The sequence below is a fragment of the Triticum aestivum genome, chromosome 2A (assembly GCF_018294505.1).
Source record: "Triticum aestivum cultivar Chinese Spring chromosome 2A, IWGSC CS RefSeq v2.1, whole genome shotgun sequence".
Classification (NCBI taxonomy): Eukaryota; Viridiplantae; Streptophyta; class Magnoliopsida; order Poales; family Poaceae; genus Triticum; species Triticum aestivum.
In genome coordinates, this window is record NC_057797.1 from 316,212,971 (window position 1) to 316,285,059 (window position 72,089).

At 45.8% G+C, this 72,089-nt stretch overlaps 1 long non-coding RNA gene and 1 other non-coding gene across 2 annotated transcripts; both read right to left on the reverse strand.

Annotated features, from left to right (window-relative positions):
* Window positions 1-47,564: 47,564 nt before the first annotated feature.
* Window positions 47,565-47,647, reverse strand: LOC123038414 (small nucleolar RNA SNORD24). The gene has a single exon (XR_006417860.1). It is a non-coding gene; the product is annotated as a small nucleolar RNA SNORD24 (small nucleolar RNA).
* Window positions 47,648-48,227: 580 nt separating this feature from the next.
* Window positions 48,228-48,655, reverse strand: LOC123185249 (uncharacterized). Its single transcript, XR_006493260.1, has 3 exons — window positions 48,605-48,655; window positions 48,423-48,513; window positions 48,228-48,316 (listed from the first exon to the last, which is right to left on the reverse strand). It is a non-coding gene; the product is annotated as an uncharacterized lncRNA (long non-coding RNA).
* Window positions 48,656-72,089: the final 23,434 nt, after the last annotated feature.

Genomic DNA, 72,089 nt, shown 5'->3' on the forward strand with positions numbered 1-72,089 from the left:
CGATGACACGACAGATCCCGCGGTATGGATTGAAGATTTCCTTCTCCATATCCACATGGCCCGCGATGACGATCTCCACTCCATAAAATACCTTCACTTAAAACTAAAAGGACCAGCACGACGCTGGCTAAATAGCCTCTGAGAGAACTCTATTGGTAGCTGGGAAGATTTGGAGGATGCCTTTAGAGACAACTTCCAAGGTACCTATGTCCGGCCTCCAGACGCCGATGACCTCAGTCAAGCAACCCGGAGAGTCAGCCCGCAAACTCTGCACTAGGTTCTTAATTAAAAAGAAACAAATCGTTGATTGTCCGGACACTGAAGCCCTCGAGGCCTTTAAGCACAGCGTTCGTTACAAGTGGCTCGCCCGACACCTCGTCCAAGAAAGGCCAAAGTCCATGGCAGCTCTCACCGCACTCATGACCCGCTTTTGCGCGGGAGAAGATAGTTGGCTAGCTCGTAGAAGCAACAGCACCAGCGACCCTGGCACCTCTGAAGCCAGAGATGGCAATGGCAGACCACGATGCAACAAACACAAGCGTCGAAGCAACAATGAAGATACCGAAAACACGATGGTCAATGCCAAATTTAGTGGCTCTAAACCCGGTTAGCGGAAGAAATCATTCAAAGGAAACAAAGATGGTCCATCTAGTTTGGACAGAATACTAGATCTGCCTTGGCAGATTCATTACACCCCTGACAAGCCTGCCAATCATACCAACAAAAATTGTTGGGTCTTTAAATAGGCCAGTAAGTTAAACACCAGACATAAGGGGAATGGGCCGCCTAGCAAGGAGGACGATGAGCCTCGCCTAACAAACAAAGGGGCAAAAAGAAATCCCCCCCCCAGGTAAAAATGGTGAACATGATCTATGTCACTCATATCATCAAGCGGAAGCGCAAGCGCGCACTAAGGGACATTTACGCCACAGAGCTAGTCGCCCCAAAATTCAACCCATGGTCGGCCTGTCCGATCACTTTTGACCGCAGAGACCATTCGACCAGTACCCGTCATGGAGGTTCGGCAGCATTGGTCCTCGATCCAATCATTGACGGATTCCATCTCACGCAAGTCCTCATGGATGGTGGGACCAGTCTTAACCTACTTTATCAGGACACTTTCCGCAAAATGGGCATTGATCCATCAAGAATCAAGCCCACTAAAACCACCTTTAAAGGAGTAATACCTGGCGTAGAGGTCTGTTGCATAGGGTCAATAACGCTGGAGCTAGTGTTCACCTCACCGGACAACTTCCGAAGCAAAGATTTAATCTTCGACATTGTCCCATGCTGTAGTGGTTATCATGCACTGCTCGGACGAACCGCTTTTGCCCGCTTCAATGTAGTCCCGCTATGCCTATCTAAAACTCAAGATGCCCGGACCACGTGATGTTATAACAGTCAATGGAAACATTGAGCGCTCCCTCCGTACTGAGGAGCATATTGTGGCCCTCGCAGCCAAGGTGTAGGGTGGCCTCATCAAGACAAATACTTCATCGGCCATCAAGCCCCTGGATACTATCAAAAGAGTCTGTTCTACCCTGCAAAATGACAGTCCGGTCTGTCCAGAACTAGATTAGCAATCCTGCCTCCGCCAATACCCCCACATAATCGCGGCATACGTACCACGCGCACATAACTATGCACTAAAAATACCATGGGCAAGGACGGAGGCACACTAGCGACAAAGTCCACAATACGGCTCACCTATTCGGACCTTCATGTTCTTCCTTTTTTTCCTTCTTTCCTTTTTATTTTTCCGGTTCTTCAAAACCCAAATAACTTTTCGATGTTACCAAGGGCCCTTTTCCAGGCCTCTTATGTATACTCGATCGTTGATCCTCTCAAAGGATCCTAGATCAAGGTGAAAAGCGGCGCAGACGTGCGGCAGGGTGTCCAAAGGATCTTCAAACCTACCCTTTCTTTTTTAGGACCTATATACAGCTTTCCTTGTTCTCAAATTATGGGCATGTAAAATAGCCTTACTGATTGTGGCATTCTCCATAAGAGCACTTTTGTCCAACCTTATTCGGTATTGGCTTATTTCATAATCTGTATTCCGTCTTCATGACAGATTGACATACACACCTCAGCATAAAATTGCTAGGGGCTCTATTCGGCCACATACATTTAAAAAAACAAAAACTCCAAACACTTTTACAGTACATTTCGGCGTCCCGAATACTGCATTAGATGCATCAGCTTCGAATCATGTCTTTGGTCAATAGTTGGGTTGCCCGGCTCCTGTGGTTACCACCTTACGTTCCACTTGTTCGGCTAAGGTAGTAAAGGGAGAACTACTGCGATTGTGTTTCTGGTTCATCCAGTCAAACACCTCAGTAGAGAAAGCCGAAAACTGACTATTATGATATAGCGAGAACTGGTCAGCGGTCGGGTGACTTACTAAATCTTTTGCGATTTTTTCCGTATTGCACGAAGGACTGGCATCACCCGGTCACGCGCCTAAAGCATCCAAGTTCGGAAAGCCACATGCGCACCAGGGGCTAGCTCATAGTCCCTTTGTCAAACTCCTATGGCTAAGTGAGAGTGATAAAGTTGCATAGTCTGATTGCCTAGTTCACCCCATGATCACCTCCTTTACGGACCAAGACATTGGGTCAAGAGTGGTCAAGTGCTATTCCGAAGACCCACGTAGTATCTACGTGGGGGATGAAGCCGATGACTGGCAAACATTGAGATATAAAAACGGCCGCAAGGAGGAAAATAATTTGAGATAAACAAACAAGCATATTATACAAATGCCTTATTACATAACACAAAGTGCGGGTAGCTCGGATACATTCATTCAAACATAATATCCTTCAATCATTGACCCTCTATTAAACAGGCACCCTCCAGGACGACCTTGAAGTATCGCTCCGGCTTGCGGTAGTCCTTGCACTCAGGTGGACCCTCAACGGCCACGGCGGCGGCCTTCATCTTCGCCCAGTGCATCATGACGCGGGCAAAGGCCATCCGCACACCCTCTATGCACGCCAAGCGCTTCACAGCTTCAACTCGGGGTAGGGCATCGCCGAGTCACTTGACCAAGCCGAAGTAGCTGCTCGGAACGGGTCCGGCTGGCCATAACCGGACTATGATGTCCTTCATGGCCAAATCGGACATCATGTGCATCTCAGCCAATGGCATCATCTGGTTGTTTAGTAGCGCTGGCCTTTCTGGCGCCAGGTACTAGGAACAGAAGAGCTTCTCCGTGGTGTTTCCCTCCTGGGACCGGAAGAATTGCGCGGCGTCGGCCGCACTACTTGGGAGATCAGCAAAGGCATCTAGAGCCCTCCATAGTCGATTAAGCAAGGCATATCTTCGACCGCCAAAAATACTCTGTAAAAGAAAGGGCTTACTAGCCGCTATCTTTCCGGCTTGCTTCATCTCCTCGTGATCCGCACGGGACTCGATCCATGCCTCCTTGGCCTCCTGAAGAGCCTTGCTGAGATCATCCGCTTGGGCCTTATTCTTCTCCTCCAAGGTCTCACACTTGTTGGCGGCATCTTGGAGCTCCTGCTCCACTTCTTTCACCCGCTCCTCATACTTGCGGCGGGTGACCTTCTCGGCCTCCAAATCTGCAGATGCTTTGTCACTGGCTGCTTAGCTCTCCCGCGCCTGCTCCTGGGCACTCTTCAGGGCCTCAAACTCGGTGGCACTACCTACAAATATGATCAGGATAACACAGGAGATTAGACCTCGCACTCACATATTACTCTAGGTACGTAAACAATTTTTTCATAACATACCTTGCGCCTCATCAAATCGCTTGTTGGTGCGGACGAGGTCCTCATCGGCCCGCTCGAGCTTCTGCTTGAGTTCGGACACTTCGGCGGCCTGGGCGGTTGCCGCTAACAATAAAGCCTGTTTGTCAAAATAGACAAGTATATTATCTCCCGTGAGTACCACTTGATCCTCTATTTGGCACTTCTTTGCAGATGCTGAACAGAGTCTCAGGGGCTACTTTCTATACACAGGCATATTTTTTGCATGTGCAAAGCAGCTAAGAATATTACATCACGTAGCTCAAAGCCTGTTAATAGGCTGGTATAGGCTTCGGTCAACCCGCTTTTGGCGGACTGAACCTTCTCAACCACCATACCCATAAGGGTACGGTGCTCCTCCACAATGGAAGCATGCCGAAGCGCTTCCATCAGAGTGTCTGGCGCCTCTGGATTGACAGAGGTCGCCGGTCGAGTCAACGCTCCCCCTCTTTCAAAGTAAGTTGCTCGCTCATTTTCGGAGCCATACGGATCTCTAGAATAATATTTGGCTGGGGGCCGGATTGGTCATGGCCCCCTTCACCAGTCTCCATGGGAGTCGGTTCCCCCATGTTCTCGGTAGCCAAGGTGTTACCCTCTAGCGCCGTCTGGGCGGCCTCTCGCACCTCTCCATGGCCCAGAGAGGCTCTTCGGGACAACACTTCAGTGTTGTCCATGGCAGTTTTCGGGGAGGCTTGCGGAGGCATCTCGCTCTCCACCATCTCCGGCCCAACGAATTCCCAGAAGACGAAGATAGTTGGGGTGATCTCGGGCCGGACTACGGCACAAATTTTAAACATGTTAAAACGACAATGATAAAAATTGGATATGTCTGTGGTATTGTTGGGCACTTACAATGCGGCCAGGGGCTTCGACCTGGGGCGCCACTCGAGGATGGCTTTGGCGTCCGAGTCCAAGTCGTCTGAAGGGGAAATCTTCCCCTTCTTGGACGCCTCCGCCTCTAGGTCCACGGAGGTCGCCCTTTTCTTCTCCCCCCTCTTAAGGGGAGAATTGCTCTCCTCCTCCTCTTTGTCTACATCACCCTCATGGGAGGAGGGAGCTTCGATATCTCTGGACGCAGCGTCCAAAGTATCTTTATGGCGGAGGCCACTTTTGGCCTCCTTGCCCTTCTTCTTGGCCTTCTTCTCCGGCGCCTGGTACAGAGCCAGGACCAGCATCCTTGTTAGTAGAGGAATGGTTGGGTCTTCGGGTAGCGGAGCCGGACACTGGATCCGCTCCGCCTTCTTTGTCCAGCCCAGATGGAAGAATGGAAGGCTCAACATGCCCTTTGATTTACAAGTTGAAGTTATGTTCGGAAATCCGAAAACTTACTAGGGTGGCTGGATGAGTGCAGTCGAGGCCGATGTAATGACTTATGGGCCTTGAAAAGTAGCTTCCAGAACACTTCGTGCGTCGTGCCGAAGAATCACTGCAGGGTACAAGGGCCAGCCGGATTGAACTCCCACATGTGGAGAGGCCGGCGCTGGTAGGGGAGAATACGCCGAAAAAGCATCACCTGGATCACATTAGCGAGACTGGTGTTCTTCTCCATCATATTTTTGATGCGCCTTTGTAGCATCATCACCCCATCGGACGACGCCCAATCGAGGCCCTTGTTAATTCATGATGCAAGCCGCATTGGAGGTCCAAATTTAATCTCAGGAGTGGCGGGCCATGTGGTGCCACAAGGTTCAGTGATGTAGAACCACTCCTGTTGTCATCCCTTCATGGTCTCCACAAAGGCCCCCTTGGGCTAGGGGATGTTGGGGAGCTTGCTCACCATGGCGCCGCCGGAGTCCACAAGTTGCCCATCGACCACTTTCGGCTTCACGTTGAAGACCTTAAGCCATAGGCCGAAGTGGGGGGATCCGGCAGAGCACCTCACACACGACGATGAACGCCGAAATGTGGAGGAAGGAATTTGGGGCTAGATCATGGAAATCTAGTCCATAATAGAACATGAGGCCACGGATGAAAGGGTGGAGGGGAAACCCTAGTCTGCAAAGGAAGTGGGGGATAAAGACCACCCTCTCATTGGGCTCCGGAGTAGGGATGGTCTGCTTTGTGCCAGGGAGCCGATGCGCGATGTTCGCGGCCAAGTACATCACTTCCTGCAGTTCCTTGACGTTCCTCTCCGTGACGAAGGAAGCCATCCTCTTGCCAGGTGAGTCGGATCCAGCCATGGCTAGAAGGGTTGGGCGGTGGGAAAGGTTTAAGCTTGGGCGCTGAAGCTCGAGGATGGGAAGGCTGAGGAAGGAAGAAGGCGTGGGGTAAAAAGATGGATCTTTATCCACTTATATAGGCGGTGAATATCATATGCCCCCTACTAGCCTTAAAACACTCCTATTCCCAAGAGGTCGTGCACATGGCACGGTTGGATTGCCCAAACCCATATTGATGAAAATCCCGCAATAAGGGGCACGATCTCTACTTTGATAAGACGTGTCGATAGAGGCAGTGCCTCGAAATGCGAAGCGGGAGGCCAAAAAACAGCTTAAAATAATAAAAAGTCCAGACATGACGTTTTGCCGTTAAAGCTGTTAGTAGATATGCCTTATTAAGTATTATACCCTTGTGGTTGAGGGTTGTGACTATTATACATAGCCGTATATAGTTCACTTATTCAAAAGACCGCTTTGTATGTGGAGAAGGGACCCGCCTTGCATTGCTGAAGACAATCTATGTGTCAAACACATCGTCCTTGAAGACTCGTTCATGGGATACTGAGGGGTCCTGGACTAACGGGACCTCGGGTGTCCGGGCTATTTGATATGGGACGGACTGATGGGCCGTGAAGATATAAGGAAGAAGACCTTCCCCCATGTCCGGGTATGACTGTCTTATGCATGGATGGCAAGATTAATGTCCGGATGTATAATATCCTTTCTCTATAAACCGACTCTGTACAACCCTAGGCCCCTCCAGTGTCTATATAAACTGGAGGGTTTAGTCCGTAGACGCTATCAGAATTCATATTGGCTAGACATCTAGGGTTTAGCCATTATGATCTCGAGGTAGATCAACTCTCGTGTCCCCCATACTCATCAAATACAGTCAAGCAGGTTGTAGGGTTTTACCTCCATTAAGAGGGCCTGAACCTGGGTAAACACCGTGTCCCCCTTGTCTCCTGTTACCTTCGATCCTCAAATGCACAGTTCGGGACCCCCTACCCGAGATTGGCCGGTTTTTACACCGACAGCGCGAGCTCACCAACAAAGTAGAGAAAGATGGTGGCAGCTTCGGGCATAGACAGTGGTGCTGCTATGGTGGTCCTTCGATGAAGGTGAGGTGGCAGGTGGATGTGGTGTCGAGTGGCGGAGGTGGTGGTGGTGTTCAACCGCGACAGGCTCCGTCAAGTGGCGATAGCGAGCTCCTAAAATCCGACATGCTCCGGTGAAGTCGGCGCCCTCGCGTTGTTGCGATTCTGACCATGAAAGTAAGTCAAGCAAGTGCGACATGGAGCGGTGGATTGAAAGGAGCAGTCGGTGTGTCTCTACGGGTCCTTACGGCAGTGGTGGCGTCAGGCGATCGGCGGCAGTCCGCAAAGCTTCTCCTAAGATCCAAAACGAGCTCAGGCAAGGTGTGCGGCAGCAACAGGGGTCGGGAAGGGATTGCGGGGTCTCTTCTAGGGAATTGCCTCGCGTGCGGTGTCCCTAGTGGACGGGACGAACATGGGCGCGGGATCCACAATCAGCGGCTGGAGGCGAGGGGTGGGCTGGTGACAGCATACCACTTCGGGAGAAGTGGGCTGGGCCGCGGCTGGATTGCTGGGCCGCGATGCGGCGCTGCTCTATGCTGCATGTTGCTTCCTCTTTGTTTTTTATTTTTTAACAAAAAACCACTGCAGTTAAATAACTAAAATGAAAACACCAGGATAAAATATAAATAAAAAAAATACATAGACAGACGGTAAAAATAACCCTTCTAATATAAGCTACAGGAACACTAGTTCCTACTGTAATGCAATTTTCGAAAATAGTATTTATGCAATAGGCCACACAAACAGTAATAAAAGACTCAAAAAAAATATTTGGGAGATTAAGAAAAATACTAGAACATATCAGATGAACTGGAAATAATATTCTAGACATTTTGAAAAAATTTAAAATAGGGGAGAAGTCATTTTATCTCCACTCCAATAAATTGCCTTTAGTTGCATAATGATTTGAATATTCGGAATAAGCAAATGATGCAATAAAAATATGAGATGCATATGAATGATCTAATAACATCCTAATTTAGGAAAATTGGGATGTTATAGCCAGGGCTACTGAAAATTTGGATCTACTAATTGAAGCAGAGTGGGAGTAACACACATTGCACATGGTCCATACATACTAATCATGTGCTCTCAAACAGGAAAAGCATCTACGCGGACGCGGGTCGATATTTTCGAGATTGCGAGGGAGTAGATATTTTCAAGAGGGGGAGGAAAGCCTTATGGAGCCCAATCTACTATGATCATGTGGGTGACAGGGGCAGGGGCAGGGCACAGGGGTAGTCCTAGGGAAGCGTGTCTATTTCATACCCGATCGTAGACGGTTGCTATGTCCGACTCGTCTGCTGTTTATAAATTTGGCCAAAAACGTGGGAAAGGGTCAGAACACGAACACACTTGCATGTGGACCAAATATATGTATGAAAAGGAAATATACCCTAGAGGCAATAATAAATTTGTTATTTATATTTCCATATATCATGATAAATGTTTATTATTCATGCTAGAATTGTATTAACCGGGAACTTAATACATGTGTGAATACATAGACAAACAGTATGTCCCTAGTGTGCCTCTACTAGACTAGCTCGTTAATCAAAGATGGTTATGTTTCCTAACAACAGACATATGTTGTCATTTGATGAACGAGATGACATCATTAGAGAATGATGTGATGGACAAGACCCATCTGTTTGCTTAGCATAATGATCGTTTAGTTTTATTGGCATTGCTTTCTTCATGACTTATACATGTTCCTATGAGATTATGAAACTCCCAAATACCGGAGGAACACCTTGTGTGCTATCAAACATCACAACATAACTGGGTGATTATAAAGATGCTCTACAGGTGTCTCTGATGGTCTTTGTTGAGTTGGCATAGATCAAGATTAGGACTTGTCACTCCGAATATCGAAGAGGTATCTCTGGGCCCTCTCGGTAATGCACATCACTGTAAGCCTTGCAAGCAATGTGTCTAAAGAGTTAGTTACGGGATGATGCATTAAGGAACGAGTAAAGAGACTTGCCGGTAACGAGATTGAACTTGGTATGATGATACCGACGATCGAATCTCGGGCAAGTAATATACCATTGACAAAGGGAACAACGTATGTTGTTATGCAGTTTGACCGATAAAGATATTCATAGAATATGTAGGAGCGAATATGAGCATCCAGGTTCCGCTATTGGTTACTGACCAGAGATGTGTCTCGGTCATGTCTACATAGTTCTCGAACCCGTATGGTTCGCACACTTAACGTTCGATGATGAATTGTATTGTGAGTTATGTGATTTGATGAACCAAAGTTTGTTTGGAGTCCTAGATAACATCACTGACATGACCAGGAGCCTCGAGATGGTCGAGACATAAAGATTGATATATTGGAAGCTTATGTTTGTACACCGCAATGGTTTCGGAAAGGTTTGGGCATTTTCCGGAGTACCAGGGGTTACCAGAACCCCCCGGGGAGTTAATGGGCCTTCATGGGCCCTAGTGGAGAGATGAGGCGGCGGCCAGGTGGTGGCGCGCGCCCCCAAGCCCAAACCGAATTGGACTAGGGTTGTGAGGGCCGACCCCCCTTTCCTTCTCTCCTCCTCCTCCTTCCCTCCTTCTCCTAGTGGAGAAAAGGGGGCGAATCCTACTTGGACCGGGAGTCCAAGTAGGACTCCCCGCCATGGCGCGCCCCCTTGGGCCAGCCACCTCTCCTCCCCCCTTTATATACGTGGGAGGGGGCACCCCAAAGACACACCAAGCCTTCTCTTAGCTGTGTGTGGTGCCCCACTCCACAGTTACACACCTCGGTCATATCGTCGTAGTGCTTAGGCAAAGCCCTGTGCAGGTAACTTCATCATCACCATCACCACGCCGTAGTGCTTACGGAACTCTCCCTCGTCCTCAACTGGATCAAGAGATCGAGGGGCATCATTGAGCTGAACGTGTGCTGAACACGGAGGTGTCGTATGTTCGGTGCTTGGATAGGTTGGATCGCGAAGACTTTCGAGTACATCAACCGCGTTACTAAACGCTTTTGCTTTCGGCCTACGAGGGTACGTGGACACACTCTCTCCGCTTGTTGCTATGCTTCTCCTATATAGACCTTGCGTGATCGTAGGAAGTTTTTTGAAATACTATGTTCCCCAACACAAATACCCAATGCACAACTTTGATGTGGCACCTGTCACACAAAGAGCACACTATTATTGCTAGCACCCCCAAACACACACACTTTGTGTTGCCGGGAGGGGAATCTAGCTATGAACGCATGCCCCCAAATAACTAGGCTTGACATCTCACCATACCGCAACACAAAACAGAAAGAAGTACATCAACCCCTCCCCCCTTTGCTTCTGATCAAATGTGGACTGTGTGCGGGCCCAAGAATGTGTTCTTCTAGCGTTAGATGGGTGACACCACTTACCAACCACACCTGCGGGTGGCCCGATGTGTGTGTGTATGTGTGTGTGTGCGAAAAGGATGTGCTATGATATTTAAATAATCAAATCACAAATTTCATGTGGCACATGTGCATCACAAATTAACCAGGCATCCCCAACCCCACGGATGTTCATCTAGTACGAAGTAGTACTGTGCCCCCCCCCCCCGCCCCCCGCACACACATACTTTGAGTCGGTGGGAGGGGGCATCTCACCAAGGCGTATTGTAAGACTGACCAAGAAGAATCACCACCTTGGTCATATAACCGTGTTTGTTGGGTCAAAGTAATGCATTGATGTTCCACATGCGGCCCCACGAAATAGGCTAGCTTGTCACCGATAACCACGCGAGGGAGTGCCTGAAGACAACCACTGTGTGCATGTGGCCCAAACATATGTATGAAGTGTCATGTGGTGTTTGAATATACCGAATGCACAACTCTGATTCATGTGTATGCGAGCCCTCAAACATAGACCTCGAATCTCACCATGATCGATGTACGACTATGCGATAACGCAAACCAAGAGAAGAAGAACCCACTCTGGTAACCTCTCTCCTGTTGTCAGTCGAAGTGATGGAGACGTCCACGCGGGCCCACGAATATATAGACCATCGATGATAACCAAAGCAAGGGAGAGTGTCCAAAGACAACCACTATATGTATGTGCCCCAGACATATGTATGGACATGCGTGATGCATGTATATATGTTTGAATACCAAAAGCTCAACATTTTGATGTGGTGCATGCATGCATCAAAAAACGGACAGCCCCCGCACAGATCTGGTTCATGATGCGTCGCGTGCTCCATCCCCCCCCCCACCACTACAACCCGGTGGGAGGGACTCATGCATACACATGCACACGAAGTATAGTTGCATCTACTGAACCGTATAAGACGAACCAAAATTTAATCCCCTACTAATTATAAGTCAAATTAACCTCTATCGCTGTCAGTCAAATTGATTAACCAAGCGGGCACACAGAGATGAACGAAGCATCTCGCCGATAACCCCGTGAGTGAGTGCTAGAGGACAACTGCCATCGCTTGCTTGTGGGACAAACACATATGTATGGAGATGTGTGGTTGTGATGTTTCAATACCTAATATATATGCAGAACTTTAATGTGGCACCTGCATCAGAAACCTTTAAGTCCCCCATAGATGAACCGATGTTCATAACACATAGTATATATATGTTGCCCCCTCCCATCTTCAACGTGTAATATATACTCCTATGTACATACCGTAACATAACCCAAAAATAATCCTCCTTGTTCGTCAAATTACCTTTCTCGTTGTGTCATATATTAGATGGACGACGACCTCGCGGGCCCATGGAGGGAAGAGTCATAGGAGAATGAGTGAAAACCATTGTCTGCATGTGGCCCAATGTGTTGATGATGTTTTTAATACCCAATATGCAAAACTTCTTTGCGGCACCTACCTCGGAAACCAAAAAGTCCCCACACGGAGTGAGATCGATTCATGACGTGTGTGTAGTATATATATGTACTGCCCCGGCCCCCTCCTCCCCTCTTCGACGCGTACTATATACTCATATTGCAACACAACCAAAAAAGAAACCTCCTTGCTGGGTCAAAGTGATGGAGGACAACCTCGCGGGCCCTTGGATGGAAGCATCGCACACGAGTGAGTGTCCTATATGACGCGTAGTATTGCCCCCAACCACCCTCTTCAATGCATACTATATATATACTCCTACCATATGTATGACAAAAACCAAGAAATGACCATCCTTGTTGGTCAAATTAACCTCTCTCATCGCATGTCATAGTGCTGGACGACGACCTCGCGGGCACACGCGAGTGACTGTCCTAAGACCACCGCGTGCATGTGGCCCAAAGATGCATGTCAAAGTTTTTTTGCAGCGAACAAGCGACCAAAGGAGTTTAGTGTTGAAAATTCAAAAAAAATAGATAACATCTATTCGTTTTTTATACATTGATTGATTTCGTAGGGATTTAAATGTGCAAAATGAAATTTGATCAACATGAGACCCGTTATAGTGCATGAAAATGGAATGCAAAATGATATGTGTACGTGTCCCTGGGTGCATGCTTTGTCCCCATGCAAGGAATTTCTAGCATCTAGAATCTTGATTTTAAAATACAATAATCCAAAACTAAGTTGAAATTCGTGAAAGTTATCATGGAGTCATATGGACATCAATAGAGTGTGATATTTTTTTCAAATTTGAGACTAGTTTTGATATAATCTTCTTACATATAGGAAATTATAAATAATTATCAACCAATATCGCAAATGAACTCTTTATTCGAACCGTGGGCGTTAGACCAACATTGTAAGTGTCGTGCTTCGGTTAAGCAATACAGCAGCAGAATTAGTCATCAAAAAAGGAAAACATCAATATAATATGTGCTGCGCACGCGTCCCGTATGCCTTACGAGCATGTGCGAGTTGATGAGACACATGCTAGCAGGCAGACCGGGAGGCTGAGGCATGCGCGTGTTCGCTATGCACTCACCATGCGGGGCGTGCTAGAAGCTATGTGAAATGATGGTAGGCGTGCTAGAAGTCCGCCGCGCAGGCTCACCGGGAGGCGAGCCAGCCCTTTGACCGCCGCCCACCTCACTCCCGTTGCTCCATATTAATGGCGCGCCGCCTAGCTCCATGAAATGATGGTATAGGAATGCCAGAAGTCCACCACGCAGGCTCATAGGGAAGCGAGACAGCCTTTGACCGCCGCCCGCCTCGCTCCCACTGGTCCATATTAATGGCATGCCTGAGTGGCCACACCCCCATCCTCGCCACACACACAATCCTCTCTCTCCGCCCGCATCCTCGAGGCTGCTCTCAGGCCTTAAAGCCAGCATCCCCATCCTCGGCACACATACAATCCTCTCTCTTCTCCCGCATCTTCAACACCGCTCTCAGTCCTCAAAGCCGGCACCCCCATCCTCGCCACACGCACAATCCTCTCTCCCCGCCCGCATCATCGACGCCGCTCTCAGTCCTGAAAGCCGTCAGTGTATGAGGATGCCGCCGAAGTGCCCCATTGGAGGGAGTGGCGACGCCGGGGCTACTGAAGAACTAGAGCACGACGTGAATATGGAGACAGAGGTTTCTGTCACCACCGACGAGGTGGAGAACGACGCTGCCAACAAGCGAAGGCAGGTAGAGAACGAACCGCAAGCAACTCCGGTAGGCCTAGACTTCATCAGCAACCTCCCCGATGATATGTTGACAGTCATCATATCCCTCCTCCCAATCAGATATGGGGCGAGGACAACCGCCCTGTCCCAGCAATGATGCCCCTATGGCTCTCCACCCGTCTCAACCTCCTCGACACCCACAAGCTCTGCCATGGCTATCGCGAAAGCTTGGATGCATTCTCTCAGATCCTCGGCTGTCACCATGGCCTAATCAGAGGCCTTATCATGGGCAAGTTCCGTTCGAATGGAAAGGACCAAGCCAAGATTGACGAATGGTTCCGTTCCCCCGCCCTAGATCAGCTCGAGGAGCTCATTTTTAATAATGGGCATATGAGCTCGCTGCCAACGTCTGCGCTCCGCTTCGCGCCCACACCGTGCCTCACCAAGTTGATGAACTGCCATCCCCCTTATTGATGCGCCCGCTCTTTTTCTACCACAACTAAAGCACCTCGATCTCGTTGTTGTATGCATCCCAAAGGATGACATGGAGCACCTGCTCCATGGCTGTACTTCCCTCGAGTTCCTTCGTCTTCAGGTGATGAATTGGTCGAGTACCTTCCACATCACCTCCATGACTCTCCAGACTATTTATGTGTGTTGTTGGAGTTGCAATAAGAGATCACAAAAGGTGGACCACAATATGGTCACTAAGGACACACCTTCACTTGAGAGATTACTTGTAGTTGATAAACTAGGTCCAACAAGAATCAATGTCATTTCTGCGGTGAAATTGACAGTGGTGGGCTACTCGTCTGTCAAATACTACTACTTTCAGGTAGAACAGTCGCCTTATACCTCTCCTTGATATCAACATTATTTCTAGTTTTGAAGATGTATGTTTGTCTGTCATCCAGCAAAGCTCCACCCAGATTCTGGGCACAGTGAAGGTCTTGGCACTAGAATCTATCGGCCCCAACCTGGACCAGGTTGTCAGTTTCCTGAGATGCTTTTTGGGCCCGAAGAAGCTGTATATCATGGTGATGTACCTTTCCTGTTAAATGTTAATGATAAGGGAGTTCAATTTTTTGCACTTTTTCCCAAGATTACATGACAATGCACTACGATTTCTGAAGGAAATTTGGAGGATTTCAGGATATACACCCCACCCCATATTGGTTGCTTGATTCATATGGTTACAATCCATAAGCATTTCTCCTTTGGATTTATCTGTACTAGTTTTCTTATACTACTGCAGGATGCTGCTAACGCGACACTATGATCAGAGACCCTTCGAGAAACTATGTGCGATGCAATAATCGCAAAGGGTAGATAATGAAAACCGTCAAAAAAGGTGAAAACATTTGCGACGGAGGATGCATCAAACACGTTTCAGATTTTAGTTGCATGTGTGATGAAGGGCATACTATTCAGTTCAATTAACAGATTGCGATGAGGAGGAACAAAAGAAACGGGCAGCCAGATGAAGTCGTGTGCGATACACATCATACAATTCACTCGGATGAACTGTTTGTGATTAGGCAACACGAAAGAAACAGTCAGCCAGATCAAGGTGTATGCAATATAAAACATACGGTTCACTTGGATGAACTGTTTGTGATTAGGCAACACAAAAGAAACGGTCAGCCAGATCAAGGTGTGTGCGATATACGACATGCGGTTCACTCGGATGTATTGCTTGCGTTGACATAAGAGAACGGAAATGGTTCAACTTAACAAGACATGTGTGTTGTGTGATGGGATTGCATGCAGTTCACTTGGCCCTTGTCGTTAGTGTGTGACCTGAGGGAGTCCTGGATTAGGGGGTCTCTAGACAGCCGGACTATATCCTTTGGCCGGACTGTTGGACTATGAAGATACAAGATTTAAGACTTTGTCTCGTGTCCAGATAGGACTCTACTTGGCGTGGAAGGCAAGCTAGGCAATACGGATATGTATATCTCCTCCTTTGTAACCGACCTTGTGTAACCCTAACCCTCTCCCGTGTCTATATAAACCAGAGGGTTTTAGTCCGTAGGACAACATACAATCATACCATAGGCTAGCTTCTAGGGTTTAGCCTCTCCGATCTCGCAGTAGATCAACTCTTGTAATACCCATATCATCAAGAATAAATCGAACAGGACGTAGGGTTTTACCTCCATCAAGAGGGCCCGGACCTGGGTAAAACATCGTGTCCCCTGCCTCCTGTTACCATCTGCCTTAGACGCACAGTTCGGGACCCCCTACCCGAGATCCGTCAGTTTTGACACCGACATTGGTGCTTTCATTGAGAGTTCCTCTGTGTCGTCGCCGTTAGGCTTGATGGCTCCTACGATCATCGATAGCGATGCAGTCCAGGGTGAGACTTTTCTCCCCGGACAGATCTTTGTGTTCGGCGGTTTTGCACTGTGGGCCAACTCGCTTGGCCATTTGGAGAAGATTGAAAGTTACGCCCCTGGCCACCAGGTCAGGTTTGGAAGCTTAAACTACACGGCCGATATCTGCGGAGACTTGATCTTCGACGAATTCGAGCCTCTGCCTTGTGCGTCACGCGGTCACGATGAGTACGATTTAGCTCTACCATCAAAAAGTGTTCAGGAGATCGCACCGGCAGCCGCTCTGACCCTCAATTCGGAGCCAGTTGCGCCGTCCATGGATGGGTGGATGGACCCCACCACGGAGGCCTTACCCTCAGCGGCGATCAAGCCGAATATCGACCTTACCCTGCACGAGAGCCGTGTTGTCAGACGGCCGGATCCTTCTCCGGCCATGGACTCCGAACCGCCTGCGCTCGTTCCTAGCGAATCCGATTTGGCGCCGATCATGGAGTTTACCTCCGCGGATATTTTTCAGCACTCGACCTTTGGCGACATACTGAACTCATTAAGTTCTCTCTCATTGTCAGGAGGATCCTAGCCGAACTATGTCCAGCAGGATTGGGATGCGGATGACGAAGAAATTCGCTACCCACGCACCACACACTTAGTAGCCACAATCGACGACTTAACCTACATACTCGACTTCGACTCCGAAGACATCGACGCTATGGACGACGATGCGGGAGACGAAGAGGTACCACTTGTAACACCCCGGATGTAATTTACCTTATACGTATCCCAACTCTTGCCATTTCCGGCGCTAAGTTATTTTATTTTCCTCGGTTTCGGGTTTTTGTGTCCGTGTGTTGTTGCCTTTGTCATGCATCTCATATCATGTCATCATGTGCATTACATTTGCATACGTGTTCGTCTCATGCATCCGAGCATTTTCCCCGTTGTCCGCTTTGCATTCCGGCGCTCCTATCTCCTCCGGTGGCCCTTTCTACCTCTTTTCGTGTGTGGGGGTTAAACATTTCCGGATTGGACCGAGACTTGTCATGCGGCCTTGGTTTACTACCGGTAGACCGCCTGTCAAGTTTCGTGCCATTTGGACTTCGTTTGATACTCCAACGGTTAACCGAGGGACCGAGAAGGCCTCGTTTGTGTTGCAGCCCAACACCCTTCAAATTTGGCCCAAACCCCACCTAAACCCTCTCCATCACCTAGAGCGTTCGATCACGATCGCGTGGCCGAAAATAGCTCCTCATTTGGAGCTTCCTAGCTCCCTCTATGCCTATAAATAGATCCCCATTCTAAATCCCGGATCCCCTCTTTTTCAAACCCTAGTTTCCTGCTCCCCTCGCCGCCGGACGTGTCCGAATTGGGCCGCACACGTCCGCCCGCCGCCGCTGACCAACGGGACGCCGCCACGTCAGCCCCGCGGCGCCCCACATCGCCGCCTCAACCGCGGGTCAGTGAGCCCACGGCCGGCCCTCCCCGGCCCGTTTCCCTCGCCCGCGGCGACCCCGCGCGCCGAGCCGGCCACCGCCGCCGCAGTTCGGTGATCTCTGGCCGCCCAGCCCGTCGCCCAAGTCCGGCACCGCCCTGCCCCGACGAGCTCCCTCCGCGCCGGCTTCCGCGCCCGCTGTTCCGTGCTCCGGCGAGAGCCCCTGCCCCGGCGAGCTCCCTCCTCTCCGGCCGCCTCGTCCTTCTCCGGCGACTTCAACCCCGGCGAACCTCGGGAGGCATGTACGTGCTACAGTGCTCGAGAGCCAGATCCAGATCCGTTTCCCGCGGGTTGACTTTTTCCTCCCGAAACCATAGCTAATTTGCATTTTTCCGCATGTCGTATCTCCGCATCCGTAGCTCCGATTTGTGCGTGTAGCATATCAAAATGTTCGCCCCAGAGACTACATCATTTCATCTCATTGCATCATTTTCATTTGAGCTCATCTTGATGCCCTAAATGCTGTTGGAAGAGGGCTATGTGGTTATATTGTAAGATCTGTTTCATCAAATAGTTATTTGTAATTTTTGCCATGTTTAATGTGTTCATGATATGCTCCTCAGCTCTACATGAGTTTTGTTATATGCCATGCCATCTTTACAGAGGTGCTTACCATGTATTTTTGTGATATGTGTGGTGACTAGAAAAAGCTTGCAAAGTAGTGCAATCGGTAATGCTGATTTCACGGACTTAGAATTTCACAAGTCCTTGATCTGATTTTGTCAATATGCCATATGTTCATGTTGTTTCCTAGTGATCTGTTCCTCTTTCGAGGATGATCAGTAAGGATGATTTGTTAACATTGTGGTGCTCTATCCATCCATGTCTTTGTTTGCATTTATGGAGCAACATAGATTGAGTCAATCGAGCTCTACTTTTACTATTTCGTGAATCCTGGCAGTTTGTTGTCTTGTTAGCGATTTTGCCGAGGATGTTGCTATTGATCCGTGCATGCTATGTTGTTTTTCTTGCCATGTCTAGTTTCTATGCCATGTATTCTTGAAGGGTGTATGCTTAGTTTGTCATGCCATGCTCAGTAGTGAGTGCATCAAGCTCGTAAACATGCCTACTCGTTACCAGATTTGCAAGCTCCAGTTTTTCACTAAGTCTGAGATCTGTTTATGTTTTTGCCAATGTCACATGCTTGCAATTGTACTTTCTGATCCATTTTGGCTCAAGGTCACTAAGGGACTTTTGTTAAGTGCTTTAAGTAGCTTCATGTCATGCCTTGATTTACCACGTTAAGGTCCTGTAGCATGTAGTTTTCATGCTCTAAAGTGTGCTACCTGATGTTAAACTCCAGACTTGTGTTAATTTCACTAAGTCTGAAACCTGTTATCATTTGCTCTTTTGCCATGCTTGTTTGAACCTGTTAATGGATGAATTGGCCATAGCTCAGTGTTCATCTTTTTTCAAGCGTCATGAGTGGATCTCTTCCATGTATTTTTTGTCATGTTTGAGTGATGTAGCATATTTATCTTGATGCATTTAAATGGCTACTTGCTGATTATCGCAGACCGGTGCCATATTTGTTTTGCTTGCCATTTCCAAACCGTGCATCCGATTCCGGTGATCTTTATATCGATTTCAACCGAAATCGCCTCACCTTTCCAGTGGAACTCTTGGATTTCCAAGTTGAGGCCAGGTTCAATCATTCCTTGTCAAATCTTGCATATGCATCACATATCGCATCCCGCATAGCATACCATGTTTGCATCATGTTGTTTGAGCATTGCACGTGGTTGATTGTGTTCCTTTTGCTTGTTTGTCTTGTTTGGATAGAGACGGGAGACGGAAGACGAGTTCGCTAACGAGGAGCCCGTTGAGTTTGCTTACGAGGATCAAGTCAACTCTGACAACTTTGCAGGCAAGATGATCATACCCTCGAAATCACTTCTATCTTTGCTTGCTAGATGCTCGCTCTTTTGCTATGCCTATGCTACGATGCCTACCACTTGCTTATCATGCCTCCCAAATTGCCATGTCAAACCTCTAACCCACCATGTCCTAGCAAACCGTTGATTGGCTATGTTACCGCTTTGCTCAGCCCCTCTTATAGCGTTGCTAGTTGCAGGTGAAGATTGGAGATCGTTCCTTGTTGGAACATTGTTTATTGTTGGGATATCACTATATTATCTTGTTATCTTAATGCACCTATATACTTGGTAAAGGGTGGAAGGCTCGGCCTTTTGCCTAGTGTTTTGTTCCACTCTTGCCGCCCTAGTTTCCGTCATATCGGTGTTGTGTTCTCGGATTTTGCGTTCCTTACGCGGTTGGGTTATAATGGGAACCCCTTGACAGTTCGCCTTGAATAAAACTCGTCCAGCAATGCCCAACCTTGGTTTTACCATTTGCCACCTAGCCTCTTTTTCCCTTGGGTTTTGGGAGCCCGAGGGTCATCTTTATTTAAACCCCCCCGGGCCAGTGCTCCTCTGAGTGTTGGTCCACCTTGTCAGCCGCCGGTGGCCACCAGGGGCAACACTGGGCTGGCCTACCGGAAGTTTGGATAATATGAGTGTGCCTGAGAACGAGATATGTGCAGCTCCTATCGGGATTTGTCAGCACATTCGGGTGGTGTTGCTGGACTAGTTTTACCATTGTCGAGGATGTCTTGTAGAACCGGGATACCGAGTCTGATCGGAATGTCTCGGGAGAAGGAATATCCTTTGTTGACCGTGAGAGCTTGTGATGGGCTAAGTTGGGACTCCCCGGCAGGGATTTGAACTTTCGAAAGTCGTGCCCGCGGTTATGGGCAGATGGGAATTTATTAATGTCCGGTTGTAGATAACATAAAACTTAACTTAATTAAAATGAATCAACCGCGTGTGTTACCGTGATGGTCTCTTCTCGGCGGAGTCCGGGAAGTGAACACGGTGTTGGAGTAATGTTTGACATAGGTTGTTCTAGGATCACTTCTTGATCATAGTTCTTCGTTCGTGCTTTGCTTTCTCTTCTCACTCTCTTTTTCGGACAGGATAGCCACCAAATATGCTAGTCGCTTGCTGCAGCTCCACATATTACCTTGCCTTACCTATAAGCTTAAATTGTCTTGATCGCGAGGGTGCGAGATTGCTGAGTCCTCGTGACTCACAGTTTACTTCCAAACCAGATGCAGGGACCGATGATACCGTTCCAGACGATGCGCTTGAGCTCAAGCGGGAGTTCGACGAAGACTCTCGCCGTTACTATGTGTCTTTCCCAGATGATCAGTAGTGGTGCCCAGTTGGGGCGATCGGGGACCGTGTCACATGTTGGAGTTGATCTTTTATTTTGGTACCGTAGTCGGACCATGAGTGTATTGGATGATTGTAATGTTATTCATGTATTTGTGTGACGTGGCGAGTGTAAGCCAGCTATGTACCTTTACCCCCTTTTATCTATTTACATGGGTTGTTGTGAAGATTACCTTACTTGTGACATTGCTTTCAATGCGGTTATGCCTCTAAGTCGTGCTTCGACACGTAGGAGATATAGCCGCATCGAGGGCGTTACAAGTTGGTAATCAGAGCCTTCCCCGACCTTAGGAGCCCCCTGCTTGATCGAATAGCTGGCTTGTTGAGTCTAGAAAAATGTTTTGAGTCATTTAGGATTATATATATCGGAGAGTTTAGGAATTCTTTTTACTCCCCAGTCCCTTCATCGCTCTGGTAAGGCATCCTGACGTAGAGTTTTGACTCTTCTCTTCTCAAATTTCACTAAAAAAATTTAGGATCACGCGGGTATCTTGGAATCGTTCCGATCGATTTGTGACGAGAACATTGTTCTTGGTGCCTCCTGTCATTTAGGGGTTGTGGCAGTGTCCCGGGGAGTTGAGCTCCGAGGTGTTGTCGTCACAATTTTATCGTTGCAGTTCTGGAATACCTGAGTTTAGTTCGCCGACATCGAAAATCTCTTTTATGCAGTTGTTGGTGAGATAACCTCGACGCCACCCAGTACTGGGGCGGGAGTTCGGGAGTATTGCCATAACTTGTATAACGGATGCTTTTCGAAGGTTGAGGTAGACGATTTCCGAAGTTTTTCTCGGTTATGTGTTGAAGGATGGATACAGCTGGATGTAGGATTTGCTAGATTTGGGTGAGATATTATGCTTCCCCTGTATCCCCAACACCTGATTGCATAACCGGAAAGGTTCGGGAGTTTCATAGGTGGGAATTCTTGTAGCTCTAGTTCTTCTTCCACGGATATTTGGTTTGAGATTGGGTGATCCTTACCGAGTATTCGTTCTTGTTCCGTACCTTGTTGTTTTTCTTCTACCTCAATTCTAAGTGGCTTCTCAATTTATGGATATGTGACCATTTCAATTGGAATGCATTCGTTCATTTTGTTCGGATGTGAAGACTATATGTTGCAATTTCAACCCGTTTGATTCAGCTTCAATATTTGTCTGTCAATGTGCTAATGGATGTCAACCTCTTCAGGATGGCTCCTCCAACGCGCACGACTCCGAATCCTGATCCGCCACCACCACCTCCACCTCCGGAGGCATGGCAAGCTGTGATGGCCGCTACCAATGCAAACACGCAGCTGATCATGCAACTTCTTCAAGAGCGCAACCAAGGGAACCAGGGCCAAGGCAACAATCAGAATCACTTTGCTACACTCAACCAGTTCCTTGCTAACCAGCCAAAGACCTTCAGCAATTGTGTTGAGGCAACAGACGCTGATGATTGGCTCGTGGACATATGCAAGCATTTCGAGTGCAGTAACGTCAGGCCTGAGGACTTTGTCAAGTTCGCTTCCTTCCAACTCAAAGACCAAGCTGCAGAATGGTTTCAGCAGTACAAAGATTCCAGAGGAGGCCGTGTGATTACCTGGGATGAATTCCGTCAAGACTTCAAAGCTCATCATATTCCTCAGAGCGTGGTTGAAAGCAAGCGTGAGGAATTCCGCAACCTGAAGCAAGGCTCTATGTCTGTCTACGAGTACAACAAGATGTTTCAGAAGCTCGCCCGTTTTGCTAAGCAGGACGTCCCTGACGAGAAGAGCATGATATACCAGTTCAGGGGTGGTCTCAGAGAAGAAATCCAGCTAGCTCTCGTTCTCTTTGAGCCCAAGAGGTACGATGAGTTTTACAACATGGCAATGAAGCAAGAGACTGCTCAACTGAAGTGCGATGCTTCCAAGAAGCGAGTCAGAGATGCTACTCCTTCTTCCTCAACTCAAGTGGCTAAGCAGCAGAAGTATTGGCTTCCTCCTCCTCCGTTCCGTCAGCCTTATCAGCAGAAGAGCAAAGGTGGCAGTGGATCTTCCCACCCACCCAACCCTGGCTTTCAGAACAAGACTTCGTCTCAAGCTCCAAGATCAAGTGCTCCGTATCACCGTCCGCTTTCAGAGGTCACGTGCAACAAGTGCCAACAGAAGGGTCACTATGCCAACAAATGCTTCAATCAGAGGCGTCTCCCTCCTCCTCCTCCTGTGAGATCGGCAAGTACAGCTGTGGTCAAGCATAACCCCAAGCACGCCAAGGTCAACTTGATGAATGCAGCTCAGGCAGAGGACTCGTCAGATGTCATCATGGGTAACCTTCCTGTTAACGATGTTCCTGCAAAAGTACTTTTTGACACTGGTGCATCGCATTGTTTCATCTCGAGACCTTTTGCATCTAAGCATGAGTTGTCTTCTCAAGTTTTGCATAAACCGTTAGCAGTTGTCTCACCGGGTAAATGTTTGCTCGCAAACTACGAGATTCCGGATATTTCTATCATGATGGGTGATTTCAAGTTTCTGGCTTCTCCAATGGTCCTTGGTAACTCGGATATTGATCTTATTCTTGGAATGGACTGGCTTTCTAAGCACAAGGCTCAGCTTGATTGTGCAGCCAGGCAGATTCAATTGACTCATTCGTCTGAGGATGTAATTGTCTTTGCCGCTCGGGATAATACCATCCGTCTGTTTTCTCTCAATGAGAAGGGTGAACTGGATGCCATCTCTCAAATTCCAGTCGTTTGCGAATATCAAGACGTCTTTCCAGAAGAGCTTCCAGGAATGCCTCCGCACCGGCCAGTTGAATTCGTCATCGATCTTGAGCCTGGCACGGAACCTGTTTGCAAACGTCCTTACAAGCTTGGACCTGAAGAGTTGAAGGAGCTGAAGAAGCAACTCGATATTCAAGAGCGAATGGGTCTCATCCGACCTAGTTCTTCTCCGTGGGGTTGTGGAGTTCTTTTTGTGAAGAAGAAGGATGGAACGGACCGACTTTGTGTTGACTACCGTCCATTGAACAAGAAGACTATAAAGAACAAGTACCCACTTCCCAACATCAACGAGCTGTTTGAACAACTCAAAGGTGCTCAAGTATTCTCCAAGCTTGATCTCCGTATGGGCTATCACCAGATTCGAATCCGTGAGCAAGATATCCCCAAGACGGCTTTCAGAACAAGCTATGGTTCATATGAATACACTGTCATGTCTTTTGGCCTCGTCAACGCTCCTCCGACTTTCTCTCGCATGATGAACTTCATCTTCAACGCCTACACAAATGACTTCGTCTTGGTCTACCTCGATGACATTCTGGTCTTTTCGAAGAACAAGGAAGATCATGCCAAGCACTTGCGTTTGGTGCTCGATAAGCTCAGAGAACATCAGTTCTACGCCAAGTTCTCAAAGTGCGAGTTTTGGCTCGATGAGGTTCTCTATCTTGGGCATATCATCTCTGCCAAGGGCATAGCGGTGAATCCTGAGAAGGTGTCTGCAATTGTGAATTGGGAACCACCTCAGAACGTGAAGCAACTCCGCAGCTTCCTTGGTCTCGCAAGCTACTGTCGAAGGTTCGTTGAGAACTTTTCAAAGATCGCGAAGCCTCTTTCCAACCTTCTCCAGAAGCACGTCAAGTACGTTTGGTCTCCTGAATGTGACATCGCTTTCAACACCTTGAAAGAGAAATTAGTCACTGCTCCAGTTCTGACTCCTCCTGATGAATCCAAACCGTTCGAGGTCTTCTGCGATGCCTCTCTTCAAGGTCTTGGTGCAGTGTTGATGCAAGAGAAGAAAGTTGTGGCTTATACCTCTCGCCAGTTGAAGCCCAACGAGAAGAACTACCCCACTCATGACCTCGAGTTGGCGGCAGTTGTGCATGCTCTTTTGACTTGGAGACATCTCTTATTGGGAAGAAAAGTGGACATCTTCACTGACCACAAGAGTCTCAAGTACATCTTCACTCAGCCTAATCTCAACCTCAGGCAGACTCGTTGGGTCGAAATGATTCAAGAGTATAATCCGAGCATCGAATATACTCCAGGCAAGGCCAATGTGATTGCTGACGCATTGAGCAGGAAGGCTTACTGCAACAGTCTGATTCTCAAGCCTTACCAACCCGAGCTTTGTGAAGCTTTCCGCAAACTCAATTTGCAAGTTGTTCCTCAAGGTTTCCTCGCCAACCTTCAAGTCTCTCCTACTTTGGAAGATCAGATTCGCGAGGCTCAACTTCTTGATGCTATGGTGAAGAAGGTGAAGATTGGGATTGCCAAGAGTCAACCCAAGTACAAGTGCTATCGCCTTGATGACAAGGATACTCTCTTCTTCGAGGATCGCATTGTTGTGCCTAAAGGTGACCTTCGTAAAGTCATTATGAACGAGGCTCACAATTCACTCCTCTCTATCCACCCTGGGAGTACGAAGATGTACCAGGACCTCAAGCAGGCTTATTGGTGGACTCGAATGAAGCGCGAGATTGCTCAGTTCGTGAATGAATGTGATGTCTGCAGAAGAGTGAAGGCAGAACACCAACGACCAGCTGGTCTCCTCCAACCTCTTGCCATTCCAGAATGGAAGTTTGACCACATTGAGATGGACTTCGTGACGGGTTTCCAAAGTCCAAGCGTGGCAATGATGCTATATTCGTTGTCATCGACAAACTCACTAAAGTGGCTCATTTCCTGCCTATCAAAGAGTCTATCACTGCAGCTCAATTGGCGGAGCTTTATACCTCTCGGATTGTCTCTCTGCACGGCATTCCACAGTTGATCTCTTCAGACCGTGGCAGCATCTTTACCTCCAAGTTTTGGGATTCTTTTCAGAAGGCCATGGGCACCAACATCCGTTTCAGCACAGCTTTTCATCCTCAAACTAGCGGTCAAGTCGAGCGTGTCAATCAGATTCTTGAAGATATGCTCAGGGCTTGCGTTATCTCTTTCGGTATGAAGTGGGAAGATTGTCTTCCATATGCCGAGTTCTCCTACAACAACAGTTTTCAAGCAAGTTCGGGCAAGGCCCCATTTGAAATTCTCTATGGCAGGAAGTGTCGTACTCCTCTTAACTGGTCAGAGACCGGTGAACGTCAACTTCTTGGAAATGACTTGATCACAGAGGCAGAGGAGATGTGCAAAGTCATTCGTGATAACCTCAAAGCAGCGCAATCGCGCCAGAAGAGCTACTATGATAGTAAGCATCGTGATTTGGCTTTCGAGATCGGAGACCATGTTTACCTCCGCGTCTCTCCAATGAAAGGTACTCGTCGCTTCGGTATCAAAGGGAAGCTTGCCCCTAGATACGTGGGTCCTTTCAAGATCGTCAGCAAGAGAGGCGATCTCGCCTATCAACTCGAGCTTCCTTCAAACTTTGCAAACGTGCACGACGTGTTCCATGTCTCTCAGCTCCGCAAGTGCTTCAAGACCCCTGAACGCACCGTCAACTTCGAAGACATTGATCTCCAAGAAGACCTCTCTTATCGTGAGCACCCAGTTGCTATTCTTGAAGAACTGAACGCAAGACTCGCAATAAGTCAATCAAATTCCTCAAAGTCAAGTGGTCACACCATTCCGACCGTGAAGCCACCTGGGAACGCGAGGATCACCTCCGTTCTGAGTACCCGGCGTTTTTCCAGTCCTAGATCTCGGGACGAGATCCTTTCGTAGTGGTGGAGTGTTGTAACACCCCGAATGTAATTTACCTTATATGTATCCCAACTCTTGCCGTTTCCGGCGCTAAGTTATTTTATTTCCTCGGGTTCGGGTTTTTGTCTCCGTGTGTTGTTGCCTTTGTCATGCATCTCATATCATGTCATCATGTGCATTGCATTTGCATACGTGTTCGTCTCATGCATCCGAGCATTTTCCCCGTTGTCCGTTTTGCATTCCGGCGCTCCTATCTCCTCCGGTGCCCCTTTCTACCTCTTTTCGTGTGTGGGGGTTAAACATTTCCGGATTGGACCGAGACTTGTCATGCGGCCTTGGTTTACTACCGGTAGACCGCCTGTCAAGTTTCGTGCCATTTGGACTTCGTTTGATACTCCAACGGTTAACCGAGGGACCGAGAAGGCCTCGTTTGTGTTGCAGCCCAACACCCTTCCAATTTGGCCCAAAACCCACCTAAACCCTCTCCATCACCTAGAGCGTACGATCACGATCGCGTGGCCAAAAACCGCTCCTCATTTGGAGCTTCCTAGCTCCCTCTATGCCTATAAATAGATCCCCATTCTAAATCCCGGATCCCCTCTTTTTTCAAACCCTAGTTTCCTGCTCCCCTCGCTGCCGGACGTGTCCGAATTGGGCCGCACACATCCGCCCGCCGCCGCCGACCAACGGGACGCTGCCATGTCAGCCCTGCAGCGCCCCACATCACCGCCTCCACCGCGGGCCCGTGAGCCCACGGTCGGCCCTCCCCGGCCCGTCTCCTCCCGTCGCCCGCGCCTTCATATCCCTCGCCCGCGGCGACCCCGCGTGCCGAGCCGGCCACTGCCGCCACAGTTCGGCGATCTCTGGCCGCCTAGCCCGTCGCCCAAGTCCGCGCACCCCGACGAGCTCCCTCCGCACCGGCTTCCGCGCCCGCCGTTCCGTGCTCCGGCGAGAGCCCCTGCCCCGGCGAGCTCCCTCCTCTCCGGCCGCCTCGTCCTTCTCTGGCGACTTCAACCCCGGCAAACCTCGGGAGGCGTGTACGTGCTACAGTTCCGCGATCCAGATCCAGATCTGATTCCAGGGTTGACTTTTTCCCCGAAACCCTAGTTATTTGCATTTTTCCGCATGTCGTATCTCCGCATCTGTAGATCCGATTTGTCCGCGTAGCATATCAAAATGTTCGTCTCAGAGAGTACATCATTTCGTCTCATTGCATCATTTTCATTTGAGCTCATATTGATTCTTGAAATGCTATTGGAAGAGGGCTATGTGATAAAATTGTCAGATCTGTTTCATCAAATAGCTATTTGTCATTTTTGCCATGATTAATGTGTGCATGATATGCTCCTGAGCTCTACATGAGTTTTGTTATATGCCATGCCATCTTTACAGAGGTGCTTACCATGTATTTTTGTGATATGTGTGGTGACTAGCACAAGCTTGCAAAGTAGTGCAATCGGTAATGCTGATTTCAGGGACTTAGAATTTCTCTAAGTCCTTGTCCTGATTTTGTCATTATGCCATATGTTCATGTTGTTTCCTAGTGATCCGTGCCTCTTTTGAGGATGATCAGTAAGGATGATTTGTTAACATTGTGGTGCTCTATCCATCCATGTCTTTGTTTGCATTTATGGAGCACCCTAGCTTGAGTCAATCGAGCTCTACTTTTGCTATTTCGTGAATCCTGGCAGATTGTTGACTTGTTAGCGATTTTGCCGAGGATGTTGCTATTGATCCGTGCATGCTATGTTGTTGTTCTTGCCATGTCTAGCTTCTATGCCATGTATTCTTGATGGGTGTATGCTTAGTTTGTCATGCGATGCTCTGTAGTGAGTGCGTCGAGCTCGTAAACATGCCTACTCGTTAACTGATTTGCATGCTCCATGTTTTTCACTAAGTCTGAGATCTGTTTATGTTTTTGCCTTGTTCGCATGCTTGCAATTGTATTTTCTGATCCCTTTTGGCTCAAGGTCACTAAGGGACTTTTGTTAAGTGCTTTGAGTAGCTTCATGCCATGCCTTGCTTTGCCATGTTAAGGTCCTGTAGCATGTAGTTTTCATGCTCTAAAGTGTGCTACCTGATGTTAAATTCCAGACTTGTGTTAATTTCACTAAGTCTGAAACCTGTTATCATTTGCATTTTTGCCATGCTTGTTTGAACCTGTTAATGGATGAATTAGCCGTAGCTCAGTGTTCATCTTTTGTCAAGCATCATGAGTGGATCCCTGCCATGTATTTTTTGTCATGTTTGAGTGCTGTAGCATATTATCTTGATGCATTTAGATGGCTACTTGCTGATTATCGCAGACCGGTGCCATATTTGTTTTGCTTGCCATTTCCAAACCGTGCATCCGATTCCGGTGATCTTTATATCGATTTCAACCGAAATCACCTCACCTTTCCAGTGGCACTCTTGGATTTCCAATTTGAGGCCATGTTCAATCATTTTTTGTCAAATCTTGCATATGCATCACATATCGCATCCCGCATAGCATACCATGTTTGCATCATGTTGTTTGAGCATTGCACGTGGTTGATTGTGTTCCTTTTGTTGGTTTGTCTTGTTTGGGTAGAGCCGGGAGACGACTTCGCTAACGAGGAGCCCGTTGAGTTTTATTACGAGGATCAAGTCAACTCTGACAACTTTGCAGGCAAGATGATCATACCCTCGAAATCACTTCTATCTTTGCTTGCTAGATGCTCGCTCTTTTGCTATGCCTATGCTACGATGCCTACCACTTGCTTATCATGCCTCCCAAATTGCCATGTCAAACCTCTAACCCACCATGTCCTAGCAAACCGTTGATTGGCTATGTTACCGCTTTGCTCAGCCCCTCTTATAGCGTTGCTAGTTGCAGGTGAAGATTGGAGATCGTTCCTTGTTGGAACATTGTTTATTGTTGGGATATCACCATATTATCTTGTTATCTTAATGCACCTATATACTTGGTAAAGGGTGGAAGGCTCGGCCTTTTGCCTAGTGTTTTGTTCCACTCTTGCCGCCCTAGTTTCCGTCATATCGGTGTTATGTTCCCGGATTTTGCGTTCCTTACGCGGTTGGGTTATAATGGGAACCCCTTGACAGTTCGCCTTGAATAAAACTCCTCCAGCAATGCCCAACCTTGGTTTTACCATTTGCCACCTAGCCTCTTTTTCCCTTGGGTTTCCGGAGCCCGAGGGTCATCTTTATTTAAACCCCCCCCGGGCCAGTGCTCCTCTGAGTGTTGGTCCACCTCGTCAGCCGCCGGTGGCCACCAGGGGCAACTCTGGGCTGGCCTACCGGAAGTTTGGACAATCTGAGTGTGCCCTGAGAACGAGATATGTGCAGCTCCTATCGGGATTTGTCGGCACATTCGGGCGGTGTTGCTGGACTTGTTTTACCATTGTCGAGGATGTCTTGTAAACCGGGATGCCGAGTCTGATCGGAATGTCTCGGGAGAAGGAATATCCTTCGTTGACCGTGAGAGCTTGTGATGGGCTAAGTTGGGACTCCCCTGCAGGGATTTGAACTTTCGGAAGCCATGCCCGCGGTTATGGGCAGATGGGAATTTGTTAATGTCCGGTTGTAGATAACATGAAACTTAACTTAATTAAAATGAATCAACCGCGTGTGTAACCGTGATGGTCTCTTCTCGGCGGAGTCCGGGAAGTGAACACGGTGTTGGAGTATTGCTTGACGTAGGTTGTTCTAGGATCACTTCTTGATCATAGTTCTTTGTTCGTGCTTTGCTTTCTCTTCTCGCTCTCTTTTGCGGACAAGATAGCCACCATATATGCTAGTTGCTTGCTGCAGCTCCACATATTACCTTGCCTTACCTAAAAGCTTAAATAGTCTTGATCGCGAGGGTGCGAGATTGCTGAGTCCTCGTGACTCACAGTTTACTTCCAAACTAGATGCAGGGACCGATGATACCGTTCCAGACGATGCGCTTGAGCTCAAGTGGGAGTTCGACGAAGACTCTCGCCGTTAGAGACGATGTGTCTTTCCCAAATGATCAGTAGTGGTGCCCAGTTGGGGCGATCGGGGACCATGTCGCATGTTGGGGTTATCTTTTATTTTGGTACCGTAGTCGGACCATGAGTGTATTGGATGATTGTAATGTTATTCATGTATTTGTGTGACGTGGCGAGTGTAAGAGAACTATGTAGCTTTACCCCCTTTTATCTATTTACATGGGTTGTTGTGAAGATTACCTTACTTGCGACATTGCTTTCAATGCGGTTATGCCTCTAAGTCGTGCTTCGACACGTAGGAGATATAGCCGCATCGAGGGCGTTACACCACTTCCCATAGGGCACTGGACAGCCACCTCATCATACAATATATACATGGTGGACACACCCAAAGAAGGCAATGGCGACGAGACAGCGGAGGATGACCCCTCCAAGAAGCAACCCAAGCGCCGACGTCAGCGGCACCGCTCTAAGTCCCGCCAAAGCAAAAGTGGTGATTCTGGCACAGGAGATAATAACACTCCGGATAGTGCCGAAGATGGCAACGATCCCCTCCAGCACGATCTAGGACAGGAGGATGGAGAGGCCAGCCCTCCAGAGAGAGCGGCAGATGGAGAGGTGGAGGGTGATAATTACATGCCCCCCTCCGAAGACAAGGCAAGCGTCGACGATGACGAATTCGTCGTGCCAGAGGATCCCTTCGAACAAGAGCACTTCAAGCGCCGGCTTATAGCCACGGCAAATAGCCTTAAGAAAAAGCAGCAACAGCTTCAAGCTGATCAAGATCTGCTAGCTGACAGTTGGACTGAAGTCCTCACGGCCGAGGAATATAAACTCGAACGCCCCTCCAATAGTTACCTAAAATACAGGTTGCTACCCCGACTGGAGGAAGAAGCGTATGACGCGGCTGATCGGCCACCTCATGGCTGCGATAGAGAGGCATTCCAGCCAAAAGCTCGGTCTGCACCCCGACGCCATTAAAATAAAAAGGCATGGGGAAATACGCCAGACCTGTGAGACGTATTCTAGGACAAAGAAAAACATGAAAGATCGATCTACAGATCACGAGGGCGCGCCACTATGTGAGACGATAAACGTCACGCCGGATACAGTAAAAGTAAATCCTGCCGGGCCGAACACAGTGGGCAAGACACATTGGAGCTGTGTCACGATATAGCCCAGTACAGAGGTGCCGCACACCCCTTATGCTTCACATATGAAGTAATGGATCATCAAATCCCAGAGGGTTTCAAACCCGTAAACATACAATCATACGACGGCACGATAGATCCTGCGGTATGGATCGAGGATTTCCTCCTACACATCCACATGGCCCGCGGTGATGACCTACACGCAATCAAATACCTCCCACTCAAACTTAAAGGACCAGCTCGGCATTGGCTCAACAACTTGCCAGCAGAGTCCATTGGCTGTTGGGAAGATCTGGAAGCTGCATTCCTCGACAACTTTCAGGGCACTTATGTGCGACCACCAGACACCGATGACCTGAGCCATATAATTCAGCAGCCAGAGGAATCGGCCAGGTAATTCAGGACACGGTTCCTAAAAAAGAAAAATCAAATCGTCGAGTGTCCGGATGCAGAGGCCCTAGCAGCTTTTAAACACAACATCCGCGACGAGTGGCTAGCCCGGCACCTTGGTCAGGAAAAGCCGAAATCTATGGCAGCCCTCGCGACACTAATGTCTGGCTGGCTCGCAGTAATAACATATCAAAGAACCGTGGTACTTTGGATACCAAGGACGGCAATGGCAGGTCACGTCACAACATACATAAGCGCCGCATTACCAGCGACAATACCGAGGATACGATAGTCAATGCCGGATTCAAAGGCTCTAAACCCGGTCAGCGGAAAAGGCCATTTAAAAGAAGCACTCCGGGCCCGTCCAGTTTGGACCGCATACTCGATCGCTCGTGTCAAATACACGGCACCCCCGACAAGCCAGCCAACCACACCAACAAGGATTGTTGGGTATTCAAGCAGGTCGGCAAGTTAAATGCTGAAAATAAAGATAAGGGGCCACATAGCGATGACGAGGAAGAGCCTCGGCAGCCGAACACCGGAGGACAGAAGAGGTTCCCCCCACAAGTGCGGACGATGAATATGATATATGCAACCCACATCCCCAAGAGGGAGCGGAAGCGTGCGCTCAGGGACGTATATGCGTTGGAGCCAGTTGCCCAAAAGTTCAACCCATGGTCCTCCTGTTCGATCCCCTTCGATCGAAGGGACCACCCCACTAGTATCCATCATGGCGGATTCGCCGCACTGGTCCTAGACCCAATCATTGACGGATTTCACCTCACTCAAGTCCTTATGGATGGCGGCAGCAGCCTGAACCTGCTTTACCAGGACACAGTGCGCAAAATGGGTATAGACCCCTCAAGGATCAAACCCACAAAAACGACCTTTAAAGGCGTAATACCAGGTGTAGAGGCCCATTGCACAGTCTCAGTCACACTGGAAGTGGTCTTCGGATCCCCAGATAACTTCCGAAGCGAAGAGTTAATCTTCGATATAGTCCCGTTCTTCAGTGGTTATCATGCACTGCTCGGGCGAACCGCATTTGCAAGATTCAATACGGTACCGCATTATGCATACCTCAAGCTCAAGATGCCAGGACCTCGGGGGGTCATCACAGTCAATGGAAACACAGAGCGCTCTCTCCGCACGGAGGAGCACACTACGGCCCTCGCAGCACAAGCACAAAGTAGCCTCTTAAGGCAATACACTAGTTCGGCGATTAAGGACCCGGACAACTTCAAGCGCGCCCAGAGTAATCGGCAACTGGACCGCCTGGCATGTCCCGAGCTCGCATAGCAATGCGGTCCCCACCCCGGCCCCAGCCAAACGGCGAAATTCATGCCACGCGTACATAGTTACGCATTAAAAATACCATGGGCACAGGTAGGGAGGGGGGCACAACTACGGCACGCCCCAATACGCGGCTTAAGCCACACTAGGGGCTTCCCGCTTTGTTATTTTTCTCTTTCATGACCTTAATCTCTGGAAACCCTGTCCGGCAGCATGATTGCCGAACACATGATGCAGCAACCAAGGAGGCAGAAAGCTACGTCACACCGCGGAATTCCCAAGTGGATTACGATAATGAGTGAAATATTTGCTTTAATACTGTTCCTCAGCTTGCCCTTGGAAGGGACATGTCAAACCGTCCTACTTTTTGCTTATCGCACTGCATGTATCATTCTGCTTTAACACACCTTTTTGAATAAACAATGCATAGCATTAAGACTATTATTGCATTCTTCCTTATATATATATATGTTCATTCATGACATCCAGCACCCGTACACTCTGGTACGGCCAATACGCTAGGGGCTTAAGCATACCCCACAATACGGCGTGAGAAGTCTGGACACTTTCAATAGTGCGGCACCCCGAACTTATAGCATTATATGCATCAGCTCCGAATCATGTCTTGGGTCAATAGTTGGGTTTGCCCGGCTCACATGTTTTGGTACCTTACGTTCCGCTATATCGGCTAAGGTAGCACTAGGAGAACTACTGCGATTGTGCCCCGGTTCTGCTAGGCTAAGCACCTCAGTAGAGAAAGCTAAAACTGACTGTCATGATAAGGCGAGAGACTGGTCGTTGTTCGAGAGGTTTTCGAGTCCCTAAAGACTTATGCCGCTTAGAGCAAGGAGTCGGCCCTGTTCGGCTTAAGGCGTGTATCGCACCCTGAATTTGGCCTTTCAAATACTAGGGGCTTCGCCGAAATTTAAAATTATAGAATTATATGGCTAAGTGAGAGTGATAACGCATTATAGTCCGATTGCCTTGTTCTTTGTGCTGAGCACCTCCCTCGAAGGACCCAAAAATGGGAACAAGAGTGCTCAGGTTTATCCCGAACACCCCAACACTCGTGGCATGGGGGCAGAAGCCGACGACTAGCCATCTCTCAGATTTGATAAATAGCCGAACAGAAGGTAATATTTTAAATTCAAAAAAACGTTGCACAGCGCATATGAACAAGTTTTCATGAATACAGGATTACACGAGCGGGTTTACTCAAATATTATATCCTTCGTACACTCGTCCGCTACGAGACGAGCACCCTTCAGGACACCCTCATAGTACATCTAGGGGTGGCGATGCTCCATGCCCTCCGGTTGCCCTTCCTTGATCAGCTTCACGGCATCTAGCTTGGCCCATTGCACCTTCACACGGGTGAAAAGCCCGGCGTGCACCTTCGATGCAGACGGACCGCTTGACGACTTCCAGCCATGGGCAGGCATCCACAAGCCGCCTCACCAGGCCGAAGTAGTTGTTCGGAAGGGCGTCGCCAGGCCACAGCCGGACTATAAAGCACTTCATGGCCTGTTCGGCCGCCTTGTGTAGCTCGACCAGCTGCTTTAGCTGGTCGCTCATAGGCACCGGGTGTTCGGTCCTAGTATACTGAGACCAGAACTGCTTCTCCATTGAGCTTCCCTCCTCGGCCTGGTAAAACTGTGTGGCATCCGACACGCTGCGGGGCAAATCTGCGAATGCTCCTGGAGACTTCCTGATTCGGGTAAGTAATAGGTAATTTACTTTCACATGCTTGCTTTGCATATAGAATGCCTTACCCGCTGCTATTTTCTTCATCGCGTCAATCTCTTGGAGGGCCTTGTGGGCTTCGGCCTTGGCACTCTTTGCGCTCTCAAGGGCCACGGCAAGCTCAAACTCTCGCGTCTTCAAGTCAAGCTCCAACGCCTCGTGCTTCGTTTTGTTTTCCGCTCGGTGCACTCCTTGGCAGCTTTGTTTTCGGCCTCGGATAGCGCTTGCTTCAGGGTTGCCACCTCGGTCGTGGCCCCTGGCAAATTTATGATGATCCTGTCATTTTGGAATCGCATTCTTTTTATACATATCCATAGACTAGGTACTACTTACCTTTGTTCTCCTCGAGCTGCCTCTTGGCAAGGCCGAGCTCGTCCTTGGACCCTTTAAGGTCCTGCTTCAGTGCGGCGACCTCCATAGTCAGTGTGGCAGATGCCAGCAGCGAAGCCTGCATACGCATATTGACATACTTATATTAGACTCCTGCGATATTGTTTGATCCTCTATTCGGCTTTTCTTTGTGAACACCGAACAGAGCATGAGGGGCTACTGTCTATGCGGTAATATGTTTGCCATATTTCAAACACTTACCTCAAAGCCTGTTAGAAGGCTAGCACAGGCTTCAGTCAGTCCGCTCTTGGCGGACTGAACCTTCTGGACCACCGCACTCATAATAGTGTGGTGCTCCTCGTCGATGGAAGCGCTGTGAAGCGCTCCCATCATATTGTCCGGTGCCTCTGGATTGACAGAGGTCACCGGCACAGGCGTCTTGCCCGTCTTGGAAGGAGGCCGCCTGCCCGAGTCCGGAACCACTGGAGGTTCCAGCGCGGTGTTTCGCTGAGGGCCAAACTCGGAACCCTCGGGGGCCTTGTTCCCTCTGCTCCCGGAGTCCGGAAGGTCGCCTTAAGGCGCCTCCGGGACTGTCTCCCCTCGACTCGATGCCTCTTTAGACAATACCTCGGCGTTGTCCATAGGGCAAGGGGAGGTGGCGGTCGGAAGTGGATAGCTATCCATATCCGACGAGCCCAAGGAGCCGTCCGACGATACGTCGATACGGGCTCGTGGCGGTCTGCATAATCATAATTCGGCGTTAGGAGAAGCGGTGCGACAAAGGTATGCTATGAACTACTCTGGCATCCGGATACTTACGACTTCGCCAGGGGCTTGGCCCTGAGCAGCCACTCGTCTTCGCCTTCGGCGGCGGTGGTGGAGTAGTCCGAAAGGAGGGTCCTTCCCTTCTTCGACCCTTCGGCCCCCCGGTTGGGGCGGTGTCGGTGTCAAAACCGGCGGATCTCGGGTAGGGGGTCCCGAACTGTGCGTCTAGTCCGGATGGTAACAGGAGGCAGGGGACACAATGTTTTACCCAGGTTCGGGCCCTCTTGATGGAGGTAAAACCCTACGTCCTGCTTGATTAATATTGATGATATGGGTAGTACAAGAGTAGATCTACCACGAGATCAGAGAGGCTAAACCCTAGAAGCTAGCCTATGGTATGATTGTATGTTCTAGTTGTTGTGTCCTACGGACTAAAATTCTCCGGTTTATATAGACGCCGGAGAGGGTTAGGGTTACACAAGGCCGGTTACAAAGGAGGAGATATCCATATCCGTATTTCCTAGCTTTCCTTCCACGCCAAGTAGAGCCCCATCTGGACACGAGACGAAGTCTTCAATCTTGTATCCTCATAGTCTAACAGTCTGGCCAAAGGATATAGTCCGGCTGTCCGGAGATCCCCTAATCCAGGACTCACTCAGGCGGTCTTCCTTTTCTTGTCTCCCCCAACTAAAGGGGGAGCATCTTCTTCTTCCTCCTCATCTTCGGGGGAGGAGTGTATCGCAGAGTTATCGGACGATGAGTCCGATAACACCTAGCATCGGGAACTCTTTCGGGTTCCCTTGGCCTTCTTGGTCTTCTCCGGCACCTTATAAGGGGCCGGAGTCAGCATCTCCATAAGGAGAGCGTCCGCAGTATCTTCGGGCAGAGGGGCCGGACAGTTAATCTGCCCCGATGTCTCCACCCAGTCCTGTCAAAGGCATGGAGATCAGACCCCGCACATGATTAAGCTAGGGGAAATAAAATATGCTACCGGATGTATAGAACTCACCGAATGCGCTCGGCGCTTCGCGCTTAGCCCGCGGTCCTTGGTGAGGGAGGGAGGGACCTCGGCGCCCTTGAACAGCACCTTCCAGACGTCCTTGTGCGTCGTGTCGAAGAGCTCGCTTAGAGTCTAGTGCTAGGCTGGGTCGAACTCCCACAAGTTGAAGTCCCGTTGTTGGCACGGGAGGATCCGACGGATGAGCATGACCTGGACTATGTTGACAAGCTTAAGCTTCTTTCCTGCCATATTCCGGATACATTTCTAGCGTCCGTCCAGCTCCACTGATGGGCCCCAAGACATGCCCTTCTCTTTCCAGGAAGTGAGCCGCGTGGGGACTCCGGATCGAAACTTAGGGGCGGCCACCCATTTGGCGTCTCGCGGCTCGGTGATGTAGAACCATGCCGATTGCCACCCATTTATGGTCTCCACGAAGGAGCCTTCAAGCCATATAACGTTGGGCATCTTGCCCACCATGGCTCCACCGCATTCTGCTTGTTGGCCGCCCACCACCTTCGGCTTGATATTGAAGGTCTTTAACCACAGGCCGAAGTGGGGCCGGATGGAGAGGAAAGCCTCACACACGACGATGAACGCCGAAATGTTGAGGACGAAGTTCGGGGCCAGATCATGGAAGTCCAGACCGTAGTAGAACATGAGACCACAGACAAATGGATGGAGGGGAAACCCCAGTCCGCGGAGGAAGTGGTGGAGGAAAACTACCCTCTCGTGAGGTTCCGGGGTAGGGACGATCTACCTCGCAGTGGGAAGCCGATGCGCGATATTCGCGGCCAAGTATCCGGCTCCGCGCAGCTTCTTGATATGTCCCTCCATAACGAAGGAAGCCATCCATTTGCCTCCCGCTCCGGACATGATTGGAGAAGGTTGAGGGGAAGGATGTGGGCTTGGGCGTTGGAGCTCGAGTGCGCAAGAGTGGATGAGCAAGGGGGAAGAAGGTGTGGGTAGAAAACTATGTGCCACCACTAGCCTGGTAAAACTCGCTTATCCCCCAAGTGTCGTAATCGATGGTGCGGTTGGGTTACCCACACCCGTATTGATGAGAATCCCATAATTAGGGGGACACAATCTCTGCTTTGACAAGACTTGTCAAAAAACTGCCTCGCGTTATGTGCGGGGCTAGTTAAAGGAAACGGTTCGAATAATCACCGGGCCATGGCATACTGTCGTGTTGCCAAAACAAGTCAGCAAATTAGATTTGTGGAAATATTATTCTCTCTACGGTGGTATGTGGAACTTATTTTGCAGGGTCGGACACTATCCTTGTATTCAAATTCTTCGGTGGTGTATTCGGAGGAGGAACCCGCCTTGCAATGCCGAAGAAAATACTGCGCGCCGGACTCATCGTCATTGAAGCCTGGTTCAGGGGCTACTGAGGGAGTCCTGGATTAGGGGGTCTCCGGACAGCCGGACTATATCCTTTGGCCGGACTGTTGGACTATGAAGATACAAGATTGAAGACTTCGTCTCGTGTCCGGATGGGACTCTACTTGGCGTGGAAGGAAAGCTAGGCAATACGGATATGTATATCTCCTCCTTTGTAACCGACCTTGTGTAACCCTAACGCTCTCCGGTGTCTATATAAACTGGAGGGTTTTAGTCTGTAGGACAACATACAATCATACCATAGGCTAGCTTCTAGGGTTTAGCCTCTCCGATCTCGCGGTAGATCAACTCTTGTAATACCCATATGATCAAGAATAAATCGAGCTAGACGTAGGGTTTTACCTCCATCAAGAGGGCCCGAACCTGGGTAAAACATCGTGTCCCCTGCCTCCTGTTACCATCCGCCTTCGACGCACAGTTCGGGACCCCCTACCCGAGATACGTCGGTTTTGACACCGACATGACCTCTGTGGCAACCGTTCGCTCCCCATGCGCCTCTTCGTGTACCGTGGCAACCGTCCACCGACTATTCGTCTTTCCCTCTCAATTTGGAACTGCTATCGCACGCTAGCTCTTCCTCCCTCCTCCATTTGCCTTCACCCTTCCTTATGCCATTGTTAGATCGTCTTCTCCATGGAGGGAACAAGCCGGAAACGACCGCGTTATTCTTGCCCCGATCTGAATGATGACGCGGTGGAGGAACTAATTGATCGGTGTGACGTCATCACCTCGGCTAGCATGGAAGGTTCGTTCAAGACCATTCTCGACTCAACTAATAACATCATTACAAGGACCCCAAGGGTCCAGGAGCGGTTTGATCTCCCCTATCTTCTTCGCCATGACCCTGCTTACTGGCGCGGGGACGAGGGAAGCCTCACCTTGTGTAAGTTGATGCCGCTTGATAATGATACGTATGATGTTAAGATGCGATCGCTTGAGGGCAAGGCTTGGGCAAGCGCAAATGGAGATTGGGTTGTTTATATTGGGTACAACTGCGAGTGGGAACTTGTGAATGTGTACACTCATCACTAGGTTCCACTTCAAAAAATCTCAGACGACTGCCTAGAGGTTGAGTACACCAATATTCTACGTGAGTTCAAATATGATCATGCTGACTGTCATCTACGGAAGATAGCAATTTGTCGAGTTCCCAACCGCTCTTGGGGTTATAGGAATGCTTATATTGTCGCTATCTTCGACAAGCTTGTTTCCGTCCTTCATGGCTCGACACAATGGATATTGCTCAAAAACCAGTTTTTATACACGGGTGAGTACTGTGATGCAATTCAATACGAGGGTCTTGTGTTTGCTACCACCACTCATGGCATTGTTTTTGCATGGAATCCTCGTGATTTTGGTACGTGTGTCTTCCACCGTAATTATAATTGTTTCATCCAGATGCATGCGGGTTAGCTAGTTTCCCTTTACTAATTAACCTTCTTGTGTTTCCAAGGTCCTGTGAACATTCCACCACCTATACTTGAAAATTGTATTCACGAGCATGAGGACGAGTAGGACCCATATACTCCATGGCGCCTGGCAACTTATTCTGATGGATCACCTCTTCTTCTGTATACGGGGCACTACTGATGTTACTAAGGAAGCAGGTGCTATCTCGTATGGTCCCAGTCTCCGAACCTATTCCAACATCCGTTGCAGGCTATTCGGGATGGATACTAGTGTACTAGCACCAACACCGTCTCCCTGGTCCAGTATTGAAAGTCTTGGAGGAAACTCGCTCTTGCTTGGACAAAACTATCCAATGATGGTGGAAGGCAATCTAGTTGTTGTTGTTGATACAACGTTACTACCATTTATGAGAAGCAACTGTATCTATACCTCGCACATTACTATGCTTCCCTACCGTCCCAATATGGGTCCTGACATAGGCCGCTTCAGCCTCGATGATGAGTCCTGCGTTGGTCTCGAGATTGACAGTAGCTGCCCCTTCCCAGAGAATCACTTCTGGTTCAAAGCAAGTGTTTCCAACAGTGACGAGTGGTTGAGCTGAAGTTCCTTTCGTCACTTTGTTATTTGTTGTGTGAGAAAAACTTTACCAGAATGTTTTGTTGGAAATGATCTATAATCCAACGTGTATCCTCATTGTCGTTGTGGGTTGATGACTTGTTGTATGTAATCAATGGTACATTTGCATATGCGTCCATGAACTCACGCCTGCTAGTGGTGTCCATATGAACAGTGATAGTGATTTTAGTTGCAAAAATTAGATAGTGCTAGTGATTTGTAGCTGCATATTTTGACAAATTGCAGTGTTACAAGGTTGAAAAATGGCAATGTTACTAGATAAACAAATGTCAATCTTTCCAGTTTGAGAAATGGCATCATACCCAAAATGACAGATATGCCAATCTTACCCAATTTTTTGTACGTGTTTGCACACGCGTCATGCAAAACAACCGTTTGCGTTGAAGGGATGCATAAATCCTGCTCGGCACATTTTCCCTTGACTTCCTGGGAAGCTGTCGGTTTGCATACGGGTGTTCTAACTAAAATGTTTGCGATGAGTGTTTAATATTTAAAAATTGTTCATATTTTTTTCAAAAGAAAATCATTTGATAAGTCTGTACATTAAGAGAGAAAAACGCAAGTTCGTTCAAACCATATCATTCATTCAGTCACACTGCGAATTTATATTCATATGATCGAGAATTCGAGATACAGTATTAAACACCAGAAAAACTATTTCCGTCGGCGACGGAGGCGACGTGCCACGCCATCATTATTGTTGTCGTCCTCTGGGACACCGTTGTTGAAGTCTTCAAGGTAGCACAAAATGTTCTTCACTTGTAAATCAAACATCATGTCGTCGCGCGATCGATGGGCGGGGCGTGGGAGGATGCCAACTAGCACCGCTGAGAGGTAGCGGTCGATGGCAGTGTCCCATGCCGCTAAGGAGGGGCGCGCACGGGCACGGGCACGGCGGGTGGAGCCAAACGCACGGGGACCGGCGCCGTGGTGGGTGGAGGGGTGTGCACGGGCACGACGAGTGCAGCCAAACGCATGGAGGTCGGCGCCACGGTGGGTTGAGGGGCGTGCACAGGCACGAGCACGGGCGCTGGCGCTGGCATGTAGATGAGCTCACGCGAGTCTGCGGAGACCTCCCTGACACCCGCGGCTTCCAGCTCTGCAATAGTGCTCAGCGACCAGCCCGTCAATGCTATGGGGATGGTCGCTGGCACGGGCGCAGAGATGGGAGCTGGGATAGGAGCGGCGGCAGCAACCGCCGTGGCCAGCTCATTCTGGGCCATGTCGATGAGGCCCCATTCCTCCTTATTTTCTATCTCCTCCGGCTTGGAGTCAACTTCACCAAACTTGAAGACTAGTGGCATATGCTCATTCTGCGCCATGCCGATGGAAGTTTGCGGGGGGAGTGATGTCTACTACACAACCTTCTCCTTGTAGACGTTGTTGGGCCTCCAAGTGTAGAGATTTGTAGGACAGTAGCAAATTTCCCTCAAGTGGATGAACTAAGGTTTATCAATCCGTGGGAGGCGTAGGATGAAGATGGTCTCCCTCAAACAACCCCACAACCAAATAACAAAGAGTCTCCTGTGTCCCCAACACACCCAATACAATGGTAAATTGTATAGGTGCACTAGTTCCGTGAAGAGATGGTGATACAAGTGCAATATGGATGGTAGATATAGGTTTTTGCAATCTTAAAATATAAAAACAGCAAGGTAGCAAGTGGTAAAAGTGAGCGTAAACGGTATTGCAATGCTAGGAAACAAGGCCTAGGCTTCATACTTCCACTAGTGCAAGTTCTCTCAACAATAATAACATAATTGGATCATATAACTATCCCACAACATGCAACAAAGAGTCACTCCAAAGTCACTAATAGTGGAGAACAAATGAAGAGATTATTGTAGGGTACAAAACCACCTCAAAGTTATTCTTTCTGATCGATCTATTAAAGAGTTCGTACTAGAATAACACCTTAAGACATAAATCAACCAAAACCCTAATGTCACCTTGATACTCCTATGTCACCTCAAGTATCCATGGGTATGCTTATACGATATGCATCACACAATCTCAAATTCATCTATTCAACCAACACAAAGAACTTCAAAGAGTGTCCCAAAGTTTCTATCGGAGAGTCAAGATGAAAACGTGTGCCAACCCCTATGCATAAGTTCACGAGGTCACGCAACTCGCAAGTTGATCACCAAAACATACATCAAGTGGATCACTTGATATCCCATTGTCACCACAGATAAGCACATGCAAGACATACATCAATTGTTCCCAAATCCTTAAAGACTCAATCTGATAAGGTAACTTCAAAGGGAAAACTCAATTCATCACAAGAGATTAGAGGGGCAGAAACATCATAAGATCCAACTATAATAGCAAAGCTTGTGATACATCAAGATCGTGCCGACTCAAGAACAAGAGAGAGAGAGATCAAACACATAGCTACTGGTACATACCCTCAGCTACGAGGGTGAACTACTCCCTCCTCGTCATGGAGAGCGCCAGGATGATGAAGATGGCCATCGGAGAGGGATTCCCCCCTATGGCCGGGTGCCGGAACAGGTCTAGATTTGTTTTTGGTGGCTATGGAGGCTTGCAGGGGCAGAACTCCCGATCTAGGTTATTTTCTGGAGGTTTGGGGTTATATAAGAGGTGTCGGAGTAGGGAACAAGTCAGGGGGGTCCCCAAGGCTTCCACGAGGTAGGGGGCGCGCCTAGGGTGGTAGGGTCCAGCCCCCACCTTTCGTGGTGGCCTCGGGACTCTTCTGGCCCATCTCCGGTACTCCGTGGGCTTCTTCTGGTCCAAAAACAATCTTCGGGAAATTTCAGGTCAATTGGACTCCGTTTGATTTTCCTTTTCCGTGATACTCAAAAACAAGGAAAAAACAAAAACTGGCACTGGGCTCTAGGTTAATAGGTTAGTCCCAAAAACCATATAAATGCATATCAAACATCCAAGATTGACAACATAATAGCATGGAACAATCAAAAATTATAGATATGTTGGAGACGTACTAGGGAGGGGAATAGGAGGCAAACAGTAAGGCCGCCCTTATTAAACAGTGGCTCTTGCGCCATTAGTGGAGAGGAAGGCGGGCGGCCATCAAAGTCAAAGGGATCTCTTCCCGGTGAGCCTGCGCATTGCAGGACAGCCTGCACGACTCTCGGTCAGCCTGCGCACCGGACTGCGCTCGCACGCCTCCCGTTCAGTCAAGGTCAAGCAGCTGTCCGCACGGCACCTCCTACAGCCATTAAAACCAAGACGTGTGGCGTCACGTGAATGGTTAACAAAACACACATGGTTTGAATAATACAAACATTTGAGATATTAAAGTAACATCTATTTTTTTCAAAATGCCTTTGTTTGCTGTCAGTATTCGAGTACACCTTCTCTCAAAATGGACACAAAAAATACCACATCATGTCGGGTGCCGTTCCATGATAGCATGCGAAGTTTCATGAATTTCAGACAAGTTTTGGATTTACTAGAATTTAAAAACCAGGCATCTCAATGTTTTGTCGGCAATCAACGGTGCCCTGGTGTTTGAAATTCATTCCCATTTCTTGCATGGGACCTAATATGCACCCAAGGACACAAATTTGATTTTTCAACCAATTTATATGCACTGGAGCATGTGCATGTAGTTGAAATTTGAATTATGCACATAAAATGCATTGAAAACTCAGTTAATGCATAAAAATGTCCAAAAGAAACCCAAAAAATCACAAAAATTGACACAACACTCCTGTTGTTCGATGTTGACACAAGAAATTTTTTGGAAGCAATAAGATGAAGTGGATATCGTTTCGTCCCCAAAGGTGGGACGTTCCCTACAGAAACCATGATGCTTGCTGTGAGAAGCTCTGGTTTGTGAGAAGCCTATACCCAAACCTACCCCAAACGGGACAAAATTTTTACCACAACATGTTGATGCCGCTCCATGAAAGCATGCCAAGTTTCATGAATTTTAGACGAGTTTTGGATTTAGTAGAATATAAAAACGAGGCATCTCAATGTTTTGCCAGCAATCAACAGTGCCCTGGTGTTTGAACCACATTCCCATTTCTTGCATGGGACCTAAGCATGCACCCAAGGACATAGATTAGATTTTTCAACCAATTTATATGCACTGCAACATGTGCATGTGGTTCAAATTTGAACTGTGCACATAAATGCATTGAAAACTCAGTTTATGCATAAAAATGTCCAAACAAACCCCAAAAATCCCAAAAATTGACACAACACTGCTGTTGTTCTATGTTGACACGAGAAATTTTTTGAAAGCAATAAGAGGCAATGGATATCGTTTCGTCCCCAAAGGTGGGACGTTCCCTACCGAAACCATCATGCTTGTTGTGAGAAGCTCTGGTTTGTGAGAAGCATATACCCGAACCTGCCCCAAATGGGACAAATATTTTAACACAGCATGTTGATGCCGCTCCATGATAGCATGCCAAGTTTCATGAATTTCGGGTGAGTTTTGGATTTACTAGAATTTAAAAACCAGGCGTCTCAATGTTTTGTCAGCAATCAACAGTGCCCTGGTCTTTGAATTTCATTCCCATCTCTTGCATGGGACCTAGAAATTCACCCAAGGACACATATTAGATTTTTCAACTAACCTTAGTGCATTGGAGCATGTGCTTGTAGTTCAAATTTGAATTATGCACATAAAATGCATAGAAAACCCAGTTAATGTATAAAAAATGCCAAACGAACCACGAAAAATTCCAAGATTTAACACAACACTCCTGTTGTTCTATGTTGACACTACAATGTTTTTGAAAGAAATAAGAGGCAACGGATATTGTCCCGTCCCCAAAGGTGGTACTTTCCCTATCGAAACCATCATGCTTGTTGTGAGAAGCTCTAGTTTGTTAGAAGCTCATACCCAAACCTACCCCAAATGGGACAAAATTTTCACCATGGCATGTTGATGCTGCTCCATGATAGCATGCTAAGTTTCATGAATTTCAGACGAGTTTTGGATTTACTAGAATTTAAAAACTAGGTATCTCAATTTTTTGCCGGCAATCAACAGTGCCCTGGTGTTTGAAATTCATTCCCATCTCTTTCAAGGGATCTAGAAATTCACCCAAGGACACACATGTGATTTTTCAACCAACATTATTGCATTGGAGCATGTTCTTGTAGTTCTAATTTGAATTATGCACATAAAATGCCTAGAAAACCTAGTTAATGTATAAAAAGGCCAAACGAACCTTGAAAAATTCATTCCCATTTCTTCCATGGGACCTAAGCATGCAATGAAGGACACAGATTTGATTTTTCGGCCAATTTGTATGCACCGGAGCATGTGCATGTAGTTTAATTTTGAATTGTGCACCTGAAATGGCAAGAAAGCCAGTTTAATGTATGAAATGTACAAACGAACCCTGGATAATTCCAATTCTTTTACGACACACATATAGTTGCATGTTCACTGCAGATAAACGGTCTAGCAATTCAAACACCGTCCATTGCCATTGTGACCCCATTTTGTAATTCAAATCAAGTAGATCCCACACAGTTTATTCTCACCTACCGTGTGAGATGTAGTACAAAATATCTTGGAGCACCGTCGGTGTATAGTACGCCTATGGCTTACGCGAGAAGGTGTGTCGGCTACAGTCCACAGCCGGCGTGTCAAGCACACTAGCTCGCTCCCCCCAAACTCCCGCATGTGCATCCCTTGCAATCTCGAAAATATCTACCGCTTGGAAGGTTTTAATGTTTGATAGCACACGATTAGTATGTGCGGACCATGTGCGATGTATGTTACTCCCGCTCTGCTTCAGTCCCTTGATTCAAATTTTCAGTAGCCCCGACATTTTACTCCCGCCTACGCATCCCTCGCAATCTCAAAAATATTTGCTCGCCCTTGATCCAAATTTTCAGTAGCCCTGCCTTGTTACTCATGCCTAGTAAAATTTTCAGTTGCGGCAGTATTTCCTCAAACACAACCTCCGCTCACACAAACACACACAACCCTCAAACCATTGGTAGGTCGCCGCCATCGCCGCCATCGCTGGTACCTCCATCTTCAACCTCTACCTGTGTGCAGGGGAGCTCGAGTAGCCAATCGACAAAAAGAGATTTATCACAGCCTTTTCGCCCGAGCCGGCGAGGTGGCCGCCGAGGTGTCCCCGTCGTCCTCAACGGGCCCGATCCGCCGTCATCCACTACAAGAAATATGTCAACTTGTGACCACCACTATTGGTCACTGAATGGTCACAAATTTTCATTTGTGACCTTTTTGTGACCAAAAACATAAGGTCAAAAGCTGGCCATCATAAACTGACATTAGCGACCTTTCTTATGGAATGGTCGAAGACGTTTATGACCAAAATACGTCTACTGTGGCGTTTTGGTCACTGGCAACCTCCCCAGGCCACGTAGGCATCCAGCGTGGCAAGCTGATGTGGCACAAGATTCAGCCCGGTCCAATTCGGTTTTCTACATGGGCCTAGCCCAACAATTCGGCCTTTTTACTGTATATTTTCTCTATCAATTTTCTCTAGCTACATGGGCCTGGCCCAACAATTTGGCCTTTTTATTTCTAGATGCCGCCTTTTATAGCGTATGATCTTTTACTTTTTGCTATTTTATTTTCCACTGTTTTACATTTGTCCCAAATATCATAATATCATACACTGGTCCCACACGTCAGAAATTTCAAATGTGCTCAAATTATTTTGATAAGTGGGTCGCATGAGTCATGTTTTCATTGCACACATTTTCAAATCACATACATAATTACTATTTCATATGAAACAGGAATTGTAATTCTAAAACATACATGAAATTCACAGAGAGAAGATACATTAAATCACATACATAATTACTATTTTATTCACAAACAGAGAGAAGATACATTAAATTCCCAGATAACCCATCTATTATTACATAATTTGCTATATAAGAATGTCTTGGAGCTTCTTTGAACATCTTTCGTCTTGAATTTACTCAAAATATCTGCCAACAAGAAAACAGAACAACAAGGATAGGGTGAATAACAACAACAACAACAACAACAACAACAACAACAGGGGGTGCTGTTTAGTAGTAAGATCAAGTCTGGAATGTAAGAATGCTTTGTTGTAATTGATAACTAAAATCTACAACAGCTCAAAGTGGCAGTAGCTAAAACACAATATCAGAAAAAGCATATAATTGATGTGACATAACAAACTAGACAACCAAGAAATTGATGTGACATAGCTAGTTTCCAGCAATATCCAACGACAAATTGATGTCACATATATGTATCTATCATGCAAACAGCGGATGTACTGTACTGATAACATTAGACTAGAAATAAGAGCCTCAGAGATCTTGGTGGTTAAGATCATCAAGTGGGATAAACCCATTAAGAGTAGCAAATATTTTGATAACATCACAGGCTCTGTTTGGCATGCAGAAAATTAATCAGTTGAAGCAGAGGCGATGTTTGGCATCACTGCATTTTACAGTTCCAAAACAGACAGACAGAGTCAGGAATAGGCAGCAAAGCAAGTATATGTATATAGGAATCTCTACTTGGAACCTAGAGTAAGAAGCACGGCTAGAAGAGCCCAAGAATTAATTAATCATGTGTTATTCTTTAACTGGAATGTACGTGCATCATCAACAGAGAGGTGTGAGCTCTGGACTTAATTGGTTGTGAGAATGGACTGGACTGTTCCAAATACGTGCATCATCATCAGTTCTGTGAAGCAAATCTACATATCATATTTCTAGAATGGGCGCACCCAGTTGCTCACAAGTAGATTCAAACCCAACTTGTAATGCAATGATGTTTCTTGAACAGTATTACTATAGTTACCTAAATTGCCATGGGAATACTGACAGCAGAAATAGGGGAACGAGAAGTAAGTTAAATTAGAGCTAGCAGTTCCAAACAATCACTAAAAACAGCAGCAAAAGCAGACACAGATGCCCGCCAGAGACATTCCCACAGGCAAAGCAAGCACCTTAAGCCCTCTCGCCACGGATCCTCGAAGAGACCCACCAGGTAGGCCTCTGCAGCCTCCTGAAGGGCCAGCACCGCATGGCTCTGGAAGCGGAGGTCAGTCTACACAGACAGAACAAGATGGTGCTTTTAGTTTACTTGATTCATCATACTATAAGAGTTTACACAATAGGAGCATCACAATGTAGTGCACAAGTTTATTGATCACCTTGAAGTCCTGGGCAATCTCCCTAACAAGCCTCTGGAATGGAAGCTTCCTGATGAGCAGCTCCGTGCTCTTCTGGTACTTGCGGATCTCACTGCAAAGTCAAGCACAAAATTTACTCATTTGAGAATACTTCAAAACAAAACTATAACACATGCTAGAATAGGTTGGAAGATTTTACAAACCGAAGAGCAACAGTTCCAGGGCGGTAACAGTAAGGCTTCTTCACTCCTCCAGTTGTGGGAGCAGACTTACGGGCAGCCTGTCAAAAAGCAAAGTAGAGCACATGGTCAAATTAACAATAATACCATGATAGTCCATATACATCAGTAGGATATCTGGTCATAAGCTTGCAATGAAGGTTGAGGTTCAAATTCTACCCAGTTCAATTTACATAAACCATAAATAAAGACATGGCATAACAGGTGATATGACTCAGGTCCCTCCTGGGCTCCAATCGGTTTCTCTTCCTGGACTTTTCCATTCCAATCAGGGCTTCTATTTCCTGTGGGTCATACTCTACTTCCTCTGTCGGGAATTCTACTAGATCCCCGTTCAAACAATTTTGGGAGATGTGTCCTTCTTCTCCACATGAATAGCAAGACTTAGTGCAGGGTTTACTCGGGTCTTCTTTAGGTGTGTCCTCCATATCTTCCTTTATCACGGGTTCTTCTAAAATTTCCATAAGGGCTCCTTTCATTACTTCTTTCTTCTGCTGGATGGTTCATTGTACCATGGGGTAAATGTGACACTGAGCAAGGTAGTGGGTAGTCCCTTCACACAAGAAACAAGTAATCTGCCTAGTTGGGCATTCTTCAACTGGGCGACTTCCTTCACAACTAGGGCATTCATCCTTGTGTTCTTTATGAGTGTGTCATATTCCTCCACAAATCTTGCATGCACAAGGTTTCTTCATATCCTTTCCATAAGGCTTCAACTTCTTGGACACAAGCCGAGGCTTTGGCATAGTCAACTTAAATTCTTTCCAAGTGGTTACTCCTTGCCATCCATTGATTGTTTGGTACATCCTCCACCAAGTAGCAGCACCTCTTTCAAAGCACTGAAGATCATGCTGGGTCATATCCTTTCCGACTATAAGTTTATTCTTCATGTGATCCTCCATGTTCTGAATCCATTGGTCCGTCTCCAATTGACTCATCGGTCCAGAAAATATAAGCTCATCTTCATTCATCCTCTATAGGGTCCATGGGTTTGGGGTGAGATAAGAGAGATAGAGAGGGATTCACACAATGCAAACAACAGTTTTGAAAAGACGGATTTTTTATTGTGGCTGTCAAAAAAAACATCAAACAAATGACAGCTCACAATCATCGCATCTAACATAGGGATAGAACTTGGGTTTGGTCTTCTAAAGGTCAATAAATCTTCAACGTCTCCAAACTCTTCAAGCCTTGTTCATGCCTCCAATGGCTTCTTCCGATCATGCTTGTCTTTCTCAAGTTCTTTTGCCAGATCAACTCTGTTGACGCGAAGTCTCTCATGACGTACTTTAATATTCTGGAGTTGCGTTCCAAACGTCTGGTTTCAACATCCTTCGCATGAACCATGGTCCTACTGTCCTTCAGTTCCTGAAAATCTCCGGTATCTCGAGGTTGTAGCTCCTCCAGCTTGGCTACTTTCAGCTTTTGGTTCCTGAGTTCTTCATGAAATACTCCAAATCCTGGTGATACACCGGCTAAGGTTAAAAGTTCATCTTACTAATAGGTGCTCCATCAGCCTTCTTCCATCAAATCCATTCTGAAGAAATGCATCCTTAACTCAGCACGGTGACAATAGCATCAGCGGGCGATAATACCATCGATAGTCATGTTTCTGCTCTTGTCATTTCCATGAGCTATCTCTCCGTAGTTGATATCTCCTACCTTAGGGTCCTATTGACAAAACTTCGAGTTCTCATGCTCCTTGTTTCAGTCTTTCTCTTGATCTCAGGTATTGAAAACTTCCATAGTCTGCCAAGTTCCATAAGGGTAGCCTTCCTAGGTCATACAAATCTAGGAATTCTTCAGAGCCTTCAAATTCTACTTGTCTTCGGTCTTCAACCTTTGTAGTTTCCATTATTCAGATGCACGGAAAATACTCTTCATTCCGAAGTGGTCTTAGTTGTCTGATATCTTGTACTTCTTGGAGTGGTCTCATCAGTCGAATCTTCATGTGGTCAAAAGGAAAAAAGGGGGTATGGTCTCACTAAAAGGGAATATTTGAATAAGCTCAGAAGAGAAGAGAGGTAAAAGGTCTTTTTGAAAGGGAAAGTTGTAGAGAAAAATCTTTGCTATGGGCTTTCCAGTTTCTAGGGTCACGTCCTACAGTCAACATGTGCTCTAATACCATCTTGTAGCGACCCGACCCGAATGGATCAAGTCTCTGTTCTTAAGTGTCATCCCTGGATCGGTATGCTGACACACAAAGTACTCGAGGATTTATAACAGAGGCAAATCACATGTATAAGTAACGTAAATACTGTTACCTCAATCCAAATAGCGGAAGTAACAAGGTTGTGGATTCCCATCAACACCAACGGCAAAGTTGAGTGTAGAAATCGTAACCCTAACATATCACTTACTCGTCGTAAGAAATCCTGCAACATGAGACGTTGCAGCCACAAAGGGTCAGTACATTGAATGTACTAGCAAATTCGCACCAGAGGATAATGATGAATAAAGGCTATCACTACATGCATATTTGGCTGGTGGAAAGGCTCTAGGGTTATAAGGTTTTTCCGAAAAGCCAATTTTCCCCTACTACATGCATATCACCGGTCGCACGACTTAGTCAACTATGCTAGAGCCCATAGTAGCTTGTGGCTGCACACGGAAGTTTCTAGTATGAATAATCTCATGATCCCTTTGAGCCTGGGTGGCGGTCCAAAAAAATAGGCAATCCTGGTCTACCCAGGTGCCTAGACAGGCAATCCTGGAATACCCAGGTACCTCAATCCACCCAGATGTGTGTTTAAGTTGCCACCTTAAGTAAACCATTAATTGACAATCTCACATCTGTCATGAATACTCTCAAAACCTAATCCACGTCTACGAGCATAGCATGGCACTATAAGCATAATGTAATAGTAACTCCCAAGGGTTTGATAATAAACAGGTAATAGGTACTACCTCAACTACTTCCCATCCCACAATTTAATTAGATCCTAATCATGCAATGTTGGAGGTTTGATCTAATGCAATAAAAATTGGGTATGAAAGAGGTATGATCAAAGTGTGAACTTGCCTACAATGTTGATGAAGATGATTCACACTCAAAAATCTTGATAGCTCTACTCGTCACACTCCGGTCAATCTATCGTAATCAAGCAATAGTAACCACACATAAGCAATCACTCAAAGGACCAGAAAGAACGAAGAAGACGATTCGGAAAACATCAAAACCAAGTAAATAACTCTTGCAACATAAAACAATTTCTAACAGTACCAAAATTATGTGAATTTGGCCTTATCAGAATGTTTAGGTCAAGAGCTTCGATTTGCAAAAAGAATCAACTGAAACGGAGTTACGAATAAAAAGATATGATCAAAAGAAGTTTGAATATGAATCTGAACAAAATTCAAAATTTGAAAATTTCAAAAAGTTGATGTAACAGGTTCACTGGATAGGTGAAAACAAGACGAAGCTATAGGCGTTGGTTTTATCTAATTTAGATAAACGAGTGAAAAGTTATGGCTATTTGAAAAATCAGGTCCAAGCTGTTTTACGAAAGAAAAAATAGCTACGGTTAAGGTCTAACGTATAAATACGTAGACTAATTGATAATATAATTATTCTATCGTATTAGTCTAAAAATAACAAACTACGTAAGTATATGAAGAAAAAAAGAAAGAAAGATACCTTTATAAGGCAGAGAAAAGACAATTTTGGAGAGAGGAGACAATTTCCAGAAGTCGCGCCGGAGAGGAGAAAAATATTTTTCTTAAATGGATCTAGTGAAACCAAAATATTGATTTAACCCGAATCGGATGATTTTTGGAGGCTCTATGGGTCTATATTTATTGGTGGAAAAGAGGCTTAGGGGTCAAAGGTTAAGCAATGTGGGACTAAACGTAGACGAAAATGTACGAAACAGAGAAGAAAAGAGGCGGATGGGCCTAAAGCCCTTCGGCCGGCCGCGCGCATGCTGCCGTGCATTTTTTTTTTACAAAATTCAGCCTAAGAAAAGAAAAAAAGGCTGGCTGGGCCTACCCTATTTAAGAGAAAAAAAACAATGGGGCGCCAAAAGCTACTATACGGCGCATGTAGGCGACAAATAAATATGGGCCGCACGTACAGTTTTTAAAAAATAGAAACAGAAGGAAAACCGAATAACAAAATAAAATAAATTTTTTATATAGGCATATAATATACCAAAATTTCAGAAAAAGATTTTCTACAAGATGAACATTTTCCTAGCATTAAATAAAATTCACACAAATTTAGATAATTCAAAGAGTGCTACTGGTCTAATAAAATCCAACAAAAATCATTTTAAAAATATCAAAATGATTTCAAATTTATTTCTCTCCAATTTTTTGTTGTAGAGAATCATGTTACCCTAATTTCCATATATTTTATTTTTGGAGGAAAATAATTTGAATAAAACTCAAATAAATCCAAATTGAAAATAAATTCAAAAGAACTTTGAATTTAATCCTTTGAAACTCCCAACTCATATTTCATATAATTTGAAGAAGTCATTTTATCTTCTCTCATGAAAATCATTGAGCTACATGAAGTTTATGAATTGAAATATTTCCAAATGAAATTCAATTATTTTCAAATACCCTTTCATTTAATTTAAATGGAAGAAGTCATATCATCTTCGCTCAAGGGTTTTGTATTTGAAAAGAATTTGAATTCATGGAGATCAGAAAGCAAATATGAAAGTTTGGGAAAGTCCTTTTATTCCCTCTCATTTAACTTTCAAAAAGTTTCGAATTTCACTCAATCAATCACACAACAATCGAACAAACAATCAACCTATCTATTTATTATAACATTCCAAAATTTAGAATTTTGGGATGTTACACAAGTATAGGGGATCGCAACAGTTTTTGAGGGTAGAGTATTCAACCCAAATTTATTGATTCGACACAAGGGGAGCCAAAGAATATTCTCAAGTATTAGCAGCTGAGTTGTCAATTCAACCACACCTGGAAACTTAATATCTACAGCAAAATATTTAGTAGCAAAGTAATATCATAGTAGTGGTAACGGTAGCAAAAGGTAATGATAGAAAAAGTCATGTTCTTGGTATTTTGTAGTGATGATAGCAGTAGCAACGGAAAAGTAAATGGGCGAAGAACAATATATGGAAAGCTCGTAGGCAATGGATCGGTGATGGAGAATTATGTCGGGCGTGTTTCATCATGTAACAGTCATAACCTAGGGTGACACAGAACTAGCTCCAATTCATCAATGTAATGTAGGCATGTATTCCGAATATAGTCATACGTGCTTATAAAAAATTACTTGCATGACATCTTTTGTCCTACCCTCCCGTAGCAGCGGGGTCCTAATGGAAACTAAGGGATATTAAGGCCTCCTTTTACTAGAGTACCGGAACAAAGCATTAACACATAGTGAATACATGAACTCCTCAAACTACGGTCATCACCAGTAAGTATCCCGATTATTGTCACTTCGGGGTTAACGGATCATAACACATAATAGGTGACTATAGACTTGCAAGATAGGATCAAGAACTCTCATATATTGATGAAAACATAATAGGTTCAGATCTGAAATCATGGCACTTGATGACCCACAAGTATAGGGGGTCTATCGTAGTCCTTTCGATAAGTAAGAGTGTCGAATCCAATGAGGAGCAGAAGGAAATGATAAGCGGTTTTCAGCAAGGTATTCTCTGCAAGTACTGAAATAAGTGGTAACAGATAGTTTTGTGATAAGATAATTTGTAACGAGAAACAAGTAACAAAAGTAAATAAAGTGCAGCAAGGTGGCCCAATCCTTTTTGTAGCAAAGGACAAGCCTGGACAAACTCTTATATAAGGAAAAGCGCTCCCGAGGACACATGGGAATATCGTCAAGCTAGTTTTCATCATGTTCATATGATTCGCGTTCGGTACTTTGATAATTTGACATGTGGGTGGACCAGTGCTTGGGTGTTGTTCTTACTTGAACAAGCATCCCACTTATGATTAACCTCTATTGCAAGCATCCTCAACTACAACAAAAGTATTAAGGTAAACCTAACCATAGCATGAAACATATGGATCCAAATCAGCCCCTTACGAAGCAACGCATAAACTAGGGTTTAAGATTTTGTCACTCTAGCAACCCATCATCTACTTATTACTTCCCAATGCCTTCCTCTAGGCCCAAATAATGGTGAAGTGTTATGTAGTCGATGTTCACATAACACCACTAGAGGCTAGAAAACATACATCTCATCAAAATATCGAACGAATACCAAATTCACATGACTACTAATAGCAAGACTTCTCCCTTGTCCTCAGGAACAAACGTAACTACTCACAAAGCATATTATTGTTCATAATCAGAGGGGTAATAATATGCATAAAGGATCTGAACATATGATCTTCCACCAATTAAACCAACTAGCATCAACTACAACGAGTAATTAACACTACTAGCAACCTACTAGCACCAATCCTGGGCTTGGAGACATGAATTGGATACAAGAGATGAACTAGGGTTTTGAGATGAGATGGTGCTGATGAACATGTTGATGGAGATTTCCCTCTCCTGATGAGAGGAGCCTTGGTGATGACGATGGCGATGATTTCCCCCTCAGGTAGGGAAGTTTCCCCGGCAGAACAGCTCTGCCGGAGCTCTAGATTGGATCCGCCAAGGTTCTGCCTCGTGGTGGCGGAGTTTTGTCCCGAAAGGTTGCTTCTTATTTGTTTCTCGAAGAAAGACTTCATATAGGAGAAGATGGTCATCGGAGAGCCACCAGGGGGCCCACGAGGTAGGGGGCGCGCCCTAGGGAGGGCGCCCCCCACCCTCGTGGAAAGGGTGTGGGCCCCCTGGTCTTCATCTTTGGCGAGGATTTTTCATTATTTATTTTAAGATATTCCGTGGAGTTTCAGGACTTTTGGAGTTGTGCAGAATAGGTCTCTAATATTTGCTCCTTTTCCAGCCCAAAATTCCAGCTGCCGGCATTCTCCCTCCTTATGTAAACCTTGTAAAATAATAGATAATAGCCATAAGTATTGTGACATAATGTGAAATAACAGCCCATAATGCAATAAATATCGATATAAAAGCATGATGCAAAATGGACGTATCAACTCCCCCAAGCTTAGACCTCATTTGTCCTCAAGCGAAAGCCGATAACAATAAATATGTCCCCATGTTTAGAGGTAGAGGCGTTGATAAAAATAAAATAAGGACATTAGGGCATCATGATTATTCTCATAACAGCAACATACATAGATATTGTCATATGATTACCTATGTTCAAGTGATGATCTATTCACAATGCAAAAGTATGAATCAGAAACCTTATTGAGAACCAACAAACTATAACCTCAGTCATTGAAGCAATTGCAATTTATCGTAACATCAGAAAGAGTCTATGTCAGAGCTAAAAAGCAAGTCCACATACTCAACTATCATTTAGTCCTTCATAATTGCTAACACTCGCGCAATACTTGTGATTACGGAGTTTTAATCGGACACAGAGAAAGATAGGGGCTTATAGTTTCGCCCCACAACCTTTTACCTCGAGGGTAATGTCAACAATAATAACTCATGCCCCCCTACATCCAATTAGATATATCTATCAGGATCTTTCCAACACACTGGCTTGCCAAAGGATAAAATGAAAAAGGGAGAGGTGAAGATCACCATGACACTTGCATAAGGTAGAAGATAATAATAAAAGATAGGCCCTTTGCAGAGGGAAGCAGAGGTTGCCATGCGCTTTTATGGTTGGAAGCACAAAATCTTAATGCGAAAGAATGTCACTTTATATTGCCCCTTGTGATATGAACCTTTATTATGCAGTCCATCGCTTTTATTACTTCCACATCACAAGATCGTATAAAGCTTATTTCTCCCACACTAATCATACATATTTATAGCAATTTTTATTGCTTTGCACTGATGACAACTTACTTGAAGGATCTTATTCAATCCATAGGTAGATATGGTGGACTCTCATGGCAAAACTGGTTTAAGGGTATTTGGAAGCACAAGTAGTATCTCTACTTGGTGCTGAGAATTTGGCTAGCATGAGGGGGAAAGGCAAGCTCAACATGTTGGATGATCCATGACAACATACTTTATCTCAGATATAAGAAAACATAACCCATTACGTTGTCTTCCTTGTCCAACATCAACTCTTTAGCATGCCATATTTTGATGAGTGCTCCCAATCATAAAAGATGTCAATAATAGTATATTTATATGTGAAACCTATCTTTCCTTATTACTTCCTCTTAATTGCAATGAAACCAACTCCCTACAACTTTTAATCATCACACTCTTTCTATGTGAAGTCATTACTATCAATACGATTAATATGAACTTTTGTTTCTTTTTATTCTTTTTCTCTTTTCTTTTATTCACCCAAGATCATAGCAAGAAAATCAAGCCCTTGACTCAACACTAATCTTTATTATATAGCTCACGGACTCGATTACATAGAGAGATCATAAGGCAAAACTCAAAACTAGATCATGTCATAAACTTTATTCTACTAGATCAAAATACTACTAATGGGATTGAACTAAGGAAAAATGTAAAGATAGGGGTTGTGATTGTGATACGATACCGAGGCATCTCCCCCAAGCTTGGCGGTTGCCAAGGGGAGTGCCCATACCCATGTGATTATATCTCCTTGGTTGGTGAAGAAGGTGGAGGTGTTGTTGATGATGCGGGCTTGTCATCCATCTTCCAAGGCATAGGTTCACCATCATAGAAGGATGGTCGAGTCTCCGGAATCCTCGAATCTGCAGCCAAACTCATTCTTTTGAATCTATATTCATACTCACAGTTTTGGTTTTGCAGGTCATAGATTTGGGCTTGGAGGTGCTCGATCTTCTCATGTAGCTTGAAGGTGGCCTCATCGGTGTTCTTGGCATCCGGCTTGTAGTTGTTAGTGAACTCCGCGAGCATCGTGTGGCTAGCATTGATTCCACGCTCCACCATCCCCTGGCACTTGAAAACTTGTTGCTCCATTGCTTCGAGCCTCGTCTCCACGCTTCTGGTTCCCTTTGGTCCCTCAGCATCGCGGATGTGCAGTAACCCATCATGCATCTCAATAGTTTGAGGGTGTCGCAGCAACTCCGCGAGGTAAGGGTTGATGACCTTCTCGAAGAACTTGTGCTTGGAAGCACTTGGGGACGTCATGATAATCTAGATCTGTCAGAAAAATAGCTCGAAACAAAACAGAGAATATTTGCGTGATACGGGAGTCAAAACCTTCGAGAGAATATATAGTGAATTTTTACCGACCAAAATACGTATCGTGCAAGAAAATGGAGTCCGGAAGGCACACGAGGAGCCCACGAGGTAGGGGCCACGCCCACGGGGGTAGGGCGCGCCCTCCACCCTCGTGGGGCCCTCGTGTCCTTCTCGGACTGCTACTTAATTTTCTATTTTTCTAAATATTCCAAAACGGAGAAATATTGCCTTAAAATTGTTTTGGAGTCGATTTACTTAGCGTACCACATACCTATTCCTTTTCAGAGTCTGAAACATTCTGGAAAGTGTCCCTTATGTATTCCTCCGGGGTTACGGTTTAAATAATATTGGTTTCAATATTTATGGGATTACCTGAGATATAATGTTTAATTCTCTGACCGTTTACCACCTTCGGATTTGTGCCTTTGAAGTTGTTGATTTTTATGGCACCAGAATGATAGACCTCCTCGATAACATAGGGCCCTTCCCATTTAGAGAGAAGTTTTCCTACAAAAAATCTTAAACGAGAGTTGTATAGCAATACATAATCACCTACATTAAACTCACGCTTTTGTATCCTTTTGTCATGCCATCTTTTAACCTTTCCTTTAAACAACTTGGCATTTTCATAAGCTTGGGTTCTCCATTCATCAAGTGAGCTAATATCAAATAACCTCTTTTCATCGGCAAGTTTGAAATCATAGTTGAGCTCTTTAATAGCCCAATATGCCTTATGTTCTAGTTTAGGAGGTAAGTGACATGCTTTTCCATATACCATTTTATACGGAGACATACCCATAGGATTTTTATATGCAGTTCTATAGGCCCATAATGCATCATCAAGTTTCTTGGACCAATTCTTTCTAGACCTATTGACAGTCTTTTGCAAAATTAATTTGAGTTCTCTATTACTCAATTCTACTTGACCACTAGACTGTGGGTGATACGGAGATGCAATTCTATGATTGACGTCATATTTAGCAAGCATTTTACGGAAAGCACCATGAATAAAATGTGAACCACCATCAGTCATTAAATATCTAGGGACTCCAAACCTCGAAAAATAACTTCTTTAAGCATTTTAATAGAAGTGTTATGATCAGCACTACTAGTTGGAATAGCTTCTACCCACTTAGTAACGTAATCAACAGCAACTAAAATATGTGTATATCCATTAGAGGCAGGAAAAGGTCCCATATAATCAAAGCCCCAAACATCAAACGGTTCAATAACAAGTGAATAATTCATAGGCATTTCTTGACGTCTACTAATATTACCAATTCTTTGACATTCATCACAAGATAGGACAAACTTACGGGCATCCTTGAAGAGAGTAGGCCAATAAAAACCGGATTGCAATACCTTATGTGCAGTTCTATCTCCCGCGTGGTGTCCTCCATAAGTTTCGGAGTGGCACTTGCGTAGGATCTGTTCCTGTTCATGCTCAGGTACACAACGTCTAATAACACCATCTACTCCTTCTTTATAAAGATGTGGGTCATCCCAAAAGTAATGTCTCAAATCATAGAAGAACTTTTTCTTTTGTTGGTATGTGAAGCTAGGTGGTATAAATTTAGCAACTATGTAATTAGCATAATCAGCATACCAAGGGGTACTACGAGAAGTACTTATGACATTTAATTGTTCATCAGGAAAGCTATCATCAATAGGTAGTGGGTCATCAAGAACATTCTCTAACCTAGATAAGTTGTCTGCAACGGGGTTCTCAGCTCCTTTTCTATCAACAATATGCAAATCAAATTCTTGTAGCAAGAGAACCCATCTAATAAGTCTAGGTTTAGCATCTTTCTTCTCCATAAGATATTTAATAGCAGCATGATCAGTGTGGATAGTTACTTTAGAATCAACAATATAAGGTCTGAACTTATCACAAGCAAATACAACTGCTAAAAGTTCTTTTTCAGTAGTAGCATAATTTCTTTGAGCATTGTCTAGAGTCTTACTAGCATAATGGATAACATTTAATTTCTTATCAACTCTTTGCCCTAGAACAGCACCTACAGCATAATCGCTAGCATCACACATAATTTCAAAGGGTAAATTCCAATCAGGTGGCTGAACAATAGGTGCAGAGACTAATGCTTTCTTAAGTATTTCAAATGCTTCTACACAATCATCATCAAAGACAAATGGTATATCTTTTTGTAATAAATTAGTCAGAGGCCGAGAAATTTTTGAGAAGTCCTTAATGAACCTCCTATAAAATCCGGCGTGACCAAGGAAACTTCTTATACCTTTGATGTCCTTGGGACATGGCATCTTTTCAATAGCATCAACCTTGGCTTTATCAACTTCAATACCTCTTTCAGAAACTTTATGCCCCAAGACAATACCTTCATTAACCATAAAGTGGCACTTTTCCCAATTCAAGACAAGATTAGTTTCTTCACATCTCTGCAAAACTCGATCAAGATTGCTCAAGCAATCATCAAAAGAAGATCCATAGACGGAAAAGTCGTCCATGAAAACCTCACAAATCTTTTCACAAAAGTCAGAGAATATAGCCATCATGCATCTTTGAAAGGTAGCAGGTGCATTACATAAACCAAAAGGCATACGTCTATAAGCAAAAGTACCAAAAGGGCATGTAAAAGTAGTCTTTGATTGATCTTTAGCCGACACAGGTATTTGAGAGAAACCAGAATAACCATCTAGAAAGCAGTAATGTGTATGTTTGCATAATCTTTCTAGCATTTGATCGATAAAAGGTAAGGGGTAATGATCTTTCTTAGTAGCCTTATTTAATTTGCGGAAATCAATTACCATCCTATAACCTGTAATAATTCTTTGTGGAATCAATTCATCTTTATCATTAGGAACAACAGTAATACCTCCCTTCTTAGGGACACAATGAACAGGACTTACCCACTGACTATCAGCAACGGGATAAATTATACCTGCCTCCAGAAGCTTTAGTATTTCTTTTCTTACCACTTCTTTCATTTTAGGATTCAGACGTCGTTGAGGATCACGAACTGGTTTGGCATCTGCTTCCAAATTTATTTTATGTTGACATAGAGTGGGACTAATGCCCTTAAGATCATCAAGAGTATATCCAATAGCAGCACGGTGCTTCTTCAGAGTTTTCAATAATCTTTCTTCTTCATGCTCTGAAAGGTTAGCACTAATAATAACAGGATATATCTTCTTTTCATCAAGATAAGCATATTTAAGATTATCAGGCAACGGTTTAAGCTCAAACACGGGATCACCCTTAGGTGGAGGGGGATCCCCTAGGATTTCAACAGGCAAATTGTGTTTCAGAATAGGTTCCTGTTTAAAGAATACTTCATCTATTTCCCTTCTTTCATTCATAAACATATCATTCTCATGGTCTAGCAAATATTGTTCTAAAGGATCACTAGGAGGTACGGCAATAGAAGCAAGACCAATAATTTCATCCTTACTAGGCAATTCTTCTTCACGGTGTTGTTTACTAAATTTAGAGAAATTAAATTCATGAGTCATATCATCCAAGCCAATAGTAACAACATTCTTTTCGCAGTCTATCTTAGCATTAACAGTGTTCAAGAAGGGTCTACCAAATATAATGGGACAAAAGCTATCTTGTGGGGAACTAAGAACAAGAAAATCAGCAGGATATTTAGTTTTCCCGCACAAGACTTCAACATCTCTAACAATTCCCACTGCTGAAATAGTATCTCTATTAGCAAGTTTAATTGTGACATCAATATCTTCTAACTCAGCAGGTGCAATTTCATGCTTGATTTCTTTATACAAGTCATAAGGTATAACACTAGCACTAGTACCCATATCACATAAGCCATGATAACAATGTTCTCCTATTTTAACAGAAATAACAGGCATGCCTACCACAGGTCTATGTTTATCTTTAGCACAAGGTTTAGCAATTCTAGCAGTTTCACCGCAGAACTGAATAACATGCCCATCAATATTATCAGACAAGAGATCTTTAACAATAGCAATATTAGGTTCTACTTTAACTTGCTCAGGAGGTGTATATGTTTTAATATTGCTTTTACGAACCACAGTTGAAGCTTTAGCATGATCCTTTATCCTAACAGGGAAAGGTGGTTTCTCAACATAACAAGTAGGAACAATAGGATCATTATAAGTGACAGTCTTTTCTTCAACTTTAATAGGTGCAGCTACTTTTACTTCTATGGGAGGATGATATTTAAACCACTTCTCCTTAGGGAGATCAACATAAGTAGCAAAAGATTCACAGAAAGAAGCTACTATCTCAGAATCAAGTCCATATTTAGTGCTAAACTTACGGAAAATATCGGTATCCATAAAAGATTTAACACAATCAAACTTAGGTGTCATACCTGACTCCTTACCATTGTCGAGGTCCCAATCTTCAGAGTTGCGTTTAATTCTATCCAATAAATCCCATCTAAATCCAATAGTCTTCATCATAAAAGAGCCAGCACAAGAAGTATCGAGCATGGTGCGATTATTTTCAGAAAGCCGAGCATAAATTTTTTGAAGAATTGTTTCTCTTGGAAGCTCATGATTGGGGCATGAATATAACATTGATTTAAGCCTCCCCCAAGCTTGAGCGATGCTTTCTCCTTCGCGAGGCCAAAAATTATATATATAATTGCGATCACGATGAACAAGATGCATAGGGTAATACTTTTGATGAAATTCCAATTTCAATCTTCTATAGTTCCATGATCTCGTATCATCAAATAGCCTATACCATATCAATGCGTCTCCCTTCAAAGATAAAGGGAAGACCTTCTTCTTAGCAACATCATCGGGTATACCTGCAAGCTTAAATAATCCACAAACTTCATCCACATATATTAGGTGTTCATCAGGATGCTTTGTTCCATCTCCTGTAAAAGGATTAGCTAGCAGTTTTTCTATCATACCCGAAGGATACTCATAAGGAATTTTCATTTTCAATAGGTTCAGTAGGTTGAGGAGCAACTCTTTGCTCTACTGGTCGGGGTGAAGATACCCCGAACAAGCCCCTCAGAGGATTACTTTCCATAGTAACAAGTGACAGTAAATTTCAGCACACTATATAAATTTTTCCTTACCAAATTCCACCTACCAAAGGCGCTTCACTCCCCGGCAACGGCGCCAGAAAAGAGTCTTGATGACCCACAAGTATAGGGGATCTATCGTAGTCCTTTCGATAAGTAAGAGTGTCGAACCCAACGAGGAGCAGAAGGAAATGATAAGCGGTTTTCAGCAAGGTATTCTCTGCAAGTACTGAAATAAGTGGTAACAGATAGTTTTGTGATAAGATAATTTGTAACGAGCAACAAGTAACAAAAGTAAATAAAGTGCAGCAAGGTGGCCCAATCCTTTTTGTAGCAAAGGACAAGCCTGGACAAACTCTTATATAAGGAAAAGCGCTCCCGAGGACACATGGGAATATCGTCAAGCTAGTTTTCATCACGTTCATATGATTCGCGTTCGGTACTTTGATAATTTGACATGTGGGTGGACCGGTGCTTGGGTGCTGTTCTTACTTGAACAAGCATCCCACTTATGATTAACCTCTATTGCAAGCATCCGCAACTACAACAAAAGTATTAAGGTAAACCTAACCATAGCATGAAACATATGGATCCAAATCAGCCCCTTACGAAGCAACGCATAAACTAGGGTTTAAGCTTCTGTCACTCTAGCAACCCATCATCTACTTATTACTTCCCAATGCCTTCCTCTAGGCCCAAATAATGGTGAAGTGTTATGTAGTCGACGTTCACATAACACCACTAGAGGCTAGACAACATACATCTCATCAAAATATCGAACGAATACCAAATTCACATGACTACTAATAGCAAGTATTCTCCCTTGTCCTCAGGAACAAACGTAACTACTCACAAAGCATATTCATGTTCATAATCAGAGGGGTAATAATATGCATAAAGGATCTGAACATATGATCTTCCATAAATTAAACCAACTAGCATCAACTACAAGGAGTAATTAACACTACTAGCAACCTACTAGCACCAATCCCAGGCTTGGAGACAAGAATTGGATACAAGAGATGAACTAGGGTTTTGAGATGAGATGTTGATGGAGATTGCCCTCTCCCAATGAGAGGAGCATCGATGATGACGATGGTGATGATTTCCCCCTCCGGGAGGGAAGTTTTCCCAGCAGAATAGCTCTTCCGGAGCTCTAGATTGGATCTGCCAAGGTTCCGCCTCATGGCGGCGGAGTTTCGTCCCGAAAGGTTGCTTCTTATTTTTTTCTCGACGAAAGACTTCATATAGAAGAAGATGGTCATCGGAGAACCACCAGGGGGCCCACAAGGTAGGGGGCGCGCCCTAGGGGGGGCGCCCGCCACCCTCATGGAAAGGGTGTGGGCCCCCTGGTCTTCATCTTTGGCGAGGATTTTTCATTATTTATTATAAGGTATTCCATGGAGTTTCAGAACTTTTGGAGTTGTGCAGAATAGGTCTCTAATATTTGCTCCTTTTCCAGCCTAGAATTCCAGCTGTCGGCATTCTCCTTCCTTATGTAAACCTTGTAAAATAATAGAGAATATCCGTGACATAATGTGAAATAACAACCCATAATGCAATAAAAATCGATATAAAAGCATGATGCAAAATGGACGTATCAGCACTCGGGCCCTACTGACAAGCATGAAGCATAGCAAAGTCATAGCAACATCAATCTCAGAACATAGTGGATACTAGGGATCAAACCCTAACAAAACTAACTCGATTACATGATAAATCCCATCCAACCCATCACCGTCCAGCAAGCCTACGATGGAATTACTCACGCACAGTGGTGAGTATCATGAAATTTGTGATGGAGGATGGTTATTGATGACGATGGCGACGGATTCCCCTCTCCGGAGCCCCGAACGGACTCCAGATCAGCCCTCTCGAGAGGTTTTAGGGCTTTGCGGCGGCTCCGTATCGTAAAACGCGATGAATCCTTCTCTCTGATTTTTTCTCCCCGAAACCAAATATATAGAGTTGGAGTTGAGATCAGAGGAGATCCAGGGGGCCCACGAGGTAGGGGGCGCACCCTAGGGGGCAGACATGCCCCCCACCCTCGTGGACAGGTGGTGGGCCCCCTGGCCTTCATCTTCTGCAAGGATTTTTTATTATTTCCGAATAGATGTTCCGTGAAGTTTCAGGTCATTTCGAGAACTTTAGTTTCTGCACATAAATAACACCATGGTAATTCTGCTGAAAACAGCGTCAGTCCGGGTTAGTTCCATTCAAATCATGCAAGTTAGAGTCCAAAACAAGGGCAAAAGTGTTTGGAAAAGTATATACGACGGAGACGTATCACACCTATCAGAACCACGCCAAAAATCTCCTTGTCTACATTGCATTTGCTTCCTCCAAACTCCTCCCCTTTACCTTCATATGCAATGATTTACATTCCGCTGCTATACTCTTAGATTTGCATGTGTAGGTTGATTGCTTGACTTGTGATAAGTTGCTAAAATCTGCCAAGACTTAAAATTGGGAAAAGGCTAGATTTTTTTGGATCCTACAAGTGGTATCACCCCCCCCCCCCCTCTAGACATATTTTAGATCCTACAAGTGGTATCAGAGCTTTGGTCTCCATTTGCCTTGATTTCCATAGCTTGGGTGATCATAGCCTTGGTTTCACAACCTAGGAGAGTATGGCGTCTAGCGAGGGAAATTACCACCGTAGAGGTCCTTACTTTGATGGTACTAACTTTGCTAGTTGGAAGCATAAGATGAAAATGCATATTCTTGGACATAACCCCCGCTGTTTGGGCTATTGTGTGTATTGGCTTGCAAGGTGAATTCTTTGATGGGAGAGAACCAAATTGTGAAGCTACCGCTGAAGAATTGAGGATGCTGCAATATAATGCTCAAGCTTGCGATATCCTCTTCAACGGACTGTGCCCCGGAGAATTCAACAAAAGTAGCTGTCTTGAGAATGCAAAGGAAATTTTGGATACTTTGATTGATATGCACGAAGGTACCGACTCTGTCAACCAAATTGGATGTGCTTCAAAGTCAGCTTGACAAGTTCAAAATGAAGGATGGTGAAGGTGTCGCTGAAATGTACTCTAGGCTTGCTCTCATCGCAACTAAGATTGCCGGCTTAGGAAGTGAAGAGATGACCGACAGAATCATCATCAAGAAGACCCTAAGAGCCTTGGATGGAAAATATGATACCATGTGCACATTGATCCAAATGATGCCCAATTATAAAAATCTCAAGCCAACGAAAGTCATTGGAAGAATTGTTGCCCGTGAGATGCCACTCAAGGGTAAAGAAGAGCTTCACAACAATTCAAGTGGTGCTTACAAAGCCTCATGTGATGCTCCTACATCATCAAGTGAGAAACGAGTCTTCAATGAGGAATTGAGCCTAATTGTGAAGAACTTCAACAAGTTCTACAAGAGTAGAAGCAAAGAAAGGAGTTCCAAGTAAAGGCCCTACAATGATAAAAGATCTTCTAGTCATGAGCGTAATTGCTACAATTGTGGAAGACCCGGACACTACTCCAATGAGTGTACGGCTCCCTACAAAAGAAGATAAGACTCACCTAAAAGGAGAAGTAGAAGAGAAGAATCACCTCCAAGAGAGAGAAGGAGTAGAGATGATCGTTATGAACGAAGAACCTCTCGCAGAAGCAAGGATTCGAAAAGGAAGGACAAGTCATCAAGGAGCTACACAAAACAAAGACATCAAGCTCACGTTGGTGAATGGGTATTCGGCTCCGACTCCGACCATCATTCCGAGAGAAGTTATCACTCCAACTCAGAATATACTTAAGATGAAGGTGTTGCCGGTCTAGCACTTGTGTCAACCAACTCCTATGACATATTTGACTCGCCAAATGAAGGAATTGGAAGATGCTTCATGGCTAAAGGCCCGAAGGTATCACACCCCGAGTATGTTGATTTCAATAGTGATGAAGATGATTTGCTAGGTGATGATGATTTTCTTGTTGACAACTCTAGTGATGAAAACTATGATGAGATCGCTATTAATCATGCTAATCTAGATAAAATGAATGACGATGATAAGAAGGAGATTAAGCTATCTAAAGAACCAAACACTCTTAAGTTAGCTCATGAAACTACCTTGGAAGAACTAAACACTCTTAAGTTAGCTCATTAAGTTAGCTCTTAAGTTAGCTCATGATTCTTAAAGGCAATCAATGATGATCTTCATAAGAAAAGTTCTTATTACATCACCAAGCATTTACTCTTGTCCACTTACATGGCACAAGTAAAATCTAGCAACATGAGTAAGAAAGATTCTTCTTCTAGTAGTAACAATAATCATGCTAAATCCAATGTTTTTGCTTCTAGTAGTTCTCTTGATTCCACTAATGACACTCTTAGCCAAGTTACACCTCAGCAAGAAAGTAGCTTATTGAAGGGAATTATAGAGAAAGGTGTTTACAAGAGCCTTGCCGGAAGTAAACAATTTGAGAAAATTGTACGCAAGCAAGGAAGGCACCAGAAGAATCAAGGTGTTGGTTTTTAACGAAAGTTCAATGCCAATGGAGTTGAGTGTGAAGAAGATCAATACCCCAAGCTGAAGTTTTTTCCTCAACAAGAGAAGTATCATCCTACTTGTTTCAAGGGAACACAAGCTCAAGACGATCTTCCACCACAAGACCGCAAGCAAAAAGGCAAGGACAAGCTTCAAGAGGAGATTGATGCATTTGAAGAAGCTCCAAAGGACTTGGTCAATTGGGTTCCCAATACTACATCAAGTACAACCACAACTCCAAGGATTCCCATCAAGTTGATGTGGATCCCGAAGAGGAAGAACTAGAGAGTTCTTGAGGGTGACTCCGCCAACATACTTCACTCATATCATTTTGGCGAGAATAAGTGCAAACAACTTCCACATCTTGCACTTGTTCAAGGAGTCACAAACCCTATTGTTGGTAAGACAAGGTGTCGGTGTCAAAACTGGCAGATCTCGGGTAGGGGGTCCCGAACTGTGCGTCTAAGGTGGATGGTAACAGGAGGCAGGGGACACGATGTTTTACCCAGGTTTGGGCCCTCTTGATGGAGGTAAAACCCTACGTCCTGCTTGATTATTCTTGATAATATGAGTAGTACAAGAGTTGATCTACCACGAGATCGGAGAGGCTAAAGCACAAAAGCTAGCCTATGGTATGATTGTATGTTGTCCTATGGACTAAAACCCTCCGGTTTATATAGATACCGGAGGAGGCTAGGGTTACACAAGGTCGGTTACAAAGGAGGAGATATGAATATCCGTATTGCCTAGCTTGCCTTCCATGCCAAGTAGAGTCCCATCCAGACACGGGATGAAGTATTCAATCTCGTATCTTCATAGTCCAGCAGTCCAACCAAAGGATATAGTCCGGCTGTCCGGAGACCCCCTAATCCAGGACTCCCTCAGTAGCCCCTGAACCAGGCTTCAATAACGATGAGTCCGGCGCGCAGTGTTATCTTCGGCATTGCAAGGCGGGTTCCTCCTCCAAAAACACCACGGAAGAGTTTGAATACAAGGATAGTGTCCGACCCTGCAAAATAAGTTCCACATACCACCGTAGAGATAGAATAATATTTCCACAAATCTAATCTGCTGACACGTTTTGGCAGCATGACATCAGGACACGGCCCGGTAATTATTTGAACCGTTTTTCTTTAACCAGCCCCGCACATAACGCGAGGCGGTTTGTTGACACGTCTTTTCAAAGCAGAGATCGTGTTCCCCTTATCACGGGATTCTCATCAATACAAATGTGGGTAATCCAACTGTGCATGTTGTTATGACAACTAGATTTTAGGTAAGTCTAGAACGGCCATGAGGAGGACGCCTGATATTCATCCCCTTTATAAAGGGACAAGGCTTTTTCTTTTTTTCCCTCCCGCACTCAATCGAATCCTTCCCTCGCCTCGAGGTCTAGCACCAAAGCCCAGGTCAGGTGCCTCAGACCTTCAATCATGTCCGGATCCAGCCTTCAAGGCCGATGGATGCCTTCCTCTGTCACGGAGGAGGACATCAAGAAGTTGAGGGAGGCCAGATATCTGACCACCGAAATTTCGCATAGGCTGCCCGCCCGATGGCAGGTCATCCCTACTCCCGAACCCAACGAGAGCGTTGTGTTCATCTCCCACTTCCTCCGAGAACTAGGCCTCGCTCTGGATCCCTTTGTTAGGGGTCTCATGTTCTATTACGGGCTGGATTTTCACGATCTGGCCCCGGATTCCCTTCTTCACATCTCGTCATTTATTGTCGTTTGTGAGGCCTTCCTCCGCATTACCCACTCACTCCGGCCCGTGGCTCAAGACCTTTGATGTGAAGCCGAAGATGGTCGAGGGGCAGTACGCAGCGTGCGGAGGTGCTCTAATAAGCAAAATTGCTGACGCTCCATGGCCAAAGGGTTCCTTTCCATAGGTGTCCAGATCGTGGCAATGGGAGTGGTTTTACGTCACAGCTCCCTGAAGTGCCAAGTGGGTAGCTGCCCCCACCTTTCGCTTGGGCCTCCACCACAACTGATGTCATGGATCAGCAGGGGGCTGAGCTGGGGTCCAGCCAAGGACGTGCCAATACTGCAGAGCCGTATCCGAGATCTCTTCGAGGGAGATTTCAGTCTGGTTATGGTAATGCAAGTAATGCTGGTTCGTCAAGTCCAGCCTTGCAAACGCCGGCCCCTCCGCATGTGGGAATTCAACCCGGAAGGACCGCGCACTATTCAGAATTTCCTCGGCATGACACATGAGGAGATATACAAAACGTTCTTCGGACCCCAAATAGAGTGTCCGGATACTAGCGAGGACGTGGGCCTGAGCTGCAACCGCTCCACTGCCCAAGTAAGTAATCCCATGGCCGAACACACTGTCCCTTTACTTATCATGATGTCATTCTGAAGAATCGCTCTTTGACCAGGACTGGATAACAAAGGCGAAGATAATCCAGTGTTCGGCCCCCCTTCCTGAAGGCTTGGACAATCCGGTGTTGGAAAAGATGCTCAAGCCAGCACCTTGTCTAGTGCCCTCAAAGGAAGATGAAGGGGGGAATAAAGAGGGCGAAGGCGAGCCTCCATCGCTACCTATTCCAATTGAGGGAATGAGCGCCTCAGCGAGGGAGGATAACCAAGGGGGAGAATCTGACATTCTCTCTCCCCGGGGAAGGAAGAGGACTACCTCTGAAGAGCCGGAAACTAAAGTTTCCAAACGGGAGAAGAAATCTCCACTAGAGGGTCCTGCCTTGGAGGGTATTCTTGCCGCACAATGTCCGCGCGGGGATCAACCCTCTACCGAGCTGTAAGTAATCAAAAAGTACTTAATAGTGAAGATATCCTACCTTACTTCCGAAGAAAATAACCGATGCTTGTAAATTGTAGCCCGGATCGCAACCCTTCTTGACATAGTTCATCTTCGGGGGATCTTCTTCCGGAGATGATGGAGAGCGAAACGCCTCCCCCAGACTCCCTAGATTAAGAAGCGGGCGACCTTGAAGTGTCGTTGCAAAGGGTATCTCCGGATCCAATATCACCAGAGGATAACCCTTTGGCTATCCGCCATCCCCAGTATCCGGCTCCTGAGGAGAGCGACAACAAGGGTCCGTACCTTGTGCGGTCGGACGCGCTGAGGGATCTTCTGGGGAAGGATGTCATCTCGGAAGTGCATCGTACACTAATGGGTACGATAATTGAAAGGATTTCATCCGCCGAAAGCGGTTTGCACGAAGCTTTTATGAGTCTGCTGAAAGGCTTTGACGTATGTAAAATAATGTATACCTTTAATAGTACTGCATATGTTAGGTATGCCCATGCAGATAGTAGCCCCTGAGACTCTGGTTGTCATCGAGAATGGCAGCAAACAGAGGTTCATATTCCCAGGTAATAACCAGACCACCTATATGCGCAGGTGGTTGAAGCTCCGGTGGCTAGCCGGACTGATGGGTTTGCCAAACTAAATCGGCAACTAGATGCGGCAGATGCTGACATCGTGCTTGTCAACAAGTGGCTTGAAGGCACAGGGTGAGTGATTTTTCTGGTGATCGTCATATAATAAGAGTAGCATGATGTCAGTATCTTTAATATGTTGTGACTGCAGATGGAGCTACCACCGTGGAGACCCTTCGGGCGGAGCTTGCCCAAGCCAAGGAGCACGCAAGGAGTAGCAATGCGGCCGCTTTAAAGGCGGCCGAAGAGTTAAGGGCCGAACAGGCCGCACATTGCGGGAGCAAAGAAAAAATTGCCAAGATGGCCATGGACTTAAAAGATGCTGCTGGCCGTTACCGGCTTCTTGAAGAAGAAAACCGGGTGAAGACGACGGACCTGGAGAAGGCCCGGGTGGCTGCCAAGGAAGCCCGCTCCAAAATTAGAGCGGCGAAGGAGGAGTTGAATCAAGCTACGGATATCGTTTCTGTGAAGCCCTTCTTGTTGCGGACGAAGTTCGGAGATCCGAAATATGCTCCTCTCGACCAGCTATGGAGTTCTGCAGATGAGTACATGGATTTGGCTGCAAGTGTTGCGGATGCTACGGAGTACTTCAAGGATCAGAAAGGTCCTGAAGTGGAGAAGCTATTCTGGTCACAGTTTCACGCTCCAGTCCGTTCGCTGTTGCTGAATGAGCGATTGACCGGTTGGGCTGAGCTCCATAGATTATCCGGACTGGCCATGAGGTCCGTTGTGGATCATTTGTGGCCAGGAGGGCCAGGCCGAATAACTACTTTAGCTTAGTGCAACAATTCCTTGGCGTTGTGCCATGCATCGATGCTGTAAAGTGGTCGGCGTGCATAGAAGGCTCGCGGATGGCCCTTGCCCGCGTCAAAACATACTGGGTGGAGATGTATGCCACCACTATTGCGGCACAGAGTTCGGCCATAGGCCGAGTGGCTGCCGAGCACTACTTTGAAGAAGTTCTTGAAGGCGCTCGTTTGATAGAGGCTCAGTGCTCGAAGAATATTATGTTTGAGTGACATGTATTCCCATTGTAAAAACAATGTTTTGTTGAGTTTATCAAGGTTGTATTTATACTTTTGCCCAAAAGTACTATCATCCCTCCTGTGCGGTCATTTATGTATATATGTATATAACCTGAAAGATGGCAGTCGTCGGCTTCAGCCCCCACGCATATAATGCGGGGGTGTTCGCAGAAGACGCATGTTCACACTTGATCCAACGTCTTAGTCCATTAAGGAGGTGATAGCGCAGCGAACTAGGCAATCAGACTATAATGCTTTAACACTTTCACTTAGCCAGAGGAGTTTGACAGTGGGGCTACTATATAGCCCCTGGTGGCTCCGCACTCATCCAAATTCAGGGTGCGTACATGCCTGGCC